The sequence below is a fragment of the Macrobrachium nipponense genome, chromosome 24, assembly GCF_015104395.2.
Source record: "Macrobrachium nipponense isolate FS-2020 chromosome 24, ASM1510439v2, whole genome shotgun sequence".
Classification (NCBI taxonomy): Eukaryota; Metazoa; Arthropoda; class Malacostraca; order Decapoda; family Palaemonidae; genus Macrobrachium; species Macrobrachium nipponense.
The window spans coordinates 3921799-3993887 of record NC_061091.1 but is presented as its reverse complement, the minus strand read 5'-3'; the positions used below and the strand labels follow the sequence as shown (position 1 = coordinate 3993887).

At 37.5% G+C, this 72089-nt stretch overlaps 3 protein-coding genes across 6 annotated transcripts; 1 reads left to right on the top strand and 2 right to left on the bottom strand.

The window, feature by feature from the left end:
- Window positions 1-13419: 13419 nt before the first annotated feature.
- LOC135205109 (mpv17-like protein) lies at window positions 13420-43843 on the bottom strand. 2 transcript variants are annotated; one of them, XM_064235453.1, is made up of 6 exons: window positions 43704-43843; window positions 31052-31361; window positions 30319-30416; window positions 21178-21290; window positions 20109-20179; window positions 13420-18439 (listed from the first exon to the last, which is right to left on the bottom strand). In XM_064235453.1, the coding sequence occupies exons 2-6, from the start codon at window positions 31175-31177 to the stop codon at window positions 18302-18304; spliced, it is 546 nt and encodes a 181-aa protein (XP_064091523.1). In that variant the 5' UTR covers window positions 31178-31361; window positions 43704-43843; the 3' UTR covers window positions 13420-18301. The 2 variants fall into 2 exon arrangements, with proteins under 2 accessions (XP_064091523.1, XP_064091532.1); XM_064235462.1 differs by lacking the exon at window positions 43704-43843 and adding an exon at window positions 35316-35422.
- Window positions 43844-44989: 1146 nt separating this feature from the next.
- On the bottom strand, window positions 44990-61148 carry LOC135205097 (guanine nucleotide-binding protein subunit alpha-11-like). 3 transcript variants are annotated; one of them, XM_064235427.1, is made up of 6 exons: window positions 60906-61148; window positions 49857-50012; window positions 48442-48560; window positions 46966-47488; window positions 46130-46289; window positions 44990-45240 (listed from the first exon to the last, which is right to left on the bottom strand). In XM_064235427.1, exons 1-6 carry the CDS (start codon window positions 60930-60932, stop codon window positions 45050-45052), a joined length of 1176 nt encoding a protein of 391 aa, XP_064091497.1. In that variant the 5' UTR covers window positions 60933-61148; the 3' UTR covers window positions 44990-45049. The 3 variants fall into 3 exon arrangements, with proteins under 3 accessions (XP_064091497.1, XP_064091508.1, XP_064091507.1); XM_064235438.1 differs by lacking the exon at window positions 60906-61148 and adding an exon at window positions 53991-54504; XM_064235437.1 differs by lacking the exon at window positions 60906-61148 and adding an exon at window positions 51877-53057.
- On the top strand, window positions 56705-69128 carry LOC135205100 (serine/arginine-rich splicing factor 7-like). Its single transcript, XM_064235442.1, has 5 exons — window positions 56705-56853; window positions 66185-66398; window positions 66606-66782; window positions 68032-68280; window positions 68687-69128. The coding sequence occupies exons 2-5, from the start codon at window positions 66202-66204 to the stop codon at window positions 68751-68753; spliced, it is 690 nt and encodes a 229-aa protein (XP_064091512.1). The 5' UTR covers window positions 56705-56853; window positions 66185-66201; the 3' UTR covers window positions 68754-69128.
- Window positions 69129-72089: the final 2961 nt, after the last annotated feature.

Sequence of the window (72089 nt, the reverse complement as noted above, 5' to 3'; positions counted from 1 at the left end):
ACCTCTGAGTATTTATCATTTTCTGCCTTTGGTGGGGGTAAAGCCTCCAAGGCAGATTTGTGTAGCATTTATGAGGTGATGAGTTTGGGGGCAAATAACCACAAATATAGCTTTAAGGTTGCTGAGATTAATGTAATTTGTCCCCCTTTATGTAGGACCAAGGTGGATCCTAGGTGCTTAGAGCCTTTTCAACATGTAAATCTAGCAGATGAGTATGGATCCAACCGAAAGATACAGGTGGATATGTTGATTGGGCTAGATCTGTATTGGAAACTGATGATTCCTAACAAGGTTATATGTCATGAAGGGCTTGTAGCCCAAGAGTCTGTTTTTGGTTGGGTTTTGTCTGGATCCTATAATAGGTCCGAAGATAACTGTGGTGCTGGTGTGCAACTGTTAACATTTTCTAATTTTCAGGAGGATAATTTGACTGAATTTTGGGATTTAGAATCTGTAGGCATTCAAGCCCAGGAAACACGGTCTGGAGCTATTAAGCCTGACCCTACCATGGTGCAATTTGAAAGGTTTGTAAGTTACAAGGAAGGCCGTTATGAGGTGGCCCTTCCGTGGAAATCAGAGTCTGTAAAGTTAGAGTTACTTAACAATGAACACCACGCTTTGAGAAGATTGGACAATCTTAGTCGTAAGTTAGATAGGGACCCTTGTCTGCAAGAACAATATTATAAGGTGTTTGAAGAGTATGAGAAAGAGGGCATTATAGAAGAGATCCCACTCCATCAGTTGGAGGGTGGGTACCCAGTGTTCTATTTGCCACACAGACCTGTAGTGCGGGAGGCGAGTCTCTCCACAAAAATCAGGCCTGTGTTTGATGGGTCAGCTCGTGGCAGCAATGGTATATCCCTTAATGACTGTTTTAGAAAGTGGTCCTTCCTTAAACCCTGATTTAGTAGAGGTTTTACTGAGATTCAGAAGGTGGAAGGTGGCCTTAACTGCTGATATTACAAAGGCTTTCCTTCAAATACAGGTGAGAAGGAGGACCGTGATGTTCACAGGTTTTTTGTTGAAGAAAAATGACATTGTAAAACTTTTTCGTTTTGTAAGAGTACCCTTTGGAAATAAGAGTAGTCCTTTTGTTGAATGCCACTTTGAAATTTCATTTAAAGAAATACCCTCCCTCAGAGGTGGCTTCTGAATTGCTTGAAAATCTGTATGTTGATGATTGGCTTTCTGGGGCTGATAGCCCTGCTGAGGCCTGTGTAAGATTTAATGAAGCCTGTGATATGTTGAAGAAGGCTGGTATGTCCCTGTCAAAGTGTACTTCTAATAATAAAACCATGCCCATGACAGAAGATTCTAGAGTAGAATGTGTAAAGGTGTTAGGCCTACACTGGGTTTCCTCCTCTGATTGTTTTACATTTAAGGTAGAGAATGTGGACCCCTTTGGGGATATTGTTTGTACCAAGAGAAATGTATTAAGCCTTATTGCTCGATGTTTGACCCCTGGGGTTCATATGTCCCTTTGTTATGCATGCAAAAATACTGTTCCAAGAAATCTGAGATTAGGTCTTGACTGGGATGAACCATTACCTGAGGCTATGCAAGGCAGAGTTAAGTTGTGGGTTGTAGGACTTTCTGTGCTTGAATCATTGAGAATTAATCGTTACTTATTTTCAGTGTGTTCCTGGAGAGATATTCCTGCTATTGAACTTCATGCCTTTGGTGACGCCTCGGAAAAGGGATATGGTGCTTGTGTGTATGTGAGAGTGCCAGAAAGGGGTAATTTCAAGGTATCGCTGGTTGCTGCTAGAGGTAAGGTAGCCCCTATAAAGAAAGTTTCTCTCCCTAGGCTAGAATTACTTGGTGCCTTATTGTGTGCTAGACTGGTTGTATTTGTGAAATCTGCATTGCGGCTGGTCCAGGAGGTTTCAATTCGATGTTGGACAGATTCTACTGTTGCCCTAGCATGGATAAAGGGAGAACCAAATAGATGGAAAACTTTCATTGCTAATAGGGTCGTGGAAATTCAAGCATTGACCCCACCATCTTGTTGGCAACATTGTCCTGGCAAGGACAACCCTGCAGACCTGATATCGAGAGGTGTTTATGCGGAGCAACTCACGCAGTCTGAGGTTTGGTTAGTGGGTCCTGCTTGGCTCCGCACCTCATCTCACCCATCTCAGGAAGGTATGACAGAGGGATTCCCCTTAGAAGAGCAAGGTGAAATTGACACTGTTTGTGTTGCAGTTGAGTCAGATCCGCCTTTGTTTGAGTTCTCTCGGTGGAGCTCCTTTCCGAAGGCGCTCAATGTAGTAGGTTGGGTGTTAAGATTTGTTGGTAACTGTAGAGCTTCATCCCTTAAAGCTGGTGGCCCCTTGACTTATGAAGAATTGACGAAAGCAAAGGTAAAACTGCTTTACTATGCTCAAAGAGATGCCTTTGCTCGAGAAATAAATGCGCTGGGTAAGTCTCAACCCCTCCCTAAGGGGTCACCCTTGGTCAAACTTGATCCTTATCTAGATGAGGAAGGACTACTAAGAATAAGTGGTCGCTTAGAGAATGCAGATTTGAGTTTTGAGAGTAAGCACCCTATAATTGTCCCTGGCACTCATGTTGCTTTGTTGTTGGTTCGTTTCCAGCATAAATTGCTTAACATGCTGGTGTTGCTGTGCTTGTTTCCACTCTGCGAAACAATTATTGGATCATTCGTCTTCGTCAGATTGCTAAGAGGGTTTGCAGAGAATGTGTTGCTTGTCGTCGATGTGAAGCCAAGGCCTGTTCTCAGCCTGTGGCCCCCCTTCCTGAATTAAGAGTTAAATCTGCCCCTCCTTTCACTGTTACAGGTCTAGACTTTGCTGGTCCCTTATTTTGTCTTGATTTCCCCTCCAAGAAGTTGTATATCCTTCTTTTTACTTGTGCTGTTGTCAGAGCTGTCCACCTAGAGCTTACCGAGTCTCTTTCAGTTACTGATTGCAATTTGGCAATTCGGCGGTTTACGGCAAGACGTGGTGTCCCTCTGTGTTCTACTCTGACAATGCTAAAACCTTTCTGGGTGCCTCCAACCTATTGAAACAACATTATGGCCCCATGGCACCCCTATGGAAGTTTATTGTACCTAATGCGCCTTGGTGGGGAGGTTGGTGGGAACGCCTCATTAGATCAGTAAAGGTTGCATTGAGAAAGACGTTGGGCACTAAGACTTTGTCTAGGAGTGAATTAGAAACCACTCTCCATGAGGTGGAGGCATGTATCAATTCTAGACCCTTGACATTTGTAGGTGAAGAACCTGATGTTGCTAATCCCCTCACCCCATCTCATTTCTTATTGGTCGTTCAGCAGGTTTTCAGGTGGAAACTGGCTGATGACTCTGCCTCAGGGGTGACCTCGAAAGATTTGTGTGTAAGAGAGGCTGTGCGTCTGAGTCAGTTGGAGAAATTCTGGAACATCTGGCAATCAGAGTACCTTAGGAATCTGCCTTGCATGGTAAAGGGATTCAAAGCTAATTGTAATTTAACAAGGGGCTCTGTTGTAATAGTAAAGGAAGAAAGAGTGCCTAGGCTGATGTGGCCACTTGGAGTTATTACTGAGTTATACCCTGGAAGGGATGGAATGGTGAGAAGTGCCAAGGTCAAAACTAGACGTGGATTTGTAATTAGACCTGTTCAAAACCTATACAATTTAGAGATATCTGATATCAGTGAGGAAAGTGTTTGTAATTCCCCTGATGAAATAAAGGACAATCCCATTGTAGATGACCTTTTGGACCCAGTTGAATCACCCACTGAGTCTACTGTAGGTAAAACCCGAAAAGGGAGGTCTATTAAGGTACCTGTTAAACTTGACTTGTAAATTTGAGGTTAAGAGATTGTAGTGGAGGTTGTTAAGAGATTGTAGTGGAGGTTGTTATGATGATAGGAGTGTTGACTCTCCTATGGTGGGGAGGATGTTAAATGTATGTTTGTTGTCCAAGAGAATGCTCTTGATTTGTGTTTACGTTTTGTTGAAATGTATGTTGTGGCATCCAAAAGAACGCTCCCTATTTGTTTACATTGGATATATATATTTGAAATTTACGTATTTTCATTACTAAATCTAAAAAACATTTCTTATATGACAATTGTAGTGTGTTTAATCAAGTAAATTGTGGTTTTGTTGTAAAACGAATGTTGTTTTCCCCTTTGTTGAGATGACGCCTTTGAAAATTGCCCATTCCCTGTTCCTTTTCACCCACACCCTGTGCTGTGTCGTATTTATGCCCTTCCTTTTTCAGAGTTAATTGCTATTTTTATATGAAGACTGTAAATTGTTGTACCAATTTGTCTATGTATCTTGTCTGTACCATTTCTGTGAATTTTGAGTGAACTGAGATTTATCAAAAAAGAACTGTGGAACCTGTTGGTATCTCCCTGAGCTGTTTGAAATTTGAATTGTTTGAGAAGGAGGAATAAAGTCTTGAAGTTCGGTACGAGTTTCCTTCGCTCCCGTGAGAAATTTGAGGATTCGCGGATATGATGTCTCACGTAGACGGGCCCTTGGCCCAAACTAATCCACACAGCTCCCTTGTCAAAGGGCTACGTCCTTTGGTGTTCCGGGAACGTAGGTCTGAAGATGGACCGGGTTGGAGGTGAGAGGTGGCCGAGATTTGAAGGACGTCTACTATCCAGGTCTCCGCTCCGTAGCGCTGCCATGTTGCCCAATGGCTCGCCAGGCACCCCCCCACTTCTGGCAGCAGGTGAGGGGGAACGCCGTCCCTTGCGTTTCCTGCCTCTCTTCGACTTCTTCCCTGACCCCCCTCGTGAGAAGGAGGGCTGATTGCGTCCGCTCCTGGCAGAAGTCGAAGGCAGAGTCTTTCCCCGGGGCTTTGACGAAGCGATCGTCTTAGCAGCTGAGGAAGCGCTAACCAAACTCTTGGGCTTGGCCACAGTCGATCGAGGCTGCCCAGACCCCTTCGAGATTGCCTGGTGTACCAGAAAGTCACTGTCATCAGTGCGCCGTCTCTCCACCATCTCTCCTGGGAAGAGTGAGGAGGAACTCCACACTGATCCGTTGCGAAGACCCAGTGCCGCCTCACGCCCTGGTCACTCGGGTGAGGACTGCGTCCCTACACCGAAGTACCAGGTTGGCCCACAGGTTTGCCATCTGGTGGGCGAGAAAGGAGATTGCTCTTCCTCCAGACTGGCACAGCCTCCCGAAAGCCGGGTCACCTTCAGGAGTGATATTTCCTGAGGTGGCCGCGACCTTGGACACCGTGAGGGACCACAGGTCCAACCAGGAGACTGCCTGGAAAGCCACCATGGCGGTGGATTCCAGTGCAAGTGCCTCTTGCTGAGAGAACCACAGGTTCTCCGACAGGAGCTGCTGCAGAGAGACCCCTGGAGTTAGCCTAGCTAGCTCCGGGTTAACCTGTTTGGGCGGCATTGGATCCTCCATAGGCACGTAGAACTTCCTCTGTTGCAGTAGAGGCGGGGGAAGTAGCTTGGATGACCTACCAGACCGTAGCGAACCCTCCTGTCCGGAGACAAGCGAGTCCACCTGACCCAGCACCGAGTCGGCTAGCTCCAATCACGGCAGACCCACCTACGTCCTGGGTTCCTTCTTAGGACCCCAAAAGCCAGCAATCGGAGTCTGCACTGCTGCCGAAGGAGTTACCGAAGCCACATGTTGTGTATAAACTAGGTGAGGAGGGGCGGCATGCCCCGGGGTCGACACGGTGGTGGTGGTGGTGGTCACCGGTCCATGACTGACCGGAGCAGCACCCGCCAAATGATGCAGCAGCCCCCAAACGCTCAGTGTGCCCTGCAGACCCAGCAAGAACCATACCTGGCCGAGGTCGTCGCCCGCAGCAGAAGCACCTGAGGCAAAGGTCGGGTTAGTAGGAGGGGTTACCCCTCGCATGGGTGGGGGCCAAGTCCCACCCCGAGCGAACGGAAGACCCCGAATACAACTGTACGTCGGGGTACCTCGCTCCCTCCTCTATGCTTGACGGATCGGGGGAAGAGGAGGAACAAGATACCCCCCCCCCCGCCCCCGAAGGGGAAGGAGCCATACACGGGAGCTGAGATGGCAGCAGGAAGGAAGTTTGACGTGGAGGACTCCTTGGCAGGCTTACGTCGCTTCCTCCACCTTCATACAGCACCCACTTCTCCTCCGACCAAGAATGACATACATCACAGGGCTCGGTCCAAGAGCATTCACGCCCCCGGCACCGAGCACATAATAAATGAGGATCTACTTCAGGGAAGGCGCGGAAGGCCCCAAACTTACGGCCCTCCACACCAGGGCAAACTCTGCGCTGGTGAGGGGGCGGGGGACAGCTCCGATTCACAAGGATCCATTTCACAATAATTGGCAAAAAGAAAAGAAAGTACACGTACCTACAGTTATTCTTGCACACAAAAACAAACCAAGTTAGAGAGTAAACACCAAGCATACGATGAAGAAGCGGGCAGAGAGAAATGCAGAACACACCCATCCACCAGTGCGGCCGAAAGCAAAGTGGTTCTTCACCTCCCAGTCACGCGGTGCGAGCACTGTCGGACAAGCAGTTAACTACCGAACTCCCTTGTTCGGAGCTTACGACCGTTCCAGCTGCCGCTAGTTACTCAATTATTGTAAAGGACCGATGGTTTGTATTCGTATTGGAACAACTTACCTGTGTTTACGGCACTTGTCTGCATGTTACGTTCATATAAAGCTTCACTGTAGATAATATGCTTTTCAAGAAAGTTCCTGGGTTATTTTTCGTTAGACTCCAACCACCTCCAACATTTAAAATTTATATTTTGCTTGGGTAAAACGTAAAAACAAAAATCTTCTCAATGGTAAAGCGAGACGACGCAGACTGTCCTTGAAGACGAATGATGTTTACAATTATAACTCGATAACTGTCAAGTGTCAAGTGAACAGAAGAACTATGTTGCCAATTTCTCGCTTTTCGCGCTAGATTTAGCACCTCTACCTCATTGAGGGAGAAATTGTTGTGTTTAGCGCTTTAGCGTCTCGGTTCATGAGCAATTTATGGCTAAAACATGGAGAGAGGACAAAACACAGAGAGGGAGAGAGGAGTAGAAAAGAGAGGCTCCAGTTTGCGGGAGGTGATGAGATGAGGCTCTATGAAGATCACCAAGAATGGAGACAGTTCCTGAAGCAGGATGACTGACAAGTCTGGAGGCCTACCTGGCGTCTGGTGAGTAAGTAAAGCGCTTCTTTTTAGCACATTTCTGATTTATTTAGCGCGAAAATTAGCTCTTTTGAACAGTTTTCTTATAAAGGGAAATATAGGAAGTTGCAAGTCATTAAAAAAAATTGACTTGCATGATAATGAAGTCTCCAGAAAAAATAAGAAAACGAGGATAAAGGGATAACTATAAAATTAGAGAACGTAGGTAGATGGGTAACTATAAGAATTTGTGAAATTGACGGGTATCATAGAGATCATAGACAATGTAATGCTGATTGCAATAACTGCATAATTCTAACCGAATTATGTGGAGTACATTAATATCCATTAGAATATATTTAAAACTATCAAATTGCCGACAACCTAGAAAAGAAATTGTTTTCCTTTCAACTATATTACAAACAGCGCCACTATTGACATCTATTGACAATTAAAGTAACTTCAAAATAATAATAATATATATAAACAGTAACTGACAACCTTCAATTTTACCAAAGTTATAATAAATAACATCAGATAAATATAAGAAAGATATTCAAAATAATTTTTTATTTTCATTAACTCTAAAATTAATCCTTTTTTGTCCCAAAAATTACTAAAATAAATTAAAAATATTTAAATTACATAGCAACTATTACCGTCAGTCTTTTTTTTAAAGAAACTCTTGTCTACAATATAAACATATTCATATAGAAATATTTATTACTAATTTATTAAATTAAATATAAAAATTAAAGATAATTAGACAGTATCTAGCTAAAATTATATCTCGTTAATGGTGTGGTCTACTTGAAAACGAGAAATCTCAAAGGTATGTTGCTGTGAATGTTTGGTAAAACAAACAAGTCAGACGGATTGTAAAGGTTGACCAAAGATTAAAATAAAAATATTAAACTACTCAGTAGTCATTAGACAGACCTTGGAAAAGTATTGAACTGGGTTATAACAAACACAAATAAATACATTTTTACTATAAAAGTTTAACTTTGAGAAAATTTAAAATTTTGTGGAACTTTTATTATGTCGTCTTGTAAAGCAAGAATCAGACATCATTAAACATGGGCACATATAAAATTAAGCCAAATTTGACTTTTTTTTAAATATATTTCTGGGCAATTTTTACACAAATGTGCTATAATCACATGATTTAAAAACCTTAAGGGTTATAATGAAACCATAACTGGCAACTTATCGAAAAGCCAGGATAATTGTCATTGATTTTAAGAGTACTAAGATAAACCTCTCCTTGTTCAAAAGAACAAATGATTATTCTGTGGATATTAAGATACTGCTGAAATTAGTTAAGCGAATTATGAAATAAAATGACGATTAGCAACTTTCAAAGATCCGTGACCAAAGATAATTCACACAAATTCTGAATATATATACTTGAGCTAAAATGCAATAAAATTACTGTATTATATAGTGAAATATTGCATATTTATATTTCTCAACGGCTTCATCTCACTGTCGCATGTTTGATTTAGGTCTGTACCCCTTTACAAAATTCGTCTGCCCCACCGTGTCGTCTGGCAATTTTTAAAGAAATAGCTATTGTATCTTTTTTTATTTAAAAAATCATCCAAAATTTTGTTATTTTACTAAAAAAAATATTATAAATAAATAATTAAAATATTATCATTACTTTAAAAAAAATAATAATTTATTGAAAAATAAATAATCTCTGAAGATGTAGATGCTGATAACGACTTGGTAACACAAACAAAGCAGATAAAATTTACGAAAAAAATCAGACTTTCTTTAGTCTTTACATTATTGTGACTTAGCTGTCCGCTCAAATACACAGATGAGACAAGTATGCAAAGTCTCAATCTGTAAAATTAATTTATACCAAGAATTATACAACAAATCCGCCCTCTCCCTCTCTAAAAATATAAATAAACAAATTTTAAAAAACTGCGTATAGAATTCTTTCGCCTTGTACTACTGCATGGTTTCCCTTACAGTGGGAGAGGCATCGTTCAACGCAAAATATGTAGTACTATACCTTTTCTTGAATTCTTAAACCGGCCTTCTCGATGAAGAACGTCTTTTTAAATTTTGGTAACGAGAGAGAGTGTGAGTGTGTTTAACGTAGCTCTTAAAACAACCTATATTTCTGTTGAACGAATCTTTATTGTCAATTGTTGAACTAAATCAAGTAGTTACCTTCCTTTAGTAATATGACCTTTTCAAAAGCATTGAGTTGCTTTGTAGTATATGGCAGCTGGTCGACTGTTGCACGTAGTGGCGGATCGAGTAATGATTTATTGAAAGAAAAAAAATGCTCTATTATTCTTATCCATGGGGGCTGGGGGAGGGGGTAGCCATATGATTAGGTGTGCCCCCCTTAAATCCGCCACTGGAACTTATGGGTAGAAGATAAGGCAGAAAAGAGCAGCACCCCATAAACGTTAATATATTACGTTCTTCTAGGAAAGTGCTCTATATATCTCTTTCTCTCTCACTTATCTGCTGGTGTTTATACTGCTTCTAGCCCTTTGTGTATGATCGTCCCAGTAAAGGTCCTTTCCTCTTCACCACTCAAGACTTACTATTCGTTAGTGCCAAAGTGGTCAAATCAGCCCCGAAAAAAAATTTGTTACCTTGCGTTTATCCTGGTGTTGTTTTTGTTAGCGATGTAAGAACAAATCTGTTAGGATATTTTTACCATAGGACTACACATTCTGACAAGTGATCGATCTGAACTTCATTAGTAATTCTCTACAAGATCTTTGAAGAGAAAAATACCAATATGACGTTTGTTCATGATATTTTGATCCGACATAATGTTATCAACTTATGTCTTAAGTGATCGAAACTATGGATACTACAGTTTTGAATAAGTGCAATGCAATTTTCTACTGTTGCTAAGGGTTAATTTCCAATGAGATGAAGAAAGGGGAATGGGATAAGATGAAGTTTTGCAAAAGAGATTTTGGAGGTCATAAGTCTTTTGTGTTATTGATGATCTACACTATTTTGATATATTTAAATGACAAGGATACTTTGGTTGAAAATTAAAACTTGATAACAGAAAGTAGGCTAGTGTTGAATATAATGTTGTGAGGATTTTTACATGACAGTATTTGATATAATTGTATATAGTAAGAGTTGAAAATAATTGAAAATTGAGCTCTATAATTTCAAGTACATGTTTACTAATTACCAGGTAATACTATCATTTTCTTTCATTCGCATGGACACTTACATTTGAGAATAGTAATTTTATTAATTATAAAGTTGGTATATTACTTCTGTTTTGTGTAACTTTCTTTGGCACCCTAAAAAATATCTTGGCCCCACCTAGGTCCCCAAACTGATGGAATGTCAGCTACGCCACTTCGGAAATTAAGCTTTTGCAGATTATTAGTTTTGTTTGTGTATTAACTGGAACATGAGCAGGTACTATCCCTTAGAGTTCTGTAGTATATACATCAATAAGCTTCAACAACAAATTGTTACACTAAATTGGGAGCACAAACTTTTATTACTTTCAAGATAACACAAATCCATGTGACAAAATTCAACCAATAATAGCATATGGGCTGAAAGCTTAAATGTGAATATTATGACTCGAGCAAATGGGAACAAAATTAAGATTTCCCATTACAACCCAACCTACACTATCTACCAACTTAAAAAAAGAAGAAAAAAAATAGATGAAGGCCTACACATGGAATGCATTGTAGGATGAATTGTTTACAATGTGTACATGAGTTTTATAAGTGCAGTCTAATGGAAACACTAATTCATTGAAAAGTCGCGATATCTAGCGCGGTATATCAATTCATCATCTGCCATAGCTAATAAGTTACTAATTTAACTGCTAAATCCTCTGGCATACTACATATGAAAGTGTTCAAAGTTCTATTTATTTAAGAAGATGAAATGCCTAGTTTTTGTAATTCCTGTTCTGTGCTCCATTATTTCTCTTTAAGGCCACATATATTGCTCTTCTTTAGCAAACCAACATACTATCCGAGTGACCCTGGCTGAGCACTGCTAAAGAAAATCACTGCTACTGAAGATTTTCAAACTCAGAGGACTGTGTAGTCAGTAATACCATTGATCTGTTTTGCTAGAAGTTTATTTCTTTTCATACGAAAATAACATATCAACAAGTCCCAGGGAATCTGGAAGATAAATGACATAATTGACATGACATGACATTTTAAGCAAAAAGCACAGGAAGACAACTAAATCTATTCAAATTACCTTAAAACTTACAGTCTAATACATTTGCAGTATGATGAAACTTTTACATAAAAAAAAGCCTAACAATTACCGAAAGGAATGGCTAAAGCTTGCTTAAATGCAAAATCTTAACCTGTTAGCAAAAAATACTGTAATATTGGAATGAAACCAGTCTACATCCAACACACCTGTATTTCTAAAGTCTAAAACTTCATGAAAAATTAGTTCTGAATAAAATCTATTTCAACAAATATATATATACTATATAATCTTGTATTCTTTGTAAAATTTTTGACAAAGTTCAACATTAATGATAAAAACATAACAACATCTTTCATTAACAGAACAGACTGAAACATTATTTACAGAATACCAAATATGTAAAAGTGGTGGAGCTTTTTATACTTGACCACGGATTTAAGAGCCAATTCTGACTGGTCAAAAGATGATTCTCATGTGTGTCAAAAGATGATTCTCATGCCACCCAAATGCTACTTTTACCATTTCACTATCTGGATGGCATAGATTCTCATTCTTTAGGATGCAATGGGTCCTGTAGTGATTCTTGGAGCTAGAACCTGCCTCAACAGATTGACAGACGTTGTTACCTTTGATGATTTATCATTATATGTAGTAGTTTTAAATAAACGGCAGTCAAAACATTTGTATCCTATAAGGCTTGCTCAAATGCTTCTTCTTTAGAAATGTAATTCAAATTGTATTTAATAACCTGTTGTTCTTTGATAATTGGACACATCAAAAATTTATTTAGAATTTAAAAAATTCCCCAATTGATTTGTTTACAAAATTTGACACTTGCTGTTGGCTGAAGTTTGGATACACAAAATGTACTTCAATGTTGGCACTGACATACATTCTCTACATGCAGAAGTTATATCTTTTCAGTTACTTTTCAAATAAATTTAACACAGGATAAAATTACCACAGGTGTTGTTTCTTAGTTTGACTCTGTCTGTTATTAATCAAGATAATAGGTTTATACATGCTGAAATAATCATTGGCAAGAATGGCTTATTTCAATTTGTCACAGTAGCTGAAGCTTTGACTGTTTCATCAGCATCCTCATTGCTCTTCATGCCAACAGGGAAAGGGATCCAAAATATATCGACATTTACATTCGCTTCACAAAATTTGTAGAATTAAATTACCTTTTTCTAAAAGAAATTCTAAGGTGACCCTGAAGGTCTTCCATAGCACTTACACAAGTTGCTAAAAAATACTAGTAAATATCTGTGGAGGGATACTCTTAATAACTGTAAGTCTTTAAGTTGACCGGTAAGTTAGAGGGTGTCTTTCTATTGTCCTAAGCCTGTAACAGGCACTTAACATTTCCTTGACTGCTTTCCATTTGTGCATAAGAGATACTAATGCATTGTTCTTTAATATTAGTATATCTTGCTTCTTTTCTCATTCCCTCATACTTTTTATACCTTCCCTAGTATTTCCTAAAATTTACATTACCTCCAATTACATTAATGAATCTTCCGCTAGTATTTCCTCCATACTAGTATATTACCTCTGATTACAGTGGTGAATCTTCAAACATCTCATAACCTTATCATTTGATAACTAACTAACTTTAGGCCCTCAGATTTCCAATGTTACACTACTCCTTATCCCATACCCCTATAGTAATTAACTTTTCTTCTTATCAGGCAGAAAGCTAACTACACACTCAACCACCCTCTAATCTCTATACTTGTGGCATGAGCATCTTGACACCTTGATAAACTTAACCTTCATTCACACTTTCTGTGTTAGTGCCTCTTTGTAAATACTGTAACTGATAAAAATGGTTGGATGCATTTTTGAACAGGATCTACCAGAAAGGCTCCTACCTTGCATTAAGACATGATCATCAGGTCTCCTTTCCTCATTAAAAACTGTAATCAGTTGACACACTTCAAATACTTCCAATGATGTGCTTTCTTAGGTAGACCAAGTGGCTATGCACCCCATTTAAGTGTATGATTCGACAACTTCAAAGGCACAGCAGAGAACTTTAATTTCTCCTTGCAAAAAAAAAAAAAAACTTGCCATGCAGTGCCCCATTTAAGGTATGATTCGACAACTTCAAAGGCACAGCAGAGAACTTTAATTTCTCCTTGCAAAAAAAAAAAAAAAACTGCATGCAGTGCCATGATTTTAATGAATCTGCAAAAGAACTGGAAGCCCTATGAGGAAAGTTTGAAATTTCCATCCAACCTGAAATTAGCCTCTGGACATATGGTATCCCACAATCATTTAAATGCCATTCATAACCTTCGCAACAGAATGAAACAGACAAAATACATCTTCAACTGTCAGGACCTTCAGACTTTTCTCAAGTTGTCTCTAGCTGTTCATTAACTACTTTATTTTTATGGATAAGTTCCTTAACTTATGTCGGAAATAGAGATAAGCCTGACAACAATGTACTACAGGCAGTCCCTGGGTTATGACGGGGGTTCCATCCTTGAGACACATTATAACCCAAAAATCGTCGTAAGCCAGAACATCATCAAAAATCCTAAGAAAACCTTACTTTTGATGCTTTGGGTGCATTGCAAACTATGTAAACTGCATTCTTATTGCATTTTTCATTAAAAAAAACTTGAAATATTATTTTGCATTTTTGGTGTCATTTCTTGTGCCAGATGAGCGTTGTAGGCGTCGTAACCCTGGAACATGTGTCGTAACCATGGAAATAATTTCTGATAAATATAATTGAAAAGCGCCTTAACCTCAGAACGCCGTAAGCCAAACCCGTTGTAACCCAGGGACTGTCTTACCTGGAAAAACTCAGGGACTCACTATAGTTTCTGAACGTCTGAGCAAGATAAAGCAGTTCTTAATACTGTAATTACATTTTACTCAATAAAGACTTGGAATTTACCAGCAGAACAATGTAAAAACTATCCCTGATATAGTACTACAGTATCCCTACTTAAAATTCTCAGAACATTCAAGATCACAAAGATGACCACAAAAATATATGTCTTTACAATAATGTGCAAAATAGTCACCATGGAAACAAACAAGAATGAATCCTCCTCTGCTATAAAAGTAGGAAGACTTCATCCACAACCTTAAAAGAAAACTTGCCTCCACCGAGTCATAAGATATACAGTGGACCCCCCGTATTCGCGTTCTCCAGATTCGCAGACTCACACATTCGCGGATTTCTCTTGGGAACATTTCCCCGCATTATTCACGGAAAATTCGCACATTCGCGATATTTTTCTACAAGAAATATCAACAAATTCCTGGGGTTTTTTTATCAATTTCATCATAAAATGCACTTTTTGTGATAAAACTATTAAAAAAACCAAGTATGAAAATTTTTAGTTGGTTTTTCTTGAGTTTTAACTAACAAAATAGGCTGTTTTTAGCATTTTTATAGGGGTTCCAAACATTCGCGGGTTCTAACTATTCACGGGGGGTCTGGTACGCAATCCCCGCGAATACGGGAAGACCACTGATCAAAAAACAGGTGGAAGATACAGTATAGCTAAACTGCTAAAGATCAAACAAATACACTCTACAAAAGGAAGCACTATACTCTTAGGATCAACCACTACTAGCCCCCATGCTGTTGTAAAGATCTGTCTCCTACAAGGAATCCTCACCAAATTCTCAATCAATAGCAATAATAAATATATTCTTACCTCTCTTAGGAATGACTAGAAGGTTTAAGAAAATTAAGAGATTATATTGTCTCTAATCACTTGAAAATTCTCAATGGAAAATGTTAGTAATAATAATGATATGTCACTCAATCAAAAAGAGAAAACCAGCATTCCTGTTTCAAAAACAAATAGTATATGCTACACACAGGGAAGCATCACTCTACCAATCACAATTCACACAATACATGTAATAGGCAACAGTATTGTCAATGTAGTTCAAGCCAGCCCCCACCCAACATTGTTATCAATTATAATAAAATTATTCAAAATATTAAACATTTTCCTAGAAAATACAACATTAATGGAAACACATTTCAATACTGCACAAGAAATAAAAGTTTAACAAAGGAAATTACCTGCAGTAAGGATATTACATAAAAAGTAGGAACAAATACATACTATACTATAAAATTAGGCTACTTCATGGAAAACATAGATACCATAAGTCTTTCATTATACGGATATAATGCAAGAGGAGTGTATCATTAAAAAATGCAAAATGACATTACATGAGCTATATAATGTTAAAAACAACCATTTCAGTACAAAATCTATTATGATACTGTACCCTGTAATACTATGCAAAACTGCACAGTACGTACTGTGATTGTATAACCAACCTTTTATAAAGTTTTCACAGACCTTAATTGATCTGTGTCACAAATCAAACAATGATACTGGCAGACTCCAGGTATCGGCAGGGTGCTGCTGATAAGCAAAAACCATCATTAACCGGAACTTAGTGATTTGTGGCACCAATATCCGGTTAATGGTGCCTCCCTTAGGTTATGTTATGGCACCATAACACTATTACTGGCACCTTGTGGTGCTGATAACCAGAACTCGGTGCGTTATGGTGCCATAAATGCCAATTTTATGGCGCTAGACAAGCTCCATAAAACCAGATCATCATTAACCAAGTCCACCGATGACGGGGGACTGCCTGTATGCAGATGTATTACAGAGAATGAACACAAAAATGACAATATGCATTCATACTCAAATGCCATTTTTACCTTGCCATTGTTAGACTAAGCCAGCCATGTGCTGGTACAGACTCTTGTTCATACTGTAGAGCAGCCGGCAGGGATTAAGCAAATATGTTCACTGATGTAATTTTCTTTTCACACAGTCAATGCAATAATGTCATGATTACCAGCAAAATCTTTACAGGAAAAGTTAACTAAATGATGTCATATCCTTAAAACCTCGAAGTGTATAACTAAATAGGGAATGCTTATAAAAGAATAGGTAATTGCTAAGTTACCTAAAAGTATATAGAGACCTCTTGAATCCAATAACCATGGGACCTGGCTACTGCTGCTCTACAGAAAATTCTGAATGAAAAAAAAAACTGACTCTCAAGACCCATAATGGAATGCCCCATGTAACCTCTTTTAATATTCTATATAGCTTACTATTGAATGAATACACATTTTCAACATTAAAATTCATTCAAAATATAACCTCAAATAAAAGCAATTTAAAACACCATATACATACGTGTGTACAGAGGTAAAATAAAATGGAAAAGCTTCACTACTTGAAATACTAATAAGATTTTTTCTTTACCACTAATCACCTGATTCAGATAACTTACACACCATCCTATCAAGAACATACATAAAACCAAAAAGCTATTTGTACAAATTGTAACCAAAAAGCTATTCATACAAACTTTAACATGGAAACGGTACTTAGACGGAAAAAAATATATGTATATAATCTATTCACAGTTCATAATTAAAAACATCATAAACATATACATAATCAAAACTTCTACTTTCAGTTTTGCACTAGTAAGCAAGGTCCACTAGCTTTATTCATAAATTACCATAGTATGTGCAAAATTTTGTTTACTATTGGTGTTAAAAAGCATATTTTTTTAATTTTAACTTTTACTTCCAAACATAAAAAATATAAAGCCTAACTTTTTTATTACAACTTAGATATGCTAAAATACATAACTTATGAACTTATTTTCAACTGACCTGTTTTCCCTAATTAATGAGGGCACTGTGTTTACTCAGGATACTAATTACCCTTTACATTTTATGAAATGTCTCAATTTTCTAGCTCCTTTTATTAGTGCTATTACTATCATTCTGTTGTTATTGGTCTCTCTGATGACATCGTGAAGGGTTATGTAAGAAATTACCTCATCTGTAACAGCAAAACACTCTCCTGCAATGTAAACTATTGCCAATGCCTTAACAATACTAACAGTGCCATTCTGATGGTCAATCCACAAACTAATGGAGGCAGATTAAATGTACCAGAACATGGGAGATGCCAAATCACAGAATTCCAGATTAAAGTAGTCATGGAAAGCCTAGTGGAATTTACTATAGTTCAACCTCTTAATATTTACATAGGAAACTGTCAATGACATCGGCATCTTTCACTTCTGTGGGAAAGTGTTTTAAATAGCATTACTACAACTTTAGTAACTGCCACAGCTCTGAAAAGAAAAACTCAGTTTTTATTATATCTTATCCATAGTTCTGGTGGAAGAAAACATCAGTACCAGCCTAAAGATTGCTTGATACTCATATTATCATCATTACCCCACAATATTCTAGATCCATATAGTGTCTGGCTAATTAGAATGTCAATATTGTCAAGCATATTATGCTTTAATGTTATTCCTCCACAAAATTGTAATGAGCAACATCTAGCAAGGGACCTTGACACAAACATTTGTAGGAAGTAACACCTAAAGAGATTCTGGCTTTGCCTACCAGAATACAAAAAATTATACTACTGAATTCATACAAAACTGCAAAGTAACTTAAAATAGGTAAAATTACAAATTTTTAATTTCTTTCATTTGTATAGGTGGTACCTGATACAGTCATGAATTGTATCATTAAAACTGCAAGTCAAGTTTTCTATAAATACTCAATTCATATAAAAGTATCATTCGACTTAACAATTATTTAAAAGAAACTTGGAATAACAATCTCTACAGGTGTGGTGCTGAGAAAATGTTGTACATCACATTTTTGAACTCCTAAGATGTTGTACTGTAAAAACAACTGTAATACTGTTGTAAAATGAAAACATTTCAGGTTTAGCACTACATTTCATGTACCCAGTATGCTACTAAGGTACAGCATGTGTTACAATAAACTACATAACTTCATTGTTAAAAGCTCATACATCAGTAATATACTGTACTGAAAATCTCAAGTTAAGCATAACATTTGCACCATTGCAATTATAGAGAACATCTACAATACCTATACCTGAAGCATAACTTACAGAATCCCTATATTTAATATTCTTGCCTTTTGAACCAGCAAAGGATAGATACCCAGATGACTTGGCAAGCACCAACAAAGACTACCCTTGCCTGCGGTGGTAGAAACCTGAAGTTAATCAAGGCAGATGGGACCCAAAAGACACTTGCAGTCTGTCGAAGAGAAAAAAGGATACTGAATGTATTAATGAGGTTTCCAAACATAAAAAGCTGTTTTACATTATTTCTGCTGTAATTAAGTTTATTATCTATCACTAAACTCTGTTTTTTTCCATCTGTCCATCCGTCTGTGGTGCTTTCGCATGGTAACACTGCGTCCCGGGCTTTAAATAGTTACGCTATGTGTAAGTTTTAGGTAAATAAAAGGATATCCGGGTGTACATTAGCAACTGAAAAGTGTTTTAATAAATTACTGTATGCTAATTACACCGCTAATATTCGAAATAGGATATTATTATTATTGTTGAATGTAAGTTGAATGTAACTATCTATAGCCCGGGACGCAGTGTTACCATACGCAAACACCACAGCCGGATGGACAGATGGAAAAAAACAGAGTATAGTATGTAACCCATACGATTTAGGACCTCTTAGTTTTAAAACCTACTGTAACCTCTGCCACGTCACAGGTAATTCTGAAGGCTAGCTTTCAAACGCTCACTGAAACTGTAGTTCACCTGCAGCCTATATTCATCTAAAGCTACAGTTACAAGTCCAAATTGTTGTTCCACAAGAAGGTGACGGCATATCTTCAGGGGTCACAAGATACTTAAAAGATAATTTCATTAACTACTTTATGTGCTAAATGATAATTTGCACTATGCTAGAGCAAATGAATCAAGAATATTTTCCCTAGTACCTAAGTGTAAACTCTCCAAGTCGTTATGCTCATCCAACAGCTGAGATCATTGCTAAATACCAGTAACAACCATACCAGTAGCAACCACACTATTAATGAAGCCCTGACAATTCAATTTCTCATGTTCAAATTAATAAAATGTCCATTTGTGAAAGTGTTCTGACAGAAATATCTCATTCTGTTACAAACAGAACATAGCAGAAACTTTGGTAGGGTACAGGTTGAAAAATTACCAACAATCTGGGGCCAATCCACTGGTAACCATCTCACACCGCCCTGAACACACACATATACGTACCCATGCATACAACTCGCTGATGTAAAAGAATTACAAGAATATGCAAAATTTGGAATAAACAAAAATTAACTCATTTAAGCCAACTCTGTGCAGAAGCATATATACGTAGTAACAGCTTACTGTGTAAAAAATAATTCTGAATTTATAAAATATGACACTAAAAACAAATGGCATAATCACAGAAATGAACTCACACAATACCACAACATACAATTTCTTAAAATCTTTCATCATTCAACCTAATAAGAAAATTGAAAATTGAAAGAACCATGAATGAAGTACTTGACAAAAATTTGTGAAATGAATTCACCATACTATACAATAAACTGATAATTAATATGAATGAAAGAATATTCATGCAAGTGGCAGGCATCAGTTGCCAGACCCTACCTACCTACTTAAACACTGAACTGCATAAGAAAAAATTCTAATACTACAGCAATTAAGAAAACACGAGAGAAACTGAGAAAATGAGATTACCACTATGGAGAATGATATACTGACAGCACTGATCAAAACACTTAAGATAAGCAGTCCTGACAAGAGACAGGAGTATTAGTACGTACCTACACGAGACACATAAAAGTGAAGAGAAAGGGAATTCACATGCAAAACTAAATCTATGCAGTTTCTTGGTGCAATTCTAGTCATTCACTTCAACTTACCAAGAATGTTGGTACTATCTTCTTCCTCCATTCGTCCAACAAGTCTTCCTTTCCTTCCATGGCACTCATACCTTGTATTGAAAATTCTCAAATTATTTTCACTAATAACAGTTAATGATCACATCCGAAAAACATCAAGTAGTGAACACAAATAGCATCAAAGGCATTTGTTTTGTATAATTTTGTTGATCTTGACAAAAAAAGTTCTCCAACGTAAAATGAGTGTTAAAACATTTTAAAGATGTTGGACATAATGCACTGTTTATGTATAGCTAAGAAGAATACTTCAGGGATAGGCATACCATCTAACTAGGAAATTAAACTATGCTGCGAGAAGTTTGTCAGCAAGGAAGTACTACCTTGAATTTATAATTAATATATCCAGTTACACAACACAAAAATGGCATTGCATCACAGCACTTACAGACTATGTAGTCTAAATCAGTGGTTCTCAACTCCCAAAGCTTCAAATTTACAATCCATTTATATGTGGCTTCTTCATCCTCTGATATATTAGGAAAATAACTATTAAACTTATCCAGCAATCCTGAAAGGTGCAGCGCTAGTTGAGGGTGAACTGCACTAAGTTCGAAATTATTACCTTGTATAAAATTACTCAACTATGCAAAATTATCAGTAATGCCTGACAAAACACAGGATTCCCATAGAAGCAATTTTCTTTTAAATGCCTCGACTCTATCATGATGACATCAAATTTGTAACTGCACCTTGCACTGTCTTGTTTAGGTAGTTTATCACAAGGGTAAAGAAATCATAACACTGATGATAATAATAATGATATTACACAATTATTGTTGTAGTTGTTTTGTCATTATTTATTTATTGATATTTTCATTATTTTTGTGATTTTCCCAAAACTTTTCCCAGACCCCCTACTCTATTGTCATGGACCCTTTGTGGTCTGGTGACCACCAGTTGAGAGCCATTGGTCTAAATGATGCCGAGACCAAAAACTAATTCTTAAGATTAAGCAATTGTGCAAATATACAATACCAGGTCAAATTCAATTGACTTACTAGATACAAAAAATTCATATTGAACAACTTACCCACATAAAAAATTGTAAGGTTCACTGGAGTTATGATCAGCGCATCGCACGCTATCTTTGGCACAACAACTTTCATTGCAGTTCCAACAAATTTAGAATCTAGGAATTTGTACCTGAAATTATAGTGTGTGATTATAAGAAAATGAATCTGAAAGGTAAATACTAAATGTCAATTTATAATTTATCATATTAGTATACAAGGTACTCTTCAAAGAGTAGTTTGATCAAACCATTATATACGGCTGCCTACTGCAAATGAGCATAATACAGTACTTATTGAACTTGAATTCTTTATGTTATACAGGCTACAAAAATGGTTGATTCTGTAATTATGTTGCAGCAAACTTTCCCATACATGTGCAAATGTAAATACCTTGCCATAATATCAAATTACATTAATGAAATGTACCAAATCATGTTCATAGAGGCTTCACACATAGACAAAGTGCAACAAGTCAAAGACTGCTTTATCATAAAATCTCCTAGCATGGACTATATTGGTATCACAAATGCTACAGTGATCTTGAATTAAAGGTTGGTCCTTGTATGTAGAATCAAGAGCTTAGTAGTACAGTAAATGAATACCTATGACATCCCAAGCTGGAGGTACGGATGGGACTGACATAATCACCCCCAATATTTCAATACTAGATTCAAACTTCAGTTACTACTATATTCTGGAAAAACTGTAAACGCAAGCCAATAATTATAATAGAGTACGGAGTTTACTAAAAAGAAATTACCCCTTAACAAAAAATTAAAGATGCACTACTAACTTATGTAAATTAATTTACTTACAATCACAGTTTGAATTTGGCATTTGCGATAAAACAATCAGCATATTAAGTGAAAAATAGGTACATTAATCTTACAGTAAAATTACATAACAAAAATGTACTGTACTCAGGGTAGAACTTCATATACTACTGTATTATACATTAAATACCCACATCACAAAAACATTACTACAGTACCTACTCCAAAAGTCATTCTTACCTTTAACATTAAAAAAAAAAGCGCAATTCAATAATGTATGCAGTCTTCTACCACAACTACTGTTACTCAAAAGTATTGTACCACACTGCAACTGTATACACCCAAAACTGTCTGGTCATTGTGTGACAATTACTGGAGTATAAAGGGAGCAAATAAGTCCAAAGGAGTTGGATAAAACCGAAATGTGGTCCTGGGAATGGTTCTTTGCTTAACCAAAGTTAAGCTACCCCAAACCCTAACCTAGTCTTGCAATTTTCTTAGCCTACTCTATTCACACATATAACATATTATACAATCAAGCCAAAAATAATTTAATGCATTACACATACATTTAATGGGTGGATGCATGTGGGAAGAGTAGACTAGCCTTTAGAACTTGATTCCTCACAGTGATTGAGGAGGGTCATTATCATATCAGGAAAATTACTTCACAAACCAGAGTACTGAAGTTGAATCATTAGTATTTATATCTTAAAATCAAGTAATGTAACATAAATACATATAGATGGAAAAACTAAGTAGTAATGAAATTTGTTATTTGTTGTTAATACCATGGGTAAAGCAAGGAAAATACTGAGAGGTGGAAGATAAATGATTACTATTCAGTCCTATTTTCCTTGTAACAAATGTTCACCCTATCCAAATCATACAAGTAATGCCCACAAACTTTGCTGGGTATTTGTAACAAATTTGACCACCGGCGAAATGAACAAAAGGTTCTGTCTAAAGTTGAAAAACAATGTGGGAAAACCTCAAAGTCTTAAAGCCAAACCCTATTAATTATCCCTTTTCCACTTTTAAAATAGTTACATATCCACTCAGTCTTTATTCCTTCTACATTGACCTCATTTTCAAATACCTTTGAGAACCTTCACTGAAAACCTCTTGGTACCCTGTTCCTTCACATAGCATTTTTATCCCATCCTTTCCGTTTTGTGCTATTTCATTTAAAACTTTCATTGTTACTGCTTTTGACTGGTAATGAATATGTTTATGCATTCTGTAAATAGCTTATCACATGTATACATATAAAAAAAATTAATTTCATCAATGAACTGAAATGCTTACTGGTACATAATTGGGACAACAATTTATACTTTATCCCAAACCAGTTTTAGCAAACTGGCACAATAAAATGACAACTAAATAGGCTGTTTTGCAAGGGCAGAGATGGAGGGTCTATGCCCATGCAACTGTAAACTTTTCAGCATTCTTGTTTTCAAGGTGCAAGACTAAAATTTCTTTAAGGGCTGAATTACCTGCTTTTAAATCCCTTTCATTCCTCTTTTCCTAATTCACATCTAAATAGAAAATACTGATGCAGACTATCCAGACAACATTTAGTAATTATGAAAAAAAATTCACTACGGATGAATGAAAGAAAAAAGATTTCTCTTAGCATATGTGAAAAATCGCCAAAATATAAGGGAAAACATAGGGTTTTCCTATCTCACAAAGCGTATATCCTAGAGGACCATATCTATAACCTGACTACTTTCAGGCAGATGATATGACATACCAGTATTCAAGATATCACATAACTGCACTAAAATGTCATTTCAAAACATTATTCAGCATCACCAATTATTCCTCTAGAAAATCATTGCATCACAACTAACTAATATCTCTGAATAGAAATTCCCAAAATACCATTACTGACAAAGCCTAATTTTAAGAACTAGGAATTCAGCATGCTGCCTTCATCCTCCCTATTCAATAATAACTTACTGTCAGGAAATTTTTGAAACTTTTACCACATCTGAAATCTTCTCTTTCCAACGCTAATAATGCCTTCTCCTTGCCTTCCTCGGAGACTGTGCTAAGGTTATCAAACACTGACCTCGACTGCATTCCCATCAACATCCACTTTCAACTCCAGAGACTTAAAAATTAGACTTTTGAAGAAACCACGATACCAAAAATGAACAAATATTTGTCAGTTTAGTCAAGATACTACTACAGACAAAACATCACCTGCAGTTAATCGAAATGCTCTAGCTTACATATTAGAATTTATCATGCTATTGATACACATCTCTATTAAAACTGCTGTATGTATTCAATTCCTATTATGTACTACTGATGATGATCTATTGTTTGAAAAATTTATGAATGCAAAACATATACACAAGTACTTAAAGGAGCTGTGTTTGTGAAAGTAATAATTACCATAAATACCAGAGGCAAATATTCACCAGGGAAACTTTCTTTAATAGTAATGCCTAAAAGATTATCAAACTTATCACATTCTTGTAATGCTGCTCATTTACTGTACCCTTCAAGATTTACTTAACTTCATAGATGATTCACAAGTGAGGACCATTCATCTTAAAGCAAAGGCAGTCCCCAGATTACAGTGGGGGTTCCATTCCAGCAGCGTGCCATAAGTCAGGAAACGCCATGACTCGGGACATCAGTATTTACAGTGCCTTAATCCTAGTTACGCCACCTCAGGGAACCGACCCCTTAATACAGGGATAATAGTGAGAAAGAAGAAGAAGAATCCTAGTTACAGCGCCGTAACTTTGGAACATCAGCTGTTACCCTGAAGCAATTTTTTATGTATACAGGCAGTCCCCGGGTTACGATGGGTTTGGCTTACAACGTTCCGAGGTTAAGGTGCTTTTCAACTATATTCATCAGAAATTATTTCCAGGTTTATGACGCATGCTCCAGGGTTATGACACATGTTCCAGGGTTACGACGTCTACAACACTCACCTGGCACAAGAAATATGACACCAAAAATGTAAAATAATCAATATTTGAAGGTTTTTTTGATGAAAAATGCAATAAGAATGCATTTTACATAGTTTTCAATGCACCCAAAGCATTAAAAGTAAGGTTTTCTTAGTATTTTTTTATGATGTTCCGGCTTACGACGATTTTTTGGGTTACAACGCGTCTCAAGAACGGAACCCCTGTCATAACCCGGGGACTGCCTGTACTATATTTGATAAAACACCATAAGTATGTATAGAATGCTGTCAGTCAGAGCCGCCATAACCTGGGGACTAACTACTGCTCTGCACAACATACCCACTCAAAAAAGTCATACAGCATCATCTAAATGTCTACCTAACTGCTTTATCAACAGTTTACCAAGATGGCACCAAACCAATTTCCTGAAAAGACTAGCAATCAGAAATTCTGGTCCTCTGTTCGTACAGTCATAGGTCTCTGAAAGTGTTCTAAAAGCCAGCAAAACATAATTCCCAATCCCCATTACCTAATTTTATTACACAGACTCTAAATATGGAACTTCCTGAATATACAAAGAGAAAGATGAATATACCTTCTAAAGAACTGAAATTATTTTTTTGTTACATTCTTATATACTAACATATACCATAACAGTCCCTCCAAGCACATTAAGAATAAAGAAGAAAACATAGGATGATAACTACTCATTACAAAAAACCAATGCAACATTTTATATACGTAGTAAAAAATTCAATACTACAGCTGCTCTAAAGTATAAGAATATATACTGTAATTTCATATTTGAATCTCCTTGCTTAACCATATACACGGTACACTCTAGTCTTATTAGAAAATTTTATGATGCAGATATATTAACCATTAAAAATCAATAAACTATTAAAATAGGTTTAGCTCCACCAAATGACATTTTGCCTCTTAAGAGATTCTCTGTTTATCTACCATTTACATAATCAAGAATTACTTTTTCTTCAAACTCCTTTAAGCTTTGGTACTTATACTTATTAGTTTACCATCCTTAAGTTATAACAGACATCAAGCATGCACCCTTCAGAAAAAAACACACAATCACTGCAAGATGACTATGAAAATGTTCACTCCACTGTCAGGGCAATTTTTGAAAATAATCTTTGAAATTTATCTTGCATGAAATGAAAAAAGATGCCTTCCATATTACTGCACACATTCATAAACTTTTAAAAAGCTATACTTTGGAGAGAAAATTTTCCTTGGTTATCCAGAACAAAGAAACAAGTTACCACACAAAACCAAGCTCTCACCAGTGGCACAAGACAGCACTCCAAGATGTGCCCATGATAGCGTAACGATACAACTGCACAACATCATAACTTTTGACGCCGAAGCCATTCTGTCTTACCTACCAGAGATGTAATAAAAAAATTCCTCCTCAATAGCACACTACGAATCACATGAGGAAATTAATGTATGTATGTAGTGTATAAAACAAAACAAGGTAAGAAATACAGAAAATTAAAGCTACAATGTGATACTAGAATGCTTTCAACAACCTCTAAAAGGGTAACATACTTGCTATTACACTTTTAGTATCTACTATTAAAAAGACAAAAACAAAATCACCCAATCAACTTTATTCTTAAAAGTCAGTAACTATGACTCATGCCATTCATTACCTGTAAGACTAGAATCTTGATATTGTTTGAACTTTACCTACTCAAGACTAATAGCTAGTGACGCTTTGGAATATAAAAGAAAATGTATTATCAATAACAAATACTCCATTCATATGTAACATCCCTTAAAAATCGACATTAAGACTGACTTCATCATCTTCAATACATGGTAAATATACTATGTATGTGTACATGTTAACTAGTTTTACCTGGAGAGCCTGAAATGGGGCACAAGAACTGCAGTCAAAAGTAACTGTTTGGGATTACAATAAGTTTGTCATATCTAATCCAACATTAATTTTGCTGAAAAGGAAGGAACTTTAAAGACTAAACCTGACACACAAGTAATTGCAGAAGTGCAAAATACAATATTCAGTGTTCAATCTCAATAAAGGTGTTTTAATTAAATATCACTATAAATAACTTACTCAGTTAAAAGTCCATTCCCTCTCTATTTTTGTACCCAAATGTAAGCTTACACAACGAATCACTTATACTGGCCTGCCTTCAAAGCATAATCAAATTGGAACCTCCATTTCAACAGTGGAATAAGTTATTTCCCTACCCATGAAAATGTCATCACAAGAGGACTACCTACATCAATAACCCAGAAATTATTAAGACAGAGTCAAAGGCAAGTGTGAAGAAGAAAAAATAAAGAAAAAATAGAGGATCTGAAGAAATCTGCAAAGAATAGGAAAGGAGACATAAATAAGCAGAATTATGTACTAAACTTAATCACACAACAAATTTCTGAATTACATAAACACTTCATCCATCGAAAACTTACTTTAACCTATACGTATTAATGAAAATACAAGCCCTTATATTTGGCGTTAACAATACAGCATCTACATTAGTGGAAGAGAAGCACCAAATGCAATCAACATCAAAGATATAATATATGTGCTATGAGGGTATTTCTAAACATTAGGAATTATAATTTCTATGACATATCTTTCTGTGCTTTTAACTAGTCGAGCAGTGTGATATAATTAAATGGCAAAAAGCAAAGTGCAATTAACTAAACAAAACTTATAAAAAAACATTTGCAAATCAATCAATAATGCAGGCTCACAAAAGCAAGTTCCACCTAAGAGTAAATGAAATGCATTTGTCCTGTGGAGGTAGGCAGTCATAAAATTTGCTACTACTGTACAGTCCCTCTATGAGTACGTAATGATGAGCCACTTGACAATAGTATACTTCAACTTTGCATTCAGCAGAAAAAGTATTTTGATTTTTTTTTTTTTTTTGCAGGTAAACAATAATTTATTTGCTACTCTTTTGTGAAATTAGGAATAGGTTTGGTTTTCATTCAATAACAATGACCTTTCAACTTACATATCATGGATCTATTAAAAAATTATATTCATGGAGTTAAATTTGTGCCTGTATCTATTCCTAGTGAAACTTGAGGCACTGGTTATCTTTCTGAAGTGTCCAACTCATGTCCTCCTTCAAATGGGCTTTTTAAGAAACTATAGAATTTAAAAAATTATGATGTTTAGCTGAAAATATAGAATATTAATAATTATAATGTTAAGCCATTCAAAATATTATATGTTCATTTAATAAAATACGTTAAAAAAATTCCCACATTTCATTAAACCCTTCCTAACTACTATTCCAATGAAAAGTCTAAATAACTGAAAAAGAAAAAATTCTTCCTCACTGTACAGTTTCACAGAAAATGAAATAGTACACATCAATCTCATTGCCACCAAACTCACAGCCTCTATTAAGAAAGGTTGCAATAGACCATTTAAATTTAGTCATTTGACCACCTTTTAACTCAAGTTTCAGTCTTTATATCTCTTACCACAACTATCCCAACTCATGGAAAAAATATATCTAGATACTCATAGCTCCTGCCTGGCTAGGAGCTAGGCTAAGGTCCTTTCATTACTTAAGCAAACAGTAGAAAAGACTGGAAACATACTTTACTGGAGCCATTACAGGAATTATCATATATTGTACAGCTAAAAGCAATCATGTAGCAGAGTTCATACCAGAGCTGAACCATAGTGATGCTATGATGCTGCAGGGATATACAAATTTGCATCCCCAAGGGCAAACTTCAGCCTTCAAGTCATCAGGACTTAAACTGATACCTTGAGCCCTAACCATGACAAAATAAAAAAAAAGCTTGCGCCAAGATGGCTATTCAGCACCCTACTGAAATCATAACAATGAGGAAATAAAATTTTTCATAACTACACTTTTCATCAGACAGTCAAAATATACCTTTAGGATTCCTTCAAACTTTGGGACAACATGACTGGTCAACTTTATGTGAAACATTTCTATAATTTCCTACTTGTTTAGCTTTATTCAATGTTGACAGGACATTATACATCATCTTGTAAGGTAGTGTAAGTATGTGTCTACATCAGTCTCAGTAATAGTAATCAAGATAAAATATTTTCTTTTTCAACTAAACTCTGCTAAGCTATGACAAAATTTTGTCCCGTTACTTATTCAAAGCCAAATAAAACATCTTAAAATGAACATTGCTTTTGTGAACCTGCATAGATTTGACTAACAAATAAAAGGACACTTCTCTATTACAAATGAGAGCGGGGATCCACAGCATTGAGGTCTAACAAGAAAAACAGAAAACAGAAGTACGTCATTTCACAGTGTTAAAATAAACGTAACACTCTGGAAAATCTGAATTTACAATCCTCTAAAAATGTGGTAGAAGTGCAAATAATTATCAATTGTGATGTGCTTCTGACAGTGCTTCTACTAAACAGAAAGTGCAACTCTACCTCTTGAACTTTTCAAAACAATTCTACATGCAATCGTCCTTCATTAAAAATACAGTATATTCTGAAAAAAATACTTTTATATACTACACCTATGTCCCATTCTGGGAAAGCTAAATATCATGGGGTTACTTTAAACTTAACTGGGGCCCAAATGAGTGTTACACAAAAACAACCTCATATTCAATGTTAAGTGTAATACACTTGTAGAAACTACTGGGATGTTATAGTGTTGGAAGACCACCTAAAGTTATGGGCCCCCAAACATTCCTTTTCTAATTCAAAAGAATTCTACAATAAAGATATTTTGTGCATTACATATTCTTATCTAAAGAAGCAACTCTGCATGGAGGTAATGAAAAATCTATGTTTTTTTCAAAAATCCATACACAGTATAAGAGTATGAAGTATGATTATAAAAACTCAACTGTACTTGGTAAACTTTTTCACATACAGGTCCTAATTCGTTATCCCACTCACAGAATTAACTGCAACATGATGAAGTTAACCCTTTTAAATTCTAAATAGGTACATACAATGACATCATGCATCTATCATCCTTTGAGATAATGATAATGTCCAATGAATAAAAACTACCAATAATCATAGATATTTTGACATCAGACAGCACCTTTAAGTTACCCACCAAACTTGAATATCTATGAGCAGATAGTGCGTGCTGACAAAGACCAGAATAAATTTGGCAGAGAACACTACGTTCAAACCTCAATCTGTAACCAGGTTCTAAACACCAACTGGGTATGAGGCCTTTTAACACCTGGTATGGTCAGATGCCAGGAATTTCCAGTGCAAACCTACACCATTAAATCATAGTACAGTACTCCGTATAATATCATCCTTTTGTCCTACCAATCCCTAACTCAATATGGTAAACACTGGAATATTACAATACAGTACTTTAAAATGAAGCCAGCAAAGAGGTAGAGCAAAGATAATACAAATTAAGCTAATTAAAAAATGAAATAAAAATAAATATCATACGCATGGTAGAGGATATGAGGGAAGACACAGGTTCCCATGACGCCATAACGAGCAAGTGTTCCCGTGTCGTAAGGTTGTGGAGTGGAGCCTTTAGGAATCTAGAAAATACACACACTAATTAAAAATAGTAATTGAACCTACTCTTAGCAGTAGGGCTGGTAAATCAAAATCTTTTCCAACAAAATGAACTCATAGGCATCAAATCGGCTAAAAAGAGGTAAATATAACAAAAAACTTCAAAATACGGTACATAAATTCACACTAATACACAAAATTACTAAAAAGATAACTGCAAATGAACAGATCAAAGTAATAGCATTTTTGTGAAGTATCCAATCAAAAATCTTTAAACAAATAGATACTTAAGGCTAGAGAGAGAGAGCAAATCTAGTAAAACAAAATTTTGCTTTAAAAAATTTCAAGAAATATAATAGTACTGTATTAACTCACTTCACCTTTATTTTCAAGAAGAAAACACACTTTCTGATTTCCAACAGTGAATTAGGGGCATCTCTGTAAAGGTCCAAGCAAACCATAACAAACTACTATGATCACTTACCATACTGATTAACCACACTGAATAACCACACTGATTAATAGAAAATGAGGGGATTGATTCCTACTGAACCAATAGCAAAAACTGATGTTAGTCACTAACTGAGAGACCAAAGATTATGATAGCCATCATATTCATATTTCTCTAAATTAAGAATGAAATCAGAGGATAACTTACCATAACTCTATTGTTCATCGTTTGCTGGAAGAACTCAGCTCCAGTATACAGTGTTCCATAAACGACAACATTCCCTACAACAGGTCTCTTTGCCACAGAGGCTCGTAATGCCCTAAAAGCTTGCATCTTTCAGTTGTTGTCCTACAGATTTTCCTTTTCTCTTGACTAGTTATTTCTTGAGAGTTCAAAGCTGCCACACATTCATCTTGTCCTCTTCAACATGCCATGATAAAAATATTTGACTAGAAAAAGTTTCCTCTTTTGTACTATGTTGAGCAACTGTTATTTATTCCCTTGAAATCACTGGCACCTGGAAAATAAAATATAAATTTACCTTATGATAAAAATAATTTGTAACATATCAAAATGGAGAGCAACCAAAATGCCATAATCTAGGAAAAAATTCTTTGGTCTAAAAAATATAAGGCGGAAAGATGGTACGGCACAGAAAATCAACACAATCCCATTAGCATATCTTGAAATAAGAATACTACTATGTAAAACCTGAAATAATATTCAGGGTGCATGTCTACAGGCAGGGGTTATAAATTTTCAAATTAACAAACTGACAGATTAAAAGCACCTTACAAGAGTACAGTACTGTAATACAGTCGAAGCAGGACATCATGCCTCATGTTAGCTTAGGTTAGCATATAACCTTTTAACTGTCAATTTTGCATGCTTTGGCTTACATTACTGGGGTCTAAGGCTCCTTTACCCAGGTACTTGCTATTTTCATAATTAACGTTCAATTTATTTTTATACACCTTTGTCACTAAAGTGATGTAGCCAAACCTGTCACTAACATGACATGATCTGGCATGTCACTAGTGTGACATGGCCTACCCTTTCGCTAGTGTGACAAGACCTAGCCTGTCAGTAGGTGTTAGAAGGTCTCACCTGTCAATAAATGTGAAATGTCCTAACCTATTAAGTGACAGATGGCTTTATCAGAAATATATTCCTACAAGAACTGTTGCACGTGAGCCTACTATCCTACCACAAAAAGAAATGAATCAATAAAGTCAACACAGGTAATATCAAAACCAACATAATCACAAAACCCTAGTTATCCCATTTTGCTCAATGTAGGCTATCAGATAATACCAATATTATAATAAAGATAATTAGCTACTATACGCTTTTATAATTATATTTGAGCATCTGCATACATTGCCAACATAGGTAGTAGCTACCTAATTTTCACACGATAAAATTAATAAAATGGTGTGACAAGTGAGTAAAATTTATATCTCTCTCTCTATCTCTATCTGTAGGGAAAAATTTCTGATATTTCATCCTGGACTACCAAAGCACCTACTGGAGCATTTTATCAAAAGGAATCACCATAAATTAGCTTACTAGGGGGAAAAACCAGCGGCTACCAACCCTTATCACGGTTTTCAGGTCTTATTCACTCGATATTTAAATGGTGAAACACGAATACAATTACAACTCCAAGCATACCAATCAAAAGATTGAAGTTTCGTCAACATAATGTGATATATGGAAGCCCCATACGAACTAAAATAAGCATGTGACGCTCTTCGTAAAATATGTTTTCAAGGCAGTTTTGAAATCCAATATGGCGGCTACCGTGGGATGTAAAGGTTTTGATCAGTGACAAAAATCATCTTTCCCAGCCTTCCCAGCAATCATTTGAACAATGTTAGCATATGTATGTAATGTTTATTGATCTTACTCAAGATTGCAATTGTAATCAGCACAATAAAATAACATTTTGTTGCCTATATTACTGAAAGTATAAAACTTTTTATTCCCGGGGTCATGGTTTGAACTGAATTCATTCTACCTTGTAATCGGTGGTTTTTATCCTTACTGCCATCACAACTGAAACTCCACAGAGCTTATTTGATTGTTATTATACACATTTTGGTCTCAGTTCACTCCACATTGCACTTTAAACCAGTTGCTGTTCCTGGTTCCTAAGCGTGCGCGCCACAAACACAGTTACAAACAGCAGACGACGAAACTGCAAAGTTTTATTCCCTAAATTGTTTACTTTACTCGTTATTTAGTTCAAATTTACTTTGTTATTTAAAAATTTGTATCTAATTCATGTATATTATCCCTTTTTTGCAACCAAATTACCCCGAAAAATTACAGATATTTCTAAAGTAGATACAATCAAATATTTCTAACGTTTTCGTACATCTGGCTGCCGAAAACCATAGAGGAACGACTACGGATAAGTGAATTACGTATATACATATATTTTTTTTTTTTGCTTTTTAGTTTTTGCTAGCACCTTTTATTGATTTCAGTCTATATTAGTATTTTGAATTTCTTTAATAACCATATGCCAGAAATAAATGTAACCTTTAATGTTTGCATGCTAAGAATGGCAAAATCATCAATGCCACATTAGTGGAGGCTTCACACATACGCAGATTCATTGTTATAAACTGTTTCCATGAATTCTAGTTGTCATAGTAATCCAATAATGATAAAATTGCTTTAATATTTACGTATATATACTTCCAATACATAGCCTAATTTCACCAATTTCAACGTTTTGTGTGTAGTCTTATAACCAGTTTGGAGGGTCAACACATACCGAATGGCAACAGAGAGAGAGAGAGAGAGAAAGGAAGGCGAAGGAACGAAGAAGGAAAGGGGTGGCGGTGGAGGGGGGAGAGGGTAGGTGGAGCTTTATACGCGTGTTCGTATCCATTTCTGCATAATGGAGTTTTTGTCTCTTGGTACAAGGACAAGTGTCGTTATTCTTTACGATTAGTGATTCATGATACCCTTATAAATTACGGCACTGGGTGTAATGCACTATAGCAAAATCTCGTTCTGATACGAGTATTCGTTACAGAAATAGGTATTGCCCAAAAACGTGGTTGCACTGTCTCTGAAACCCATTGTAGGTATGCTGCTTAGTTGTCAATCAAGTTTTTGTAATCAAGTATTTTTTACAAGCTAGCTATTGAATAAATTTGTATTTTTCTCAATCAAAACATATGTCCCTCAATGGTAACTTTCCTCTTTTAACGACTTTCTGGTCATTGCAAATTCGGCCCCATAATTTCTTATGGTGCGAAAACAGAGGCACAGGGACCAAAAACGATTGCGTCACACTATGGCGATAATCCGGCAGTAAAACATCTTCATATATCCAAAAAGTAAATAATAAAGATATATATGCACATTACGATTATACCAATTACATGAAGAGCTGATAATCTGCCTGAATAACTGGTAAACTGTTCTGCAAGAAAGTTGAGTAAAGCAATTATTTACAATAGGTACGAAAGTCAAGATGTCGTGACGTCATAATACAGGACTTAAAAGAACGTTCTAATTCCAAAAAATAATTACTTAAATTTGAGTCAGAATCGAGTTACTTTTTCAATAACGAATATTTTCAAATTAATCATCATAAATATGTAAAATATTGATGTTACTATTTATTTAAAAAATTATCGAAGTGCACTCTTCATCGTCTTCTTCTACAAAACAGTTGTTTACTCGGTGAGGAAAAGTTTTCCGATTGTTGTGATGAAAGAGCCCCAGCTTCTGTGGGTACAAGTGGTGTGCGGATTTATCACAGGAAATGGTTAGTTTATTGACACAAGCGACTCCTTAAACATTGAGATGGCGTCAATCTTCTAAATACTTCGAGTTGTAAGTAAAAATGTTGAACGCAATTTTGGTGAGATTTGCACTCCGTTTGACACCGTTTCACTACCCTCTGTTTAAATCTTAAAATTTGGCCTTAATTTCTAACTTTGGAGAAAATACTTACTTCAAAAGGAGAGTAGAGGTCTTTAGCTCCGTTTCTCACCAACAAGAAGTCGCGACTGATGCCCATCTCCAATGTCAGGACGCGTTATAATGTACTTTTTTGGGGATTGTCCAAGCTGATCGTACATGGTCCACTCTGGACCCTACGGTTTTTTACCCTAGTACTAGCTACTACTAGCTACCTACCAATGCTTAAGTCTCATATTTTTAAACATCTGCAGAGAAGTCATGATTATCACCGAGCAGAATGAACGACTGAGCAAATTTGGCATAAATAACGTTGTAGTAAGTTCTAACATAGTCATTCTGCTCGTCTACAGTCTGCAAGATTTGAACGATTGATCAATACGAACTTGCGGCAATGCAGAACACCCTACACTACAACAATACAAGCCTTAATTATGGAGCCTTACCAGGCAAATGATATACCATAAAGCTCAGTATTGTCTAATTAGATAATGTTCAGCAAACAAAATTGTAGAACAGTACTCACATAGCTCCCTCGGTAGGTGAACATTACATTTTCGTGAAGGAGCTGTCATTCAATGCAGACGAAAACTACGGCATATTTACCGGCACCGTTCTCAACACCCAGATTTTTCTTTGTAGATAGGTTAAAATTCAAACGGTACTCGGATTATTTGAAATTTTACATACAAAATAATCTGTATATATCGATTTGCTTGTCAATAATTTAAATAGTAAATGCATCATTTACCAAAATTATCCCTATGTAAAATGCTCGCAATGAAGAGATCTAGCCCTGAGGGAGCCATTAAAATGACGTCAAATACATTTAAGTTGATTAACGGCTTTACGTGTTCACCGGCCAAATTACCCCTGCACTTTATACAGACTACATCCTTAGCCATTCAAATGGCGTCGTGTACATATGATTTCGGTAATGATATTTCATCATTCAACTTAACTACACGTTCACCGGCCAAATTAGTTCTGAATCTACCGGGCAAATTAGCTCTGAATCTACAGTATTGCATGCTTTACTACTCAAAAATGCCATGCCATTTTTCATAAGGTGTTTCAGCTGTCAAATTCGCAAATATATCACAGTAACATTGTAGGAAACATCCCTATACACCATTATCTAAAGTTCTGGTAGCATAATGAAAATGTCGGAAAGCTAAAACAAGCACTGAACCACTTACGTCTCCCTAATATATGAGAGCCAATTAATGCTGGACATTACACATCTTTGACATTATTTTAGAATGACTTTCGTTCCTGCACGATTAGATTCATTATGCAACCTACATATGTGAAAAGGAGGCAATAAAAAATACCAATTAAATGACAGTCGTCAGCGATGCTAAATATGTTTAGGGCTGTTGCCTTGTATAATAAGGCGCCCTATGAGGTAATGTTAGACTTGCGATAATCTTACGCTAAGTCGGTTGGTATTGCACTTCCATATTCAATGGAGTGTCTTGGGGTTTGTAGATCACTTACGAGGTCGGTATTATCTTCTTTGGTTATGACGACGATGTGTTAAACTCATGATGATTCGGTGATGAGGTGAGGTTCTAGTAGAAACCACGAAGTACAAAAATACTTATATTCTCTGAATTTATCAATGGTGAAGATCAAAGTAGATTGTACGAGTCTTCTAATGACGATAGCTTGATCGCTTCTGCCAATGATGATGGCCAATTCTATTCTCTCTACATGATAAAGCTTAGGTAAAGAGGTACAGGTCTTCTAATGACGATAGCTAACTCTATTCTGCTTCTACTACCATCTCGGTTACCAGTCATAAAGGAACAGACAGTAGCTCGAACATATGAACATATACATACAAAATGAGACACACTATAGATCACGTAGGCCGTTTGAATTATAGGTTGCGGTAGTTGTCTCAAGCAGGGAGCTTGAACTAATGTTTTCAAAACAAATGAATGACTACAGGTGACGGCATGTTATCTTAGCCTACTTTTATTGTATACGTCATCTTTAGCGTCTCTAGTCTGATCACACTCCTGCAAGCAATCTGGTTGACCTCTTTAGTTTTAGTCTTTTATATATGGACTAACATTCCATATTTTTATTATGTAATCATTACATATGTAGGTACAGGTCTATTTTCAGCAGTATACTCTCTCGGATACGTAATATTAATGAATATTTAAATCGACAATATATGTATACGTATATATATATATATATATAATATATATATATATATATATATATATATATATATATACATATATATTAACCTGCTTTATTTGACCATTCCCGTTATTCTTGTTTTATTAGACATGTTCGCCTTTCTTTTTATCCTTTTCATAATTGCTTAACATAATTAACTCAGACCTAGCTATTCAGAGTCAAAAAGCAATCATAAAAAAATCAAACGAATATGATTCAGTCTTATTTTTTATCGAATTCCTTGCATATCATCCTGTTTCATTTGGACACGTTGGAAAGCTGTGGGAGTCAAAACTGACGAATACATTAAGAAAGGCTTACTTTCATTAAAGCTTTCTTAGCTAAATAGAAATTAATTCAAATTAGTTTCACATGTACTACCATAAGAATATTTTAAGTAGCTGAAGGGATCAGAAATAAGGTAGGTGACGTTCTCGTTTAAGTCTATTTCATATATATATTTTTTTTTTCAAGAAAACCCTACTGCTTTAATCAAGGGTTGCTCTTTGACGGCTACAGGGTGTAACGCGAGTGTATGCACATATTTTGTGGAATGAAAGATAAAGTTTCTTTGAACAGAAAATATTTTATAAGCATGCATTTTAAGCCGTCCGTTTATCATTAGTGATGCTTTCACGCGATGGACTTCGTAGTGAGAAGTCGGATCGAGTCGTCTGAGATGTAGAAGAGAACAGAGGTGGCGTATAGTAGTGATGAAAGGATTAGGCCGATGTTAATAAAGTATCTCCCAATAAAATGTATTCTTTAGGTTTTGAAGAAAAAATGCATGCATCATTGAAACCGTTTCCTCCCTATCCGTGGTATTCACTGGCCACCGATGAAAAACAAAACAAAAAGAGTAAGCCTAACTGAATCTCTCATCCATCAAAGATAAGTTTGCTTATTCATTAGACTTATTCATTAGACAACTATCAAAGATTTCAAGTGTAGTTTTAAAAATCTCTTCCTCTCCATCTAAAGTAATCCTCAGACACCAGTCATAAGCGTAGAGCTAGTTATGATTCCTGGTTCAGCAATGTCGTGACGAGGCACTAGAATTCAAAGTTCACAAATGAATGTTGCTCAGCAACATTTACACTACTGTATTGTCTTGCTCTCTTGTGGTGCTTCGAGGTGTTCCACCTCTAGACCCATGTTCTAAATTTTGTCGTTCTTTAAACAATTTGATTCATCTATGTATGATTCTCTCCGGTTTATCAAGCTTTCTTGATATCTCTCCAACAGGAACTTGCACCGAATGCAGTGCAATAATTCTCTCGCTCATCGAGGGATGTTTCTTAGACCGATAAATGATATATTGACCTTATATTCCGTGCACATAACATCAAAAGCAATAGAGTGAGGTCGCCTGGTTCACACTGTTAGGATATCGTTTTTTTTTTTTTGTTTTTTTTTTTTTTTATTTGATAGCATTTTGTGAGATTCCAATGTTTTCTATAAAATTTAACAAATGGAATAGTTCCACTACTTTCAACTTAATAATGAAATGATAATTTAAGGACTATGTTTGTGGTATACTACTAGTGATAGGTGTCTCGTATCTATTTGGTAATGTATATCTATAGTTGTGAACTGTGATATGACGTTTTTTATCACTTCGTTTCGTTCACGTCAATTTTGCTATATGGAAAATAGTTTTACACAATAACATAACAATGTTCTAAAGATATCAGTGACTGTTTTTAACGTCATTACACATGATTTCTTCCATCTTTAAAAAGAAAAATAGATAAATAAGGCATGAATCGTGCGTCATGCAGGTGAACGAAAAATTATGAAACTCTGCCATCAGTTTTTTGGCCGACAGTACAAACATCAAAATGCATGGTAGTACTACCCAACATTAACTGGATTTTCGACCATATAGTAGGAGCTCCAGAAATACGTATCATTTTTTCCCCTCCACGGTTCACGAAATGACGTTAAATTGACCATTTCCTTTCAGTCTCCAAACTGGGGATGCCAGATGTCTAGAGCATCATGGGACACAAGTGCTACTGAGAAAGGCGTATTGAACAATCTTGAAGATCACACTATGAAGTGAATATAACTGAATATAGAATTAAGGCCAAAGGCCAAGCAAGCACTGGGACCAATGAGGTCACTCGACACAGACCCGCGGGAGTTTCAGTTAAAATATCAGTAGTATACATAGCTAGGATGGAATCTGGAGAGTAGTTCGGGGAACGTTAAAATATGTCTGTAAGAACTTTAAGAGAGTTCCCGAGTTTTACCGGATAAAAATGATCATTATTCGCAAAGCAAATAACGAAGCCATGTTGCAGCTATGACTATGTGAATGAGATTATTGAGATGGCAAAATTATCTGGTATCAACGGCACTGCGAGGGTCCAAAGATGAAGCCCCGTGGCCAGGTCTAGGGGTTCGAGTGAGCTCGATGCAGGCTGTAGCCCTCTCCCCGTGTAGTACCAAGACCAATTGGTAGTACCCTTTCAAAATTTGGAGAGGTCTAACATAACATTCCTTTTTCTTCTCTCTAGCTGTGACTACCAAGGGAAATGAAACTATTGGCATTACCGCAAATTTCGTAATGTTTTAAGTGTCTTTTCATAACATATCGGAATTTGCAGTTATTAATAGATTGGATATTAACAGACTAGACGTCGTAAAAACGTCAGTGAGCACCACCCATTACGTAAATTCCCAAGCATATGCAGTCGCTTCGCATTACTTCAGTAAGAAATTGCTTGCAAAAGCCCACACACACACACACACACACACACACACACACAAAGAGAGAGAGAGAGAGAGAGAGATTCTCATAGTCATTAGGTATTACAGTATACGAGACATCAGAGATCCATTTTTTTTAATGACCAATTTTCATGGACCTCTGTTGCTGCTACCCATTCTCTCTCTCTCTCTCTCTCTCTCTCTTCTTGCTCCTCTCTCTCTCTCTCTCTCTCTCTCTCTCTCTCTCTCTCTCTCTCTCTCTCTCTCTCTGTGTGTGTGTGTGTGTGTGTGTGTGTGTGTGTGTGTGTGAAAGGAATCGATACAGACTTGAAATTGTAAATAATCGGCTCAGAACCATCTTGCCAGTTTCTTAGGCCTATATATCTTAAAAACGCTGATAGTGCTCGACATATATCAAACATCTGTATGCACACACACGTATATATATATATATATATATATATATATATATATATATATATATATACACGAGAAGGAAGGCTGGAGATCTGTATACAAGATGAAACCCGGAATCAAGTGGAGGCACAAGAGCACATAGCGTCAGCTGAGCTATGTAGCGATGGCGAAAACAATGAGATATTATTAAGAAAAGTACTAAACTCCAAAAGGGTCCTCATCGATTCCCTGGTAACCGTCAACTCCTCTTTTTTCCCAGCAGCTCTCTCTCTCTCTCTCTCTCCGCAACACAGCGTTATCTATCCCTTCGACGTTTTTCTGGTATACTCACGACATACTTATCAATTCAACGATGTTGCAATCGCGCCCGAGTACGGTTTAAAAAAAAATCGTTAAATATAACTTATGACGGATCGAAGCAAATACACCCAGCCTATATATAGCTCAGCTTTAATAGGCAAGTTTATTGAATTCTTTGATGTTGGCGGTATTTTAGTTCACGCCCGCCGGTTACTGTAGTACTACTACGTCAAACGTATACATAGCATGTATATACGTCTGGTCATGAGATTGAAAAGCAAAGCTGTCCACGAGATCTCCATAACCGACGTTGATCTAAGTCATTTTTAAATGGGGTTTTCAGTCTTGTCCTAATAGCAGGGTATACTATACTACGGGTGGTTTTATCAAAATTTCGAATTATAGGTTTCATAATATCCAATTCGTCTTTTACAAATGATCTAAGAGAGAGAGAGAGAGAGAGAGGAGAGAGAGAGAGAGAGAGAGAGAGAGAGAGAGAGACTACATCAACACACTTCAACCCCAACTGCCTTCTTGTTCGGCGCTGATAATCAGAGACAATCAAGCTCAACAGTGAGGCCACTCTCCCACTCCACATCCTCAAATCTAGGCCATAGCGCTAGTATATAAACTTCTCTACTCTCAACATGTAGTACACGTAAACAAAACAAACAGACATACGCTTTCGTATATATAGTATATATATATATATATATATATATATATATATATATATATATATATATATAGAAAGTTACTCCTCTCGTGTTCCACACTGAGAACTTGAATCAACAAAACCTGCTACGCTCCAACACTGATTCACTCCCAAGCCGCTATAGTAGCTGTTTGAACCAAATCCACGATGTCCTTCAGGGCTACACTAGATTCACGGGGACTACTTTCTTATAAACAGAAGAGAACAGCAAAAAGAATGATGAATAAACAAGAATCCAAATTAACATAAATTTCACAGTTCAGATTATTATTTTTTTAAAATTGACAGAAGAGAGCCACATCCATGGATATACATTCTTGTTGAAATGGTTTTAAACTTAACGCAAATAAATTAGACAACTAGTTTAAAAAAAAAAAAAAAAAAAAAAAAAAATGCACACACGTGCAGTTTTAACTGACAGTTATAACTGTTCAGTTATAACTGACAGTTAAAACTGCACGTGTGTGGGTATCTCAGTTGCTCATCTTCGTCAGTTCAACAAAACTGTACAGTTAAACTGAGACAAATGCAATGTTCCATATTTTTAACTGAAAGGAGTAATGAACTGAGCGTGTGTGGGGGATTCGTAACTGTACAGTTCTCAATTTCTCATTTCTATCGGTGGTAGCGGTGAGTACAGTTTGTTGAGATAGCACGTAAACAAAGCGAAAGCAACTTTTGGTACAGTTCCAGTCATGTGCAAATAATTGAGAAAATCAATGGTTCTTCACTTAATTCCTTTAATAATTTAATATCAGAACATTGATTTTGCCTCAGTAACCACTTTTTGCACCACTGTTTACGCTTTTTAGTATCTAATTGTTTGTAGCATTACAAAGAATACATCGAGAGCACAAGATCGTACTTCTCGGAATCCATGGTAAAAACTGAGGGATTGAACTGTGTGTGTGTGTGCATTTCATTTTTAACTGACGTCAGTTTAAACTGTGGACAGTTTATAACTGCACAGTCATAACTGTCATTAAAACTGCACGTGTATGGCCGGCTTAACGAAAGTGACAGATAAGAAAGTCTGCTTTAATGCAAAGAAATAAGGGTACATTTGTTCTTATCGAATAGTGATTGTGACGCGATCAGGAAGATCAACAATGTGGTTGTTTCTGCCCGTGAAGTATGTGATCGAATTGCTTAGCTCTTATCATTTCTGCTATTAGTATCCTAATTATTTTGTTGTAATTTATTATTAATATATTATTTTATTAACGTTATATAACAACAGATTTTTTTCGAACTTAATCAGTGTAGTAAAGGATTTTTTATACCCTGAGTGTATGACCATCAAACCAAACTTACTACTGTTTCGGGTTAGCCGCTACACACTGGAACATTAGATGTATAATTTATGATTCATGAACACCAATTTTGCAAGAAATGTTTGTTGATTATTATTCATCTTTAATTTAAAAAGGTAATTATGATTAGACAGATATAAAAGGACAAATCGAATGACTAATTCCCACAACAATGGAGAGTAAATCATTTCAATAGTCCTAGTACACAGATTAACGGGTGAAATACAGACTTTTCTACTATTGTAAACAAAACCTGTTTAAATTCGAACTCGTACTACGAGGTGGTCGAAGTCCAAAACTCCTTAGTTCGGCCAAAGCCAGCTTATCTAGGAACAACAACAACAACAACAACCGAGAAACACAACATCTGATTGAAGAGTTTATGTTAACGGTGTGGAAAGTCAGACACTTTAGTCTCATTCAACAAGCTGAACTGAAACCCAATAAAGCAGAGAGAGAGAGAGAGAGAGAGAGAGAGAGAGAGAGAGAGAGAGAGAGAGAGAATTATTTCCGATGTTCGACCCTGTAATATTTAATGTATAATTCAATGTTTAACAAAAAAAAAAAAAAAAAAAAAAATACCGGCCTAGTGGCAAACACTTTTCTTGTAAGTAATACTATATATATATATATATATATATATATAGATATATATATATATTATATAAAATATATAGTAATATATATATATTATGTATATATAAAGAGAAGAGAAGAGAGAACGCGAGGCAGAGGAGAGAGAAAGACTACGATGAGAGGAGATGAAGAGAGAGTAGAGAGAGAGAGAGAGAGAGAGAGAGAGAGAGAGAGAGAGAGCTCAAATTTCGCAGATATTGAGAACCTTCGCTTACCTTATGTAATACCAAGGTCCTTTAAAAAGACCGAGAGTATATTTAGAGTATTTTTTGTAATACGAAAGCAACTGCGACATGCAGTGTTGTAACTGCACTGCAAGAATTTGCATGGCCACTGTACTACACGTACACGCTTTGAAAAAAATTAAACTTAGACCTAACATAGAAGAGAGTGAAACAGTTTAAGTTAATTATGGCACCAAAACTACATAGTTGTGCAATTATTACAATAAAAATTCGTAGAGGTATCGTAATGACTGGATTATTCAAAATTCCTTAGTCTTATAATCTGTAAATTTACTGTTTCGGCTTAAGACGGGATACCTTCGGCCTAACTAGTACGTCCGCGGTTACCTTTGCAATAGCTTGAAGAAAGATTAATAATATACGAAATTACTCACAATGTTTCGTCAATGAAAAGGCTTTCTAAGGGTAGATATATACCGCAGGTCGATCGCTACTGCTACTGAATACTAAGTCTAACCGAGACTTAGTCCACAACAACTGCTTTACAACTTACAAGGTGGTGCCATCTGACCCTGACGCGAGTTGCCAATTACGATTACAATTTCGCTGTATTTTATATATTTACGTCGTATCACGATCAATTCTATTAATATAACATCTCCTAAACAACATGTACATCGTATTAGAAATGCGTAATTAGCTTAATTCTGTTTCCTTCTTAAACTATACCTTACAGGTAGCGTTTGGCATCAGTTCAGTTCGCCAATCAGCACTGTTACCCTATGTTCCTAATATTAGCGTCCGACAAAAGAATGATAACTGTAGCTGTGCATTATCTTCTCGACAGACGGAAAAATAACAGATGCAATCTCTCTTTATCTTGGAATATATGGGATTTTCACATACATTAAAAAGGCAGGTTGTTCAGTGTTCATGATTAAGTCACGTGTTACGCGAGTGTTTCGGTACTAGATAATTCTACTCTTTTTTTTTTTTCTAAATGAACTAATAAACTCCAATGCTCAAGAGTGCTTTTATTTCTCATGTCGGTCGTCCGTCTCAGACAGAGTATGTAAATGGCGCATGTCGAAGAATAATGGAAAACAAATCATGTTTTTTCTAGTGATCTAACAAAAGAAGAAGAAGAAAAAAAGTAGTTCTCGTTCCCCACCCTTCCTTCAAAGGGCCGGCACGCAACACATCCCCAATACAACAATACAACCACTGCGTAGCCACAGGCCACAATCGTCCCTCGTCCATACGGGAGAAATAAAGAAACCAACCGAAGGCTTCATTTTCTTTTTCTTCTTTTTTTATAACTAGCAAGTGCACGTAGTCATCACGGGAAATTTCTTATTAATAATATTTTTTACAGCATTAATTTTGGGACTAAAATGTAATTTTCAAAAATGGTTTTAGTCCCATTGTCAAAAACTGGGCGTTTGTAAAAGTTGCAGACACTAATAGCTTCGTAACAAATTAAATCCAAGGTCTCTTATACCTAGCTCAGGTATATAAGACGTAAAGTACCTTAGACAAAGCTCAAATATATGACTGATTGATTGATCATGGAATTTAGGGCATAGCGAGACCTGAAGTACCTTAGACCTAGCTCAAATATATGCGATCTAAAGTACCAACCATATCGATGTGAGAACTGAACTCTTTTAAATTTACAGGATATCAGTAGGACAATAGCAACAACTGAAGAAGAAGAAAATGTTAGTATAAATTTTATTTAATTAATTTAAGTACTATTCTGATTTATACACAACCATTTTCAGTACAGCCCCCCTAATCCCATGATAGTCCGAGACACGTAGTTGCTGACGAAGGCGAAGATGGCCCTGAAGTTGTCCCTATTGGTGGCCTCCGTGTACCTGACGAGGAGGTTCTTCTTGTACTTCTTCGTCAGGTCCACGTACAGGCTGGTGATGTAGTCTCTGCCGCTGGCTTCGTCTCCATCGGGACCTGATTTTGAGAGGGCGGGAAAATGTGGAATGAGTATTGATTCTCTGACGAGAACCTGCTTCTCTGTATAGTACTTCGTAGACTGGTCTGTCCATATTTATTTTACGTTTTATTTTCAATTTACTATTTTTGTCATGAAAGCAAGATGCCAAAAAGGACACGTCGAAATAAAGAATCGAATTTTACCTAAATAGAAGCAAAATTTCGATGAATTGCCTTCACAATGACATAGTACTACATGATAGCCACTGCGCATATTACCATTAGTCTGTACGGTATATGTGTACTATAAGTACATCATATATCTGATTTTTTTTTCACTGTTACAACGGTAATTCTTGTCATATTACTACGAGGGCAAGACAAAGGACAATTTTAACAATTACCCAAGAAAAAATAAATTGCAGCAATTACGTAAACAACGCTCCTAATGTGATTGCTTACAATTACTAAATTATTTAACGGCGTTTGTTAATTTTTAACAAAGTATTACGTATAAGTTACACTTTTAAAAATGTTTGGTCATCAACAACAGTAATTTAGACCAAGTCGCCCTGCATATTGACCACCTCTACTACTATACTCGGTTTTTTTCCATCCGTCCACCTGTCTGTGGTGTTTGCGTATGGTAACACTGCGTCCCGAGCGTAGATAGTTACATTCAGCTTACATTCAACAATAATAACAATATCCTATTTCGAATATTAAAGGTGTAATTCGCATACAGTACATTATTAAAACACTTTTCAGTGGGAAATGTACACCCAGATATCCTTTTATTTACCTAAAACTTACACATAGCGAACTTCTCTAAAGCCCGGGACGCAGTGTTACCATACGCAAACACCACAGGTGGGTGGACAGACGGAAAAAAATAGAGTATACTGACCCTCATACTCCGGGAAGTACTTCTTGAGGGGCTGCTCCTTGATCTTGACGCTGAAGACGTCACTCTTGTTGAGGAGGAGGATGACGGGCGTCGTGTCGAAAGGCGAGTACCCCAGCAGCTGCTCGTAGATGTCCAGGCTCTCCTGAACGCGGTTCTTAGACTAGAAACGAAAAAATAAATAAATAAATAGTAAGGAATTATGTTTTCAATGGGACGTCTGGAGCTATCTTTATATACGAGGTAATAGTTCTGTTTTCTTAAAATGAGACTAATAAGCCCAATGATTGAAGGACATCTGAACGAGTGACTCAAATAGATATAGCACTATAGAAAATACTTAAATAATAATAAAAGTGTAATGACACAAAGGTATAAAAAAATAAGTTCTAACATCATCACATTAACAAATGAACTATACTCAATTTTTTCCATCTGTCCATCCGCCTGTGGTGTTTTGGCTTGGTAACACTGCGTCCCGGGCTTTAAATAATTACGCTGTGTAAGTTTTAGGTAAATAAAAGGATATCTGGGTGTACATTTGCAACTGAAAAGTTTTTTAATAATTTACTGTATGCAAATTACACCGTTAATATTCGAAATAGGATATTATTTAAAGCCCAGGAAGCAGTGTTACCATGCGCAAACACCACAGGCGGATGGACAGATGAAAAAAAACAGAGTATAGGCATGTGTATAAAGAAAGGCGGTGGTGTTAAGATAGCAACTACGTAAATATATCAACCACAAGGCAAGTAAACACGTAGCAAGACAAATATTATACGAAAATTACGAAAAATGGACAGCACTGCGCCTAACTCATTTCCATTATCCATTACCTCTTCGGCTTCCTCCACAGTCTGGTCGTACTCGGACAAGGACGCCACGAACAGAATGGCCGACGGATAATCCAGCTGGTTGACCCAGGCTATTCTCTCGGGCCGCTGACCTCCCATGTCATGCAAGGTCATCCTGATGTTGGTGAGCTCGTAGGTCTTCGTGACGGCGCCCCGCGTCACGATGCGCATGCGCAGGATGTCGTCGATGGTGGGGACGTAGTCCTCTTGCAAGATCCTCGGGGCGTGGGCGATGAAGTAGTCGGCATTCGTCATCAGATGGAATTCGTTGCGTCTCTGGTAGGCCGCCTGTATGGCGGGGTCCTTCCATAGGCTTTCTATGGAATCCGACCAAGAGGGGTCGAGGTCGGGGGCTTCGAGAAGATCCTCCAGGGGCGGCCATTCGGCGAACTTCATGGCGATGCTTTCGACCTCTGGAGTGGAGTAGGAGTATTCGTATTGGGCAGCTGCACTTACCAGCTTGTGGATACTGTCCATCACATTACGGCGAATGTGGGGTTGGTGTCTGTTAGAGAGAGAGAGAGAGAGAGAGAGATTTTAGTAAGAACATACCCTTGCTAAAGTCATTTAACAATGAACTAAACTTTTGAACTGTTACCAATGAATGTACGTTCATAATTATTATAAAAAATTCTTCCATATATAGTACTATGACTCGGCACATCAGTTCGGATCCAAACCAAGATCTGGAAAAATGTTCCCTGGAACAGTGAATCATGTAAAACACACAGAAACAGACACACACACTCACACACACACACACTTCACCCACGTTCATCAAGATCGGTTCGTCCGTTCTTGAGATAGCCTGCTGGGTGCGTTCACACACAAAGGTGACAACGTATAAACCTTCTCTTAAGTGGTAAAGTAAACACATTGATTTCTTGATGGGGAAAAAAATAACAACAACAATCAACTGATATATGACACATGGCATTTTATAATATTACTCAAGGGTAGATGTGTTTGTGATGCTACTTTGAATTATCTACACGTCACCTCCGAGGTGCTATAGTACTAAACATGGCGTAAGCTCAATGGGACGCCGTGTTTAATCCTAGCCTCTGGGATCAAAGATATCATTTATTAACATAATTTGTCAACAACGCAATATAGAAATGGATGTATATAATATTTTGATTCTATAGGGGCTATTTTTTTCATGGCACCTCGACGCGTAGATAACCAGGCAAAGTAGCACCCAACATGTTCATACCTTCGTATGCGTTTGAAAAGTTATCATACGTTAAGCACAGTGACCGACACCATGAAACATAAAAATAGAACTGAGTAAATATTTTTTGCATATCTTTTTGTAACTATTCAAATCTTTTTTTTTTACCATAAAACTATCGAAATTAATAGAGAAGAGTTCGGCACTTAATTTGTTTTAATAGCTTCTTCTGTATCATCAGTTATTCATATTTGGAGCTATTCAGTAACTCGTCAGTACCCTACCTTCTCCTTTCCTGTACGGGATACTGGTCGCCAAACTCCAGCCTCATTTGTCTCATGAAGGTAGACTTGCCCGTGTCGGACGCTCCGACGACCAGCAACCTCGCCTCCGGCTTCGCAAACTTGGAGAGAAGAAGAAGAAGAACGGAAACTCGCGTCAGGAAACCGAGTAATCAGTACAAATATGGCATCCAATATCCAAAGAATTGACATTCAAATATTATGCATGTTAGGCCGATGTTGGCGCATGGACTCTTGTAGGAAGCTGGTAGCCTTTGAAAACGAAGATTTATAAAAAAGATAACTTGGAATCAAATAGCAGGATAAAGAGCAACTAACGTAAAGATGAGAAAAATGGTAATAATCCTGTCCAGTTAAACGTATGAGAAGCAGTTCAGGCAGAATAGGGCTATTTTGACAGAGTAAGAAACTGGCACGGGGGAAAGAACGAGGAAACTGGGTTTAATACTGCAAAGTTTCTTTAAGCAAAACATCGAGAGGTTTTTGCAACTAAATGCTGAAATTAATTTGCAGTTCTAGAAAGCATTTCTGAAAAAAAATAACCAAGCTTGATTAAATACAGCAAGAGTTCTTTATTATAAAAATCAAAAAGCTTATGCTATTAAATGCTGAAATGGATTTGCAGTTCTGGAAACCGTATCTGAGGAGGGGCAGACAATCAATAATGACTGGTGACAAAGAATGTACGTTTAGATGAATTTCAAGGGGGTTAGGAAGAATTAAAGTAGATATTGCGCAAAATACTCAAGTCTAGATATTAGAGTTAAGAGACAGGAGAGAAAATCTGGATAAAGAGGCTGACGATACTGAGAAAAATATGTATCCATTGGTGCTATGGTAGCTAACATAATTACTGATTGGGATGTCCATGGGTGACAATACAAGAAAAAAAAAAGGAATATGCCTGTAAGATTATCACAACATCAGCAGAAAAAAAACACACCACTGAATGGAATATTTTTGTGGGGACATAACTGAAAGATATATATATATATATATATATATATTATATATATATTATATATAATATATATAGATATATATATATATATATATATAATATATATATATAATATAAATATATTATATTATATAAGCAAAAAAGAAGATAGCGATGGTTTCGGTATAGTGCTGTATGAGCTGCGGCCCATGAATCTAACCACGGCCCGGTGGTGGCCTAGGACCTGTATCGTTGCCAGACGCAAGATCACGGCTAACTTTAACATTAAATGAAATCAAACCTAATCAAGCTAGAGGGCTGCAATTTGGCATGCTTGATAATCGGTGGGTGGATGACCAACAAACCAATTTGCAGCCCTCTAGCCTCAACAGTTTTCAAGATCTGAGGGCGGACAGAAAATAAAAAAGCACGGCAAGAAGATCGAAAAGAAACTCACGGCCCTGGGTTCCTCCCTGCGCGGCACGTACTCCTCGCCATAGTTAGGACAGCACACGAACTGCTGAAGAATAGTCACGATCAGCTGCCAAATTCTCCCGATGACGGACCTCAGGCAGGACGACAAATTTCGGTGGCTGTTCTCCTCCTCTCTGTCCTGCGAAGAGGAAGAAGAAGAAGAAAGGGAAGCATAAAGTGGCTGCTTCAAGTTATAGCCACGACAGCACCAATCAAATTCTTAATAAAACTCCTTTAAGAACATCAGACCAATTACTGGACGGGTGGCAATCTTGGCCCATGCAGGTGGACTTGGGAAATCTGGAGGCGTTTCAGCCACGGCCCGATGATGGTCTGCCCTATAGCGTTGCCAGAACCACGATCACGGCTAACTTCAGCCTTAAATAAAATAAGAACCACTGAGGCTAGATGGCTGCAATTTGGTATGTCTGATGAATGGAGGGTGGATGATCAGCGTACCAATTTGCAGCCCTCTATGGTATCGAGAGCAGAATGTTATTTCATTTTCTGTAATGATTCTGTCATTTTAGAAGCATATTTTCTCTCTTTCTTTGTCGTTGTTATATGAATTATCCTCTCTCTCTCTCTCTCTGTGTGTGTGTGTGTGTGTGTGTGTGTGTGTGTGTGTGTGTGTGTGTGTGTCATGCCGATGACTGCAACAGATTTCCTTAGACCTACTTCCGTTTTCCATGGACATGTAGGCCTATGACTATCAAATCGTTTGGGATTAAAGACCAAACTCTCTCTCTCTCTCTCTCTCTCTCTCTCTCTCTCTCTCTCTCTCTCTCTCTCTCTCTCTCTCCTACTTTACAGCTTATTTTTTCTGTTCTACTTGGTCCCGGGCTACATTCGGGCACTGCAGAAAGCATTTATATATACTGCAGCTGTAAGTTATAATTGGAGGCTCAGAAAACCGCAGCTAAAGATAATGTTCAGAGAAAGCGGTAACTGACTTAAAGTAAATGCGAAAGACTTTTGAGAGAGAGAGAGAGAGAGAGTGCTAATGAAAGGAATTAGTTGTGTCTTGTATGTCTATAAGATATCTTCTTAATATATACATACATTTCAGGTAGCTTAATCAACAAAAACGTCTTAAATCATTAAAAAATAGAAATCTGATGAGCTAAAGCGTTTAATCAGTATCCTTTCCTTCATTGAATAACCCTCTTTTGTGTATAGATATGGTATGGACATGTAAAGAGACGAGAGGAAGACCACCCGATAAGAAAGATGATTGAGATGGGACTACCAGGTGGAAGAAGGTTAGGCAGACCAAAATTGCGACGGATTGACTGAATGAAGAGAGATATGAGGAAGATGGAATAAGATACGAGGGAGTTGGGATTGAGTGATGAGGATACACTGGACTGAGGGAGATGGAAGGGTGTGTTGAAGGACCATTACAGCGACCCCAAATAGGGACAAACTTGTAGAGAGAGAAAAAAAAGATATATTTTTTATAATTTATCGTCAAAGGTGATTTTCTCAGCCTTTTCAAAAATGTTAAATATGATCTCAACATATCGTCGAGCGTGATTTCCTAAAAACTGCCCGTCACGTTCAAATTCTGTGAAACGTTCGAGTAGTATTATATACCACTCGGCCTAAGACAGGAAATGAGCCAAGCGAAGTTTGCAAGCTGCGTGTGGTTTCGGTCACCAGGCTATATCACCATAGGAAGTCTGGCATCACAAACGCTATCAGGATTGGCAAAGTTCTTATCAAAGATGTCATTTTTCTCTCTTTTTTTATGCCACGGGGGGCGGCGTTGCGGGGGGTAGCTGTCAATGTCCTGGATCTCAGCAAGTCTTGAGACGAAGTCACCATTAGTACTATATCACATTCTACGACATCAGAGAAGCTACATCTACGTTAATCCAACAGTGTAAATTGGATGCTCGTACCTATGACATAGAGAGAACATTCATAAAAAAATAAAATACAACTGTTAGCATTGGTTTTTATTATTGTTATTATTGCTACATACAGGCGTGTATACCCACCCACACTCCTGCTAACATACACATCTTTTATCTGGGGCGTCTTGTTCAGGTAAGCTGGGTTCTCAGTGCACCGGTCCAGCTGCCTCTCACTCAACGGTGACCTTCGTCACCCTGATCTTTCCACAGTCTTGGGCTTGAGTTTTCTCGGTTGGAGATAGACTCAAGGACATTTTCCTTTCATTGATGAATTTATTTTTTCTTCACGTTCAAGTGAATCTTTCATTGAACCTTCCGCCTTTTCATTCCGCTCGCATATTAGCATGGACCTGTGCTATGCAAGGGATCGTTTGTACCCTGTGCAGCTAGACTGTTTTTCGTTTAGTAAGATCTTTAGACTAGTCCTGATGTATTTAGGAACCAAACCGTTTAGGATTTGGATTAAGTCTTCACGTCGGCATGTTCAAACATACATTCAATCATAACAGAAATACTAGATTTCCCTTGCAAAGCTAGATTTCAGGTATTCTTATGGTAAGACCTTTTACTTAACTTTCCAAAACTGTATTCTTGCCATGTCTCTGACAGGGTAATTCTAGGCCTACCTGACCAGCGAGGAATGCATTTATATACCGTATGTCCATGTTCATAGTTACTGGTTGGTTTAGATTAAGCTTATATCGGCAAGAGCCCATAAAGCGTGAGAACTGAGAAGGTACTGAAGGGTATAAGAGGCAGCGGCTTCATGTAGACCTGGGAGGAATGCCAACCCCACCTCCCTGGCTGGCATAATCTCCCTTAGGAACTCCGACAATATGAATGCTGCTCACGGTCACACACACAGGTGAAATTAAGAAATAGTGACTGGTTGGAGGCTAGGAATGTGACTATTATAATAATTACACAGTGTCTGATGACTACATAAGATAAATGCGGTTAAAAGCACAGTGGTACTTAAGATAAATACGGTTAAAAGCACAGTGGTAGCTGTGTGTTAGTGAAAAGTCTTCCTGCTGCCTCATGCCACACTTAGCTCTTCAGCCTAGTAAGGCAAAATCTCCTCTCAAGCCATTCTAAGACTTGTGGTTTGGGGATGTAGGGCCAAAGTTGTCTTAAGATTGCAAGTATCTGACTTACTGGCAACTGCCGCGATGCCGTCTCGATGTTCGTACATACCCAGGCAAAGCAAGGACTAAAAATCTCAATAAATAATGAAGCACTTTTTAATGTATACAATTTCGCACGATGATTGTGCTCTTAGATATTGAAGATGTGGCGTAGGCTGTATTGATACAGATATTTAGTAGTTAATTGTGGACAGACAGGAACCTTGTTTTCTAATCAACAGCGGGCAATAATGGGGACGGTGACCTCTTGCTGTTGCATCTGCAAACAGTACCACATTCCTATTGCACCATGGAATTCAATACCCAACGGTGAATAAGAAAAAACGGGAAAATACTCTGGGAAGGAAGTAATTTTGTTTAGAAAACCACTGCATGGTATGGCGGTTTCCTTGGTCGGATTTTGTACAAATCATTCATTCCCATCATATAAGTCAAATTGTCACTGTTGTTGTTGTTGTTGTTGTTGTATCTTTTTGTTGATTTAAACCAAACAACGGTTGTTCTTGTTTTGAAGAATGAGTTGACCTTTGTCAGCACGGGATCTCGCTCTTGGGAAAGCCTATATGTAACCGTCCTTGCATAAATGCTCTGCCGAGACCATTTTTATGCATATCAGAACCAATATACTTGAATTCATTCTCTATCTCTCTTCATTACGTGTACATGCATGCCTACTTTGACTCGTTATCTTGTGACTACACATATACAGGACAGGGTGTGTATGCTTTCATGTCATGTGGTTATGTTGACAACACAGTCACGAAGTTACGACTTACGAACATGGCATAAGTCTTTATGTTTCAGATATGTTGCTACGTCAGCTAACACTTAAGTTCCTGGATCTACTTTTGAACGCATTACAGGATGGTTTTAACATCTGTCAAATCCTACACGCTGACGCACCACCTCCAGTCACATGCACTAAGTTTTCTCTATCAAAGGGTGAATGATTTGTAATAAGACATGAAGCAATGTGATAATAAACACATTAATTACAACAAAATAAGGAAGCTCTAGGAAAAATATAGAAAGATCTCCAGCAGAACATACCTGTTCCATGACAGTAATCAGCAGCAAGGAGTGAAGTAGTATTGCCTTCTAATTATCTATTCGAGGATAACGAATATGGGAGACATGCGCTAGATGAACTTCGTTTTCTTAATCATCGTAAGATCTAAGTTTCGATTCTGATGCATTCCGTGATTATCGTAGTATCTGCAATGTCGATCATTGAAGTTAACTACGAATTACTTCAAAGAAAACCAACAGTCAACACAAAGGAAAATATTTACGTCTTGTGTTAGCCACCAAAGCGCTTGAGACGGAGTCTCTTCGCTCAACTGGTAACTGAGTCTGAGAGTTGGTCAATCCTACAGTTTATAAGCACCCCATGTAATCACCGAGGGCCGGATACCGCAAGTTTATGTGTATCGTCTGCAGGATGTATACTTTGGAGACAATGATTTGGACTTTCATTTGTCAGAACTTAAAATAAGCCTAAATAACTCGGCTTTTACGTAGGACGTAAGGTGCGCTTCTTGACTTCGTACTACATGTCTGGTAGCTGTTGGCATCGTGAACTTGGGAACTTGGAAGTTGGATGGGAGAGAGCGTCCGAACTTCCGAAACTGGAAGAAAGCTTCGACGAAAGTTAGAAATTTAAGGACAGTTGAGAATTGACCGTCGGGTAGGAGTCTGTGTCCCTGAGATAGGCCTACATAAATAGGCAGACAGACGTTCCACAGATAACTTTTAGTGTCGCAGAAAGCCAAAGTTTGATATGCGATATATGCATATCCGGCAACAATTGTCTTTGCGCCGGCAAGTGATTTACAGTTGCTGTCAACCATAATATCCCCGAAGGGAGTGTTAGTGCCGCCAGTGCAACTCGCGTGGTGCACTGTAGGCTTTCTATAAGTACTTTTGCAGCGTCCCTTCGGCCCCTAGCACTTTCTGAAAGAGGCGCCCAGTGTGCGACTCAGCACAGCCTAAATGTCATAAATCAAATTAAATCAACTCTGATACGAAGTAAAACACATGAAGTTAAACTTCGGAGCACCGTTAGAGTGCTTAGGATTAAGGCGACTTTGCTTGATCTATCTATTGCCTAGCTCTGGAATTTCCACTGCTCTCAAATTCTTTTCCTTTTTTTTTTCTTTAGTAAAAGCTCGAAATTTTGAAAATTGTAGTCCTGTCTTCTCCAACGAAAACTGTATTGTATTAAAACCCCCTTTTTTAATGTTTCATATACATGTGCTCACCGACAAATAAGATGAAAGCTGACAGCTCAAGGGAAAAGAAAATAGGGTCGCCGTGTTGCCCATATATTGATTTAATTTCATAACCAGCTTAAAATATTCGGTAAAATCAATAACAGTCTGGTCTTCACGATATATATGTAAAAAAAAAAAAAAAAAAAAAAAAAACAGGCACACGGAAAGCGTCTGATATATGCCTATAAAACTGCAACGCCCATCTGGTAAGATAAAACATATCCAAAGAAGTCTACTGGTAATTTGAACCAATTGCGTTAAGCCTTGCCGTCTTCCAGCTCGGGGTGGCCTATCTCGCCACTGGCCCCTTATTTTAATAATAATAATAATAATAATAATAATAATAATAATAATAATAATAATAATAATAATAATTAATGAGGAATGAGAGTACCTTGACTATGATTTGGTACGATACAAAACCATATGCAAGATGTGGCTGCACGTCTTGTAATATATAAATATATACTTGTAATATATAAAAGCAGAGCAGAGATAAAATAAAAATGTGTATACGTGTTATCTCCGTGAGTATGGACACGCTAATACCTTCATCGTGATAATCTTTTTGTTATCATCATCAACGCGTCATTATATTCATTGTTCACATTTCCTTGGATTGCAAATCATATCAGTTATTATTACTCTCTCTCTCTCTCTCTCTCTCTCTCTCTCTCTCTCTGTTTTTGAGATCAATAAAAGCAATGTTGTGCGTTGCGACATCAATTTTACACCACCCTCATTCGTGAATTATGTTTCTTTTATGCATCCATTTCTTTCATGCTCTCATTTCTGTATATACAGTACCAGTATGGAATAATACGAGTCAACAAAAATAAATACAAAAAAACCTTCAGTTTATACCGTGATCCTTTCGCTACACTGTAATCGATAAATTACATTTGTTTACGATCATGGCAAGAGTTGTTACGTAACAGACAATACGAAGTGGCGAATCCTCGCCTCATTGTAAACTGTTCATTGTAGAACGCATTATTTGCATTTGCGTTGCGAGTCTTATGTTTAGATGCAAATGATAAATATGGCAATAATAAACGAAATCTATTTTGCAAAGAGAAATGGAACCCGGAGACGAGGTTTGGAAAAAATGTCATTCCTATGTTCAGCAATGTATTCACCCACACGTCACAAGAAATGATTATGATGCAATTGTAATTGGTCTTTATTTATCGTTGCACTCATTGCCACTTCGTTTTAATAGACAGACCATTACGAATAATTTTCTCTGGGTGTGTTATTATTTATTATTTATTTATTTTCTTTTTTTTTGACAAATTACATCAGGCAGCGTCATAACGCTGTCCGCTTATTGCGTAATTACTGTCTCGTCAAACGCTTATTTATTGGCAAAATAAAGCAGGATTTAAGTAACCATTGTGATATGTTATTGTTATATGATATTTTAATTGTATTTGTAATTATATCTCACCCGTCAGCAATAAAATATAACGATGAAAAAGAACCATCGACGAAGTTTTACTATAAAGGTTATGTCAAATTTGTCAATGTTGCTCGAGTCACAACATCGCTGTGGGTGAATGCCACCGAGTGACCGAGTCTCGACTCGTGTTGTTTAATGAATATCGAGTGAAACGTTACTGTAAAGTGCTCCTGTGCAGGTAAGACTGGTAGAATAGTAGTAACTTAATCATCCGGGCGACATAGAGATAGTGTACAAGGCTGCCAGAGCAGAAAGTTCCGCCTTTCCCGATGATTTTTGAACCCGGTGAAGAATTTTCGTCGCCATGTTGGGAAATTAGGTAGTAGTAAGTCTTGTCGAACGTTTACGCTGTATTATTCGGTGAAGCCAGTGTAACCTTTTGCTGGAGAGAGTTTTGTTATATATATTTATCAACTTTTTAAAGATAAAATTTGGGTATATGCCAAGGCAGCGGTCAGGGTTTTAGGGTAAACAACCGCATGGACTGGCCCAACACACCGACGGTCATGGCTGGCCACCCTCCGAAAAAGTACTTATAACGCGTCCTGACACCAGAGATGGGCATCAGTCGCGACTTGCTGTTGGTGAGAGACGGAGCTAAAGACCTCTACTCTCCTTTCGAAGTAAGTATTTCTCTAAAGTTAGAAATTAAGGCCAAATTTAAAGCATTAAACAGAGGGTAGTGAAAAGGGTGTCCAACGCAGTGCAAATCTCACCAAAAAGCTTTCGAAATTTTTACTTACGCTCAAATATTTTAGACGACTGACGCCATCTCGATGTTTGTGGAGTCGCTTGTGTCAACAAACTTAAGATTTCCCGTGATAAATCCGCACACCACTTGTACCTATAGATGCTGGGGCACTTAATCGGAACACAGTCACTGGCCACGAGTTTTTTGGGGAAACTAGTACCTACTGTTTTGGTAGAAGATGACGACGAAGCGTGCACTAGATAATTATTTAAATAAATAGTAAAACATCAATATTTTACATATTTATGATTATTAATTTGAAAATATTAGTTATTGAAAAAGTAACCCGATTCTGACTCAAATTTAAGTAATTATTTTTTCAGAATTAGAACTTTCATTTGAGTCGTGTATTAGGGTAAACAATCACGGACGATCCACCATCACGCAGGACGGGTCTTATGCACTCTAGGGTAAAAAAACTGCATGGTACAGGGGTGGACCATGTACGATCAATGTGTACAACCCCAAGAAAAGTACATTATTACGCGTCCTGACACCGGAGTAGAGGTCTTAAGCTCCGTTTCTCACCAACAAGAAGTCGCGTCTGATGCCCATCTCCGATGTCAGGACGCGTTATAATGTACTTTTTTGGGGGTTGTACACATTGATCGTACATGGTCCACCCCTGTACCATGCGGTTTTTTACCCTATATTTAATTGGTGAAACGAATACAATTACAACTCTAAGCATACCATTAAAAAGATTGAAGTTTCGTCAACATAATGTGATGGTATTTCTTCAGAAGCAGTCTGCACTGGATATTAAAATAAATAATCACCTACATGGAAAGAGCATGTGAAAAGCAATATAAAAAGCATAGTCATTATATGAGAGATTGAACGGGGTGGAATTAAATGAGCTTGATAAGTTTTTACCTCGAATTTTCCTAAGTCGGGAGAGGTGTTTCCTCTACGGTAATGTTTACTTTTAATGAGCCCTCTAACTTATTTTCTTACGCAAAACAACCAGAAAGGAGTGCTTTGCAGCAATAATAATAATTAGGAGCACCTACTGATTCGCGGGCCCACTCGACCGCCGACCGAAATCAGCGGAAGAACACCAAAGCCAATATGGCCGCGATACCAAAACAACAACAAACAAAGTAAGGAGCGATTAAATATCGGCGACCATCGATTTGTGTGTGCTGTCAGTAAGGCCGTAGCGGAACGGCGCTTCGCGCCTTATCCGCAAATTTAAAGATTCTTGGCAAGCACGGCATGTACGGCAAGAGGTAATGTTGCGCAGCGCGCGCTACCCACAGGGTTTACAGTAATGCTAAGGTCACACATTCACGTATCAACGCACGCACGGCCACGCATGAGCGGAAATTGGTAGTTGGCAACAGCTCACGTCAGTAAACCGTAAATGTAACGTAAAACACACGTAAAATCGTAAACGTACGGCGACGTGTCGTCCGGGTGCTAAGCTCCGCCCACTAGGGCGCCGTAGCCCACTCCAGTTTTGAAATGTTCAAAACAAGTCGTGGGTGGTCACGCCAAATGTCTCCTGACGTAGCTCCAGGCATTGCACGTGGGACCCACGGTGACTGCTGCGGGGTACGCGCTAGGGTCACCTGCATTGTTCGCCGTCGTTGTTTTCTTTCCGCCGCGAAGCACGTGGGCCTCCTAATTGCGCTGCAGCCTACGGCGAAACCGATTCACACATTTACAACCCTGTACGACATGGCAACGCTGTAGCGTGGTATAAAAGGTCAGGTCGGCGCCCTCGGGTCATCTGTTGGAAAATCAACTTGAAAATATGGCCACAGGATTATCCCAAGACCTGACGGTCTCAGTTATTTCTTTCATTGACAATGGCGGATTTTGGAATAATCCTTTAGCGCTGGCTCCTAATACGATTTCCACTTTCTCCTGACTTTTGACCGCTATCATCAATCAAACAATGAATTGGAATCTGTCAGAGGGGTACAGGGTAATCCCAGGCTCTATTCCCGAGGTAGTATTCCAGCGTTCCGGTACACAAATCTCAACCAGAAATCAACAACCGGGTCATTTTCGTCAACAGGATTCCGGCATCTACCGCCTATACGTCGTCTGTCACACCTGCTCCAGTAAGAAATTAATTTATGATTAGCAACGCAGGAACAGTAGAGGAGTTGGGGCCTGGTGTTATTGGTAAGGTTTCCTTTAGGCCATGAATAATCCCGGGTTGGACGAGTACTTATATGGACCCATGCACCCAGGGGGTGTTTCTCTGTGTCTCAGGTGGCTGATCATGATTCAGAATATGGAGACAAGGTTTCAATAAAAGGCGAGTGGGAAATGGATAACGAATATAAAAATACTGGGGAAATTTCTGACGAAGACAATTGTTAGGATGTCTAGTAGTCCTTTTTGAAATAACCTTTACTGCTTAGGCCAAAAATAACAAAAGACTTCACTTGTAGACAGCAAACGTATAGTATAATCTGCTAGAATAACTTTCACACACACACACACACACACACACACACACGAACACTTTCCCGGTAACACGGTATTCTCAGATTATGGAAGTGTCGAAGATATTTATTTCTTCTGAATAGCAGTCTTACATAATGGTGCAACAAATAATGTAAATATCTAAGAGGAATTCTATATATATCTGAAAAAAATATTATCCTGAATAGGTAGAATTCCTATTTATTTTTAAGAAGGTTTGATAAGTTATTAGATGTTATTCTATATCGCTTAAATATAAATCGCCCATAGTCAACAGTTTTTATAGTCTAAGTGTATGTCTGAATGGTAAAATCGAAGCAAGACAATTCTAGTGCTAATCTTATATAAGAGCTCCCAAAGCGTTCATAAATCATAATTCCTAAAACTACGTATTGTATTCCTTGTCGACTGGTTACTTGGTTATTGCTATAATATAATTCAGAAATGGGGTTAATATATAATCAGTGATGTGCTCATTTACAACCATTATTCTAATTGCGTCTACTGAAATGTTTTTGTTGTACAATTAGAAAGTATATATCTTGGTAAATACTCTTCTCTCTCTCTCTCTCTCTCTCTCTCGCTCTCTCTCTCTCTCTCTCTCTCTCTCTCTCTCTTCTCTCTCTCCTCTCTCTCTCTCAATGACAATAAATCTCGATTTTGTGTGCATATAATTTTCAACTGTAATATTCAGCTGTGTTGTAGATGTCTTTCGCGCATTCAAACAGAATAAAAAAAAAAAAAAATTAAAAACTGTAGTAATGTGCTCATACCCCTGGCAACAGCACAGCCCCACAACGGTGGGCGTGGTCTTGACGTGAAGTTGATCGGCGTAAGTTCCAGGTAGACGTCCGACCTTGCTTTCTTTGCGCGTACATTTGCGGCGCAATTTACGTCGCTGGCTTTACGTCCGGTAGCCCGTGTCCTGTTTACCAGCTGTTCAAGGTCATTTCACCGCGATGATGCCCAAGATCCACATACGTGGGCATACGCCGTCGTGATACGTGAATGTGTGACCCCAGCATAAGGCTACTTACCGTGGCAGATAGATTTGGGTGTCGCATCGCTTACGCCGACGTCCTTTCGTCACTACAGAGCGATCACACCCAAAGGCGTTCCTGTTGTAGTCGATCCGACAAATAGCTCCACAACACTTGCAGTTTTTTTGGCTGAAGAATTAAATTATGTCTCTGAGCATATTCAATCACAACTTCTTTACCACCACCACTAGACAAATAATGATAAAATTCACCGTAACCCACATTGCACTGCAAACAATCGGTAGGAAATCGAAGGTCTCTGTCAAAATTAATGCCAGAAGGGCCAGCCACTACCTATGCCATAGCTACAGGAAGACAAAATGCCGGTTTTTGCTTCATTTTTCGAGTATTCAGTCAAACAAGGATACCAGTGGACACTGGACAGCTAACTTTATTACTCCGCTGAAATGCTAGTGAAACTTAGTTTTCGACTAAAGTCGTTCGTAATTGGTTATGAAACCCATGACGTCATAACGATGTCACACCTCTCAGCCAATAATGAGTAACTGGAACTGCTTTTGTTTCCGTAAGAAAGTAAGTTAGAGGGCTCATTAAAAGTAAACATTACCGTAGAGGAAACACCTCTCCCGACTTAGGAAAAATTCGAGGTAAAAACTTATCAAGCTCATTTAATTCCACCCCGTTCAATCTCACATATAATGACTATACTTTTTATATTGCTTTTCACATGCTCTTTCCATGTAGGTGATTATTTATTTTAATATCCAGTGCGGATTGCTTCTGAAGAATTACCAATGTGATATATGAAAGCCCCATACGAACTAAAATAAGCATGTGACGCTCTTCGTAAAATATGTTTTTAAGGCAGGTTTGAAGTCCAATATGGCGGCGGTGGTTTGGCTGGCCGGTCTAATCACAGACTGTCCGCCATCTTTCCCAGCCATCCTAGCACTCATTTGAACAATGTTAGCGTATATATGTAACGTTTATTGATCTTACTCAAGATTGCAGTTGTAATCCGCACAATAAAACTACATTTTGTTGCCTATATTACTGAAAGTATGAAACTTGTTATTCCCGGGGTCATGGTTTGAACTGAATTCATTTTCACCTTGTAATCGGTGGTTTTATCCTTATTGCCATCACAGCTGAAACTCCACAGTGCTTATTTGATTGTAATTATACACATTTTGGTCTTAATTCACTCCAAATTGCACTTGAACCACGTTGCTGTTCCTGTTTCCTAAGTGCTTACTCAGCAAACACAGTTACGAGCAGCAGCAGACGACACTATTTATGATGTGCGAAACTTTATTCCCTTAATTGTTTACTTTACTCATTATTTAGTTTAACTTTACTTTATTTCAAAATGTTTATTTAATTCATGTCTATTATCCCTTTTTTGAAACCAAATTACTCCGAAAAATTAGATATTTCTAAAGTAGATACAAACCAATGTTTCTAACCTTGTCATACATCTGGCTGCCGAAAATGATCGCGGAGCAGATGACGATTAGATGATTTAGCACTTTTCATTGATTAAAGTCTATATTAGTATTTTGATTTTATTAATAACTGTATGCCAGAAATAAATGTAACCTTAAATGTTTGCATGCTAAGAATGGCAAAATCATCGTTGCCACATTAGTGGAGCTTCACGCATACGCAGATGCATTATTATAAACAGTTTCCATGAATTCTAGTTGTCATAGTAATGCAATAATGATAAAATTGCTTTGATATTTATGTATATACTTTTAATACATAGGCTAATTTCATCAATTTCCACATTTTGTGTAAGTCTTATACCCAGTTTGGAGGGTGAACATGTACCAATTGGCAACACAAAGACACGATACCCTTATAAATTACGGCACTGGGTGTAATACACCTGAAAATGCCTATGTGATTGGACTAGAAGTGGGTGTTAGGACGATTCGATACCTACCTTCCTGTCGGTTACGTGAAATTGCAAGTTGCTTGGGATATTTCATACATGATTATGCACAACTCACTCCCTTCCCTTTGCAGCATTCACGTCTGACTGTTTGCGTTTCATCATTAAGAATACATTTCATACCCATAATTTCTTTGTTAAAATTTGACCTTATTGGAACATCTACTTATATATATATTCCATTACTATATCCTTTTACACACATTTCAATTTACACCTTTTTCTCCCTTCTCTTTCCATTATCCACCTCTGTAAGTTCCCAAATTATATTCCCTTGTTAGAACAATCGTGGTTTAGTAATTTTCAGTTAGGAGTGTTAGATTTTGTTGGTTAGTTATGGTTATTTGCCATATCCACTACCCAACAACCCATAGTCACTTAGCAAACTCGTTCCTCCTGTGGCCCCCCCCGTACCCCGCCTTCCCCGTAGTGAACATATGGCTCCGTGGTGGTTGCAGAATTCAAACATGGCGGCTGTGGTTGCATTTCACCAAGCACTTGGTAGATCGATCTATAGAACTATTCCACGGTGCTCTAGACTATGGCAGTTGACATTTTCCATGTTATTTTACTTGCTTTACAAGAGTTGAAGGGAACATTTTTTTCATTCCTCTGGAACTAAAGTTTAATTTACCTTTGAACTTGATACGTCAGCCCGTTGATACTGTCTTCTAGTCTTCAAAGAAAAATTACTGCTTAGTTACAGTCCGAATAAATATTACAGTGGACCCCCCGTATTAGAGTTCCCCGGATTCACACATTTGCGGATTTCTCTCGGGAACGTTTCCCAGCATTCACAGAAAATTCGCACATTCGCAGTATTTTTCTATGAGAAATATCCACAAATTCCTGTTTTTTAATCAATTTCATCATAAAATGCATTTTTGTGATAAAACTATTGAAAAAACCAAGTATGAACATTTTTAGTGTGTTTTTCTTGAGTTTTAACTAACAAAATAGGCTGTTTTTAGCGTTTTATAGAAGTTCCGAACATTCGCGGGTTCTAACTATTCACGGGTACTTTCAAATCTTGTACAGTAAGTAAAATAGCATAGGAAAATGTCAATTGCCATAGGTCTCATTGTACTGCGGGGATGGTCCACAACTCTTGACTGATAGTCATGGCAGCGAATTAAAGTACTTTTTCGGGAATGTGACCACATTCTGGATTGGTGGCTGCCAGGGTAAAATACCGAATGGATGGTGGCTGCCAGGCTAAAATACCAAATGGATGGTAGCTGCCTGGGTAAAATACTGAATGGCCGGCCTCTACCTACCGTAGCGTGACCACCTTCCCGAAAAAGTACTTTAACGTCGTGTAACCCAGGATAGACGGTAGTCAAGAGCCAGCGTCCATCGAAGCAACACCTCAAGACCTTTACTTTCCTTCTTGAAATAAGTGTTTTCTCCCAAGTCACAAATTGCAATAATTTCCTGTTTTCAGGAAGGTGGTCACGCTGCTGTAGAGGCGGCTGCCAGGTGGCCATTCTGTATTTTACCATGTGTCACCACTCGGTCATTTACCCTGTCCCTCTTGCTTGTCTGATATTTAGTCTTTTATTGTTTTTAAGTTTATCACTAGGGTGGGTGGTAGTAAATACGGCTCCCATTTTGCGTGTTGACATTAGTTCCCTAACTAGTGGGACACAGTAGTAGTCTTCATTTTACGCATGATATGCATCTCCCAAATTGCACAAGAAATTATGGAGTTTTAAAGGAAAATCGTGATATGCATCACCCAAATTGCACAAGAAATTATGGAGTTTTAAAGGAAAATCAAAACCAGAATCACACACACACACACAAAAGAAAAATTGTTAGGAACATCGTAATCTAACCTAACCCAGGGCACCAAGTTCTTAAACCTGGTAAGTCGCAAAACTAGGTTTCCATAGCATATGTAAAACTTACTATACACTCTGTTTTTTCCATCTGTCCATCCGGCTGTGGTGTTTGCGCATGGTAACACTGCGTCCCAGGCTTTAAATAATATCCTATTTCGAATATTAACGGTGTAATTCGCATACAGTAAATTATTACAAAACTTCAGTTGAAAATGTACACCCAGATATCCTTTTATTTACCTAAAACTTACACGTAGCGTAACTATTTAAAGCCCCGAACGCAGTATTACCATGCGAAAACACCACAGGCGGATGGACAGATGGAAAAACAGAGTATATAGGTATATCATCAGGCCAAGGAATGAAGAAACCAGGCTGGAACAAAAAAGTAAAATTACCATGAAAGATCTATGTTCTGGCACACACAAGGCTTCACAGTTGTTTTCCTTCGCAGCAGTTAAGTGGCTTTTAGGCAAACCTTGTAGAGGGAACAGTTGGTATCAAATTATTTTTTTTGTTGATGAATTTATGTATAGGTAGGGTTTCCGTGCAGTCAGCTTTTGATCTGTAGTTTTTTCCTCCATGAATTTGACACAAGTACAGTACTTTGAAGGGTACCGTAGCAAATAGTTTCACTGCTTGTGTTGTGTTTTGGAGAGGCTTGGCAAAAATTTATTTTGCATTATCTGATGTTGCTAATTTTAATGGTACTTGAGTTTGGAAGCTAATATCTGTGCAAATAAGTAATCCCAATTAAAGGTTGAAACCCAAGACTCCATTCAGTTTAAGAATGGGTAGATTTTTAAATCGTATAAGATGAAACCGTTCAGGACAGAGATTTTTTTTTTCTCTCCAAGATAATCAGAGGCCTGAGTACACCAGTTAGTGTAGCTCACTTAATTTGTGGCTTTGAAAGTGTGAACTATAATTTGCTCCATTGGCAACATGAAATTAGAGGCAAATGATATAAAGGTTAAGAAGCATTAAGGTCAGAGAAGAAATTGTTAGTTATCAAACGAAAAAAAAAAACTACCAACGTGCACTTGGAAGAGATATTGAGTTAAAGCTATTTTGTCAGTATAGTACACAGATTCTTTATTGGAGGAAGATAGTGTTTACAACTCAACCTTTTATAAACCTTTTGTAACGCATTTCTTTAAGAAACAGTACTCCTGATTTGTTTATAAAACCATTCAGCATTAAAAAAGAAACTTGCATTATGTGGCAAATTTACTAAGGAGGTCTTGGAAAAAAGATTGTACAGTATACCTTTTCAACACCCAAAGTTGAGATTGTTTAATCTGTCAAGATGCTCTTAAAGCTAAATTGTTTTAGCACTTGGAATGCTAATTTTTATAAATAATAATGGAGAGTAGTTTTTGTTCTTGAGTGATTTGGTAAGGAACAGTATACCAGAGGTTATGAATTGAGCACTAGTCAAGTATATGCTCCTTCCTCTGCATAAACATGTAATGTTAAAGCTGTATGATTTAACATTTCCTTATCTCTTTCAGTGTGTGTTTGTGCCAACATGCCTTCAGCATTAGACTGCAAAGTCTATGTTGGAGACTTGGGCTCTGGTGCGTCCAAACAGGAGTTGGAGGAAACCTTTTCATTTTATGGTCCTCTTAGAAATGTGTGGGTTGCCAGAAATCCACCTGGTTTTGCCTTTGTGGAATTTGAAGATGTGAGAGATGCAGAGGATGCTGTTAGAGGACTAGATGGCAGGTAAGTATTTTTTTCTCTCTCTCTCTCTCTCCAAGAATTCCCAAGATTTCTTCATAATTTCCCTTATTAATCGTTTAGAATCAAGGAGATGGTTTTTTTTTAATATGATTTATATGGTAGTTGTATGACTGAATAACACTCTTAAGTACTTTGTTGCTGTTTATTTGGTTAATGAAGAAGTTTTACATGTTTTCTGTTATTTTTCAGAACAATATGTGGTCGCAGGGTGCGTGTAGAACTCTCCACAGGTAAAAGCAGAGGCCGTTTTAGAGGTCCTCCGCCTCGCAGAGGTCGCCCTTTTCATCCAGAGGACAGATGTTATGAATGTGGTGAAAGAGGGCACTATGCCAGGGATTGCTATAGGTACAGCCGACGACATTCCAGGTAGTGTAACTTTTCTCCTTTTTTTTATAAAAGAAACCGCGATTCTGCATCTGGTCGTTATTGCACGAATCCTAAAGTCCTGAGCTTGGTCAGTAAGCAATCTTATTTTGGGTACTGTAGTTGGGTGGGTTGGTGGGTGGTTGAATGGTTGGGTTAGTGTAAGCCCATACTTAGGTTTCACGTAGGTCTTAAATGGGATATGCTTTCTTATTTTGTTTTGTTTTTGTTTTATTTTTCCATTCAAAGGAGTTCCTTTCTTGTGATGCTTAATCTGCCTTAGCCCTGTCTTTTGGCCTTGTGTGGTCTACAGTAAAAAGAAAGAGAAAATAGATAAGGGGGTTGTAATTATGAAAAAGAAGGAATTGCTATTAAATACACTCATATTTTGTAGGCAAAACGGCTGAGATCCCCATTCCCAAACGAGTAGTAAGATCGTCGCTCTGTCAATTGAGATCATCGCACTCCATCTTGAATTCCTTCTGGCCACACTCCTTGAACTTCATGGCCTCATTTGTAAAGCTTACTGCCTGCCAGTCATTCAGCGTAGAACTCTATCGTGCTCTACTTGAACATCGCAGTTACATGAGCGTTCAGCGCAGGTTAAACACCGCAGTTACATGACCCTACTACCTACGTGGTCGAACGTCAGACCTTCAGACAACCTTCTGAGATACATGACTCTAGACAGAGGCACAGTAAGCTTAATGATGTAAAATTTAATTGATCGTTATTTTAATTTAGGTAGATTACTCACTGAGTTTCCTAGTCCCCTTTACTTTTATTTATATCATTTCAGCCAGAGGCAGTTCATGTAAGTAATTGATGAATGACAATATCCATTGAAATGTCTGTGCAAATCTGATTTATGGTCTCCTGATGTCAGTATGCTTACTTAAAACACAAAATAATAAAATTTAGTATTGCTGAAGAGTTTTGCATTGGAGTAAAGTACTACTGTATATTTAAGTGAATATGAAAAGCAGGTACATAGGGCAGACCATAACGAGTGGGATGTACTGAAAACGTGCTTGTCATGCCTATACACACCAGGTTCATCTGAAGCGGCCCTCCTCCTCCTCCCAAAAATCCAGGCCCTATTTTGTGTGCATGGCAGACCCCCCCTTACATGTAGGGTCGTGAAGGGATTGGAAATTAAACACAGACTAGCATCCTCCGTACTCAGGGGCATTGGATTTGCACTAATCTTATAGTTAACATCTTTCCTGTACTAACAGTTCTCTTTGCATAGGTACTCGAGGTCCCGAAGTAGAAGTCGCTCTCCCAGGAGGAGGAGATCTTACACCCGTTCAAGATCTCGCTCTCGTGACAGGTCCAGGAGTAGAACTAGGGATCGTTCAAGATCAAGAGACAGAAGCCGTTCTAGAGACAGATCCAGGTCACGCTCACGGTCCAGAGATCGCAGTCGTTCTAGAGGTGGTTCCAGATCTCGGTCACAGTCTAGAGAACGTGACCGTTCACGATCACATGATGATAAAGGGTAAGTACTTGTAAGGATTGATTTGCAAATTGTTAGGCCAGTGGTACTGTCATAGCTTTTCTTCTCAATCTTTTAAATCAAAATGCACATGAAATATTTTCTGTAAGTTTTCATTCTGTTTTAATTTCTATTTTCCCATTTGGGGTTGAAGGTAAATTTCTGAAATACATAGTTGATTGTAGTGGCATGTATGTTGCTTTGGTTTAGAGGCTTAACTTATCAAGGATTTAACAGAGCAGTTTTTTTGCTTGTAATCAGATTGTATGTAGGATTGAAAGTTTTGAATTTGTGTTATTTTTCTGTAGGTTTGAAAGATTTGTATGTACTAATTTATGCCATGGATGATATGATAACCATAGGGGTTTCTTATGTTGCATTTTTAACTTCTTTTTTTTCCATATTTCAGAGACCGTAGCAGATCTCGATCACCAGCACAGAATGGCAGCCCCAAGGAAGAGATGAATGATGAATGATATTTTATGCAATATGTTTAGGCGCCCTCTTTTGTACCTTGCATGTCTTAGGTTAAACCTTATATTTTTGTGATGTAGATCAAAATATTGTCGTGACAGTACTTCACAATACAAAACATCAAACTAGAAGTGCCCATTGGTAAAACAGCAGGTTATTTAGTACTTCACAACAAAACATCAAACTAGAAGTGCCCTTTGGTAAAACAGCAAATTATTTAGTGGTTAATTGTGTTAGTTTTAGACAGTCCTCTTACTGTAAATTTTGAGTGGTTGTACTATGTGTTAAAAATTTGTTTCTTTGATGTGTTTTGTATTGGTCACATTCCAGCAGTTTTGAATGTGTATGGACTAAAATAAAATATAAATATCGCATAATGTTTTATGATTAATCTCCGGGTGCCTGCCAAGTTGGTTGAAATTGTGTTTGGAAATTTCTTATTTTTAGTTTTTATTTTTTCCCATCAAAGACACCGGGTTTATTTTTTCCATGGGTCATCTTTAGGTGTATTTCATCTTGGGGTTGTAGAGTGATGAAGGGAATTCCTTCCAACTTGGACAAAGGTAGAAATGTACCAACTGCTAATGGTTGGGATACAGTGGGTCCAGCTTGTACTATCAGGGTGTCTTACGTTGTCACAACTGACATAGATGAAGGGATTTATGGTTAAACGTACTACTAGATGGACGTATGCAAGAATGCATATGGGAAGGCTCGTAGTATGTCTGTGTACTTTCGTACACGAAGGAAGATCAAACATTGCAACGTTTGCATGGTTAAGCTAGTATCACTAGTAATTTCTTGCTCGCGGTTTTGGCCAGCATCCAGCTGACGCTCGCGAGCAAAAGTGTTTTACCGTCACACTAGGACCTCGTGGTTTTGAGGAGCAGTAGGAAAAAGTAAACAAAACTGATCAGCTGATATGGCGCCCAGAAATTCTCGGACTGTTGCAAGATGTGCAGCATGATGTGTTTTCTCGGAATCTTACGTGAATGCAAGAGTAACAAAAAACTTTAGTGGGTCAGGAGAAGAGAAGCCAAAGGTCTGAGAGTACGTCCTATCAGCAGCAGCTATCTTGTTTGGTTACACTATGCGGTCGCTCGCGGTTTGTGCGCGCCGCTTCCCGTCCAGTCGGGAAGCAAAAATCTCGAGCTGAAACCTCACTGTTTTCCATTTTCGCCAGCAACGGCTCGCTGCTGGAGAAAAAAAAGGCTTAGTGTGAGGCCATCTTTACAGTGATTTCATTCAAGTTTGGTCAAGTAAATCACTGTGTGTATGAAAGATGTATACTGTACTGTGTACTGTAAGTGTGACTCATTTTTACAGATAATTATTCTGAAGAATTAAACCAAAGGGGAAATTATAGCTGGTCTGTCTAATTTGTACACGACTTAAGACATGATTTTTAAACTTTTTTAAAATGCAAGAGCAGAGACGCCTTTGATAACATCCAAACTTTACCAGTCAAACACCTCTTCTGCGCCTCGGTGGCGTGATTGGTATGGTCTTGGCTTGCCACCTCGGTGGCCGCGAGTTCAATTCTCGGCCATTCCATTCAGGGGTGAGAGATGTGTATTTATGGTGATAGAACTTCACTATCGACGTGGTTGGAAGTCATGTAAAGCCGTTCGTCCCGTTGCTGAATAAACACTGGTTCCATGCAACGTAAAAAACACCATAAAAACTATCTTCATTATTGCACCATTTAGAATGACTGAAAAAGTTGTCTGTTGATAAAGGAAGGTAGATTTTGCCTTAAACACTTGACTGCAGGAAACATGAAAATGCTGATGCAGGTATGTAAAGTAGAATTAAACGCTCACTTACAAATTAAAACGCCCTAATAGATTTTCAAAAAAGTTTCAGAATAAAAAGAAATCAAATAACATTCTCTTGAATACTAGCAGAACTACTCTCCGTGTGTGTGTGTGTGTGTTTTTTTTTTTTTTTTTTTTTTTGCTTTCCCTTACTTAAGGTTCTTTGCAGCATTCCTTCGGCCCGAAGGTGCAACCCATTTCCTTCCATTCCCGTATCTCTCTTCATATTCTTTCCACCTCCTAACATGATTCATAGTGCAACTACGAGGTTTTCCTCTTGTTACACCTTTCAGACCTTTCTATTCAACTTTAAATTTCACTGCTGAATGACCTCATTGGTCCCAGTGCTTGGCCTTTGGCCTAAATTCCATATTCGGTTCAATTCTGCTCTTCGTAACATATTCGAGAATAAGTGTAAGGGGCAGACTGAGAGGTGGTACTTTAAATTATTCGTATTAGATCTTAATTCATAATATATTTAATTAACACTTTAGGCCTATGATATGTAGGACCTCTTAAAACTGAAACCTATACTGTTTTCTTTTTTCATCTGTGGTGTTTGGGCATGGTAACACTGCGTCCCGGGCTTTAAATAGTATCCTATTTCGAATATTAACGGTGTAATTCGCATACAATGAATTCTTAAAACACTTTTCAGTTGAAAATGTATACCCAGATATCCTTTTATTTACCTAAAACTTACACAGCGTAACTATTTAAAGCCCGGGACGCAGTGTTACCATACGCAAACACCACAGGCTGGTGGACAGATAAAAAAAAAGTATAGTTAAAGAAATCCCCTGAGAAATTGGGTGACACGTAGGTACAGAAGATACGCTTATTCAAGGTTAAATAAAAAACATATTATGAAAGGAACTACTATCGTAGATGTATGAACAAGATACCTATTCAAGGTTTAAAAAAAACGCATGCTGTGAAGGAACTATTGTACTAGGTCTAGGAATGTGCGTCGTAGTCGCTGTTCGTTAGTTTAATCCAACCTTGTCCTGTTACGGGTTCCTGCCTTTGGTCAACCCCTACAGATGTTACGATTTACAATGCTGCTTCTATTCCTTGCTCCCTATTGCAAGTTTGTTCTACTTGCTAGTCACCCATGTCGCAAGTCTTTTACCCTCTTCTTGCGTGGTTTCATAGGTGAAATAATTTTTATCTTACCAATTTAGATTCCTATTTAGTTTTAAGCATGCAAAAAGTTGAAGAAATAACTGAATTATTTCCAGATCCTGTACATATTTTTTTTTTCTAAATTCCTCATTTTGGGGGAAATTTCTCTTGTTGAATTTATAAAAGACATTATTTAGCGTTTGGCTCCATTCATTTTGAATAGCAAATTTGCTTCGTGTAATTTAGATACCATTTATTGTAAAATGGTAGCGTTGGCAGCAACTCAAATCCACCCTGAATTACAGACTAACTCGCGCTTGTTAAACTATCCACTTTCCTTGAAAGAAAGGATATATATCTATATATATATATATATATATAATATATATATCTATA

What these genes read in the sequence shown, in the direction of transcription:
- LOC135205109 (XM_064235453.1), bottom strand. Translation starts at nt 31,177, where the DNA reads ATGCAAGCTTTTAGGGCATTACGAGCCTCTGTGGCAAAGAGACCTGTT. An exon ending in CCTTACAATTTTTTATGTGG is followed by an intron (nt 20,180 to 21,177) that starts GTAAGTTGTTCA and finishes TTTCAATACAAG; the next exon opens with GTATGAGTGCCATGGAAGGA. An exon ending in AGATAGTACCAACATTCTTG is followed by an intron (nt 18,440 to 20,108) that starts GTAAGTTGAAGT and finishes TCTCTTCGACAG; the next exon opens with ACTGCAAGTGTCTTTTGGGT.
- LOC135205097 (XM_064235427.1), bottom strand. Translation starts at nt 60,932, where the DNA reads ATGCGACACCCAAATCTATCTGCCACG. An exon ending in ACCCAAATCTATCTGCCACG is followed by an intron (nt 50,013 to 60,905) that starts GTAAGTAGCCTT and finishes TCCTCTTCGCAG; the next exon opens with GACAGAGAGGAGGAGAACAG. An exon ending in CCCGTACAGGAAAGGAGAAG is followed by an intron (nt 47,489 to 48,441) that starts GTAGGGTACTGA and finishes TCTCTCTAACAG; the next exon opens with ACACCAACCCCACATTCGCC.
- LOC135205100 (XM_064235442.1), top strand. Translation starts at nt 66,202, where the DNA reads ATGCCTTCAGCATTAGACTGCAAAGTCTATGTTGGAGACTTGGGCTCT. An exon ending in TACAGCCGACGACATTCCAG is followed by an intron (nt 66,783 to 68,031) that starts GTAGTGTAACTT and finishes CTCTTTGCATAG; the next exon opens with GTACTCGAGGTCCCGAAGTA. An exon ending in CGATCACATGATGATAAAGG is followed by an intron (nt 68,281 to 68,686) that starts GTAAGTACTTGT and finishes TCCATATTTCAG; the next exon opens with AGACCGTAGCAGATCTCGAT.